The 72,089-nt window shown below is 39.7% G+C and overlaps 2 protein-coding genes across 8 annotated transcripts; both read left to right on the top strand.

Moving 5' to 3' along the window:
• Positions 1-19,932: 19,932 nt before the first annotated feature.
• On the top strand, positions 19,933-56,290 carry LOC131257785 (probable amino acid permease 7). 3 transcript variants are annotated; one of them, XM_058258678.1, is made up of 7 exons: positions 19,933-20,077; positions 23,835-24,071; positions 32,254-32,347; positions 51,850-52,064; positions 52,559-52,692; positions 53,073-53,300; positions 54,401-55,176. In XM_058258678.1, exons 1-7 carry the CDS (start codon positions 19,987-19,989, stop codon positions 54,800-54,802), a joined length of 1,401 nt encoding a protein of 466 aa, XP_058114661.1. In that variant the 5' UTR covers positions 19,933-19,986; the 3' UTR covers positions 54,803-55,176. The 3 variants fall into 3 exon arrangements, with proteins under 3 accessions (XP_058114661.1, XP_058114660.1, XP_058114658.1); XM_058258677.1 differs by lacking the exons at positions 19,933-20,077; positions 23,835-24,071; positions 32,254-32,347; positions 54,401-55,176 and adding exons at positions 50,479-50,635; positions 50,738-50,971; positions 51,286-51,379; positions 55,530-56,290; XM_058258675.1 differs by lacking the exons at positions 19,933-20,077; positions 23,835-24,071; positions 32,254-32,347 and adding exons at positions 50,479-50,635; positions 50,738-50,971; positions 51,286-51,379.
• Positions 56,291-62,501: 6,211 nt separating this feature from the next.
• Positions 62,502-68,352, top strand: LOC131257789 (cyclin-dependent kinase C-2-like). Of its 5 annotated transcripts, XM_058258682.1 has the most exons (8): positions 65,068-65,797; positions 65,960-66,057; positions 66,172-66,233; positions 66,995-67,075; positions 67,436-67,575; positions 67,695-67,745; positions 67,917-68,037; positions 68,284-68,352. In XM_058258682.1, the coding sequence occupies exons 4-8, from the start codon at positions 67,055-67,057 to the stop codon at positions 68,287-68,289; spliced, it is 339 nt and encodes a 112-aa protein (XP_058114665.1). In that variant the 5' UTR covers positions 65,068-65,797; positions 65,960-66,057; positions 66,172-66,233; positions 66,995-67,054; the 3' UTR covers positions 68,290-68,352. The 5 variants fall into 5 exon arrangements, 3 of the variants coding, with proteins under 3 accessions (XP_058114665.1, XP_058114667.1, XP_058114666.1); XR_009177633.1 differs by lacking the exons at positions 67,917-68,037; positions 68,284-68,352 and having other exon boundaries at positions 65,068-65,360; positions 65,763-65,797; positions 67,436-67,767; XR_009177632.1 differs by lacking the exons at positions 65,068-65,797; positions 67,917-68,037; positions 68,284-68,352 and adding an exon at positions 62,502-63,049 and having other exon boundaries at positions 67,436-67,767.
• The last annotated feature ends 3,737 nt before the right edge of the window (positions 68,353-72,089 follow it).

The raw sequence follows: 72,089 nt of genomic DNA, 5'->3' as shown, positions 1-72,089 counted from the left end.
TGCTTGCATATTTAATTGAGTATAATTTATTTTAATTACAAGCATTAGCCACTAATACATAATTTAAGCTCATGGGTGTAAACACTTAGTGAAGAAAACAAGCTAACACCGTTGATGACAACCATATAATCATTTTTTAGTGAAGCTTAGTGCATTAAGAATTTCTTGATGATAATTTCGGTGGTCCTCGCAAGCTCTTGAAATTGTGGTATTAGAGAAGCGGAGCAATTAGGGGGCGCCATGGATGGCCTGATATGTAGTTCTATGGCCTACATTTCACACTCAATGGGCAGAAAAGGACCATTAATCACAATCATCAAATGAATATGATCATTGGCCCACTGCCTACCCATAGTCGGTGTCATTTTAATGTGTTTGGTGGAAAGTCGTGTGGACCACCTCTATTTTTTATTTTATTTTTAATCTTCTTTAGGTAGGATGACATGGGCATGGCCCACCATAGGAATTGACAGAGATGGTGGTCGGGTCTTCAGTGCCGTGTGTGTTGGCCACATAGCTTCTGATATTTTTAAAAAATTTATATTTACCTCAGCACTCTTTTTGGTTACTTCAGGATGAAATGACCAAAATGGGAAATGGTTCTATGCGGTCGACCTCATGGGAACTTCACATGAGGTCGAGCTGTGTGGGCCCCACCATGATGCCAGTTAAACATCAACACCGTGCATGTTAGCCCACCATGATGCGTGTCGAACATCAACCCCATCAGTCAGATGCACCATTTTGTGGTGGGCCTCTGGCTTAAAATTCAAGTCAATCCATGATTTTTGTGGGCCATGCCACATCCAAAAGTTGAGACGGGTTATCCTCCCATTAAAACATTCATAATCATTTGTTGGCCCACTAAGATATGGTTCACATATCCAGCCCATCCATTATGTGTGTCCCACGTGGATGAGGGGTCAGACCAAGTTTTAGACGCATCCAAGTTTCAGGTGGGCTCCACCAAGTATTTTTACATGTTTTAGGCATGTCTTCACATGATTTTAGATGGTATGGCCCACCTGAGTTAAGGTATACGGCTGATTTTTGGGATATCCCATAATTTGAAGGGAACCCATCAAATGCATGGTGTTGATGTTTAACACACATCATGGTGGGGCCCACACAGCTTGACCTCATGGGAGGTGGACCTCATATATATGTGTGTGTGTGTGTAGCAGAATGCTCAGCCGCGAACTATATATATATATATATATATATATATATATATATATATATATATATATATATATATATATATATATATATATATATATATATAGCAGAATGCTCAGCTGCAACTAGTTCTCACTGAAGTCCTGTGAACTTTTTTGAGAACTCATCATACGTTATGAGTGTCGAAAATCTGAACGGTCCACGTGAAGCAGAACCTCATCAAACCCCATGGTATCAATTTTTACCTTGAACCAAAACTTTGGTGGGCCATGAAAAATGAAAACAGTTTCTTCCCTTGATTGGCATTTCTCTTTGCTATGGCCCACCAGAATCTTAGATCAAGGTGAAATTTCGTCTCAGGGGTTTCATGAGATTCCGCATCTTATGGACTGTTCGGATTAGACGCCCATAACATGTGTGCAAAGTTGTGCATGTGCGTAGGTGCATAAGTGAGCATGCCTCTCTCTCTCTCTCTCTCTCTCTCTCTCTCTCTATTTGTGTGTGTCCACCATCAACATTGTGCATTTGATGGGTCCCCTTTAGGTATGCAGTATCCCAAAAATAAGCGTATGGGGAGTTCAAGTTGGCTATACCATCTAAATGATGTGAATACATGCTTAAAACATCTAAAAGAACTTGGTGGGGCCTACTTGAGTTTTGGATGCGGCTGAAACTTAGTCTACCCCTTTTCCAAGTGGGACACACGATTGATGGGCTGGATTTGTGAACCATGTCTCCGCGGGCCCAGTAAATAATTATGAATGTTTTAATGGGAGGGTAACCTCTCTCAACTGTTGTATGTGGTGTGGCCCACTCAAGTCATGAATTGACTTGATTTTTAAGCCCGTGTCCCACCATGGAATGGTGCATCTGACTGATGGGGTAGATGTTCGACGTACATCACTGTGGGCCCAAACAGCTCCACCTCTTGGGAAATTTCCATGAGGTAGACCTCATAGTACCATTTTCTATATATATGCTAGAAAGTGATGAAGCTAAGCATTGTGAGGCACTGAGCCTCACATGGTGTGTATATGAAATTCAATCTGTTAAACAGGTGCACCCCACATGATGATCAGATGACCCATAAATGATTCTGATCCGATCATTAGGTTTGCCATGCACAAAACTAGAGTTCTTTGTATGGTGTACATTATTTTCAAGGACGTGGATCATCCGATCATTGGATTGTCCTGGCTATTGAGTCATCCGATCATCATGGCTGGGTGCACCTTCCGGACAAGTCGGATGTATGTCTCACACACCTTGTACCATAGAATGCTTGAATCCACAATTAATCGCAAGTAGGATAAGGGCATTTTGGTCATTTTACCCTTTAGAAAGAACACTCTGGCTTTGCCTTATTTTTTTTTTTTCTAATTGAAAAAATAAAAAAAAAAATCTGAGTTCTTGATAATTTTTCCATAAAAATCCCTTGATTGAGATGTGTGATTAGACAGAGAAGTTGTAAGAATAACAAGCTGATCACAGCTAGAGTGGAACACAACATCAATATCAATGAACAAGTGGTATTGCTATGGCCCGCCCACTCTAACCCAATGGATGGATCAGATTGATTATACCACATGATCATCATGGTGTGGTCAACGTTGATTTACCTAAAGGATATTCTACTTAGATGACATGGAAAAGATATAGTTAATAATTTATAATACAACTGCTATATCTAATCATTTCTCATATATATATATATATATATATATGATGCCCAAGCATGTGGAATTTTTTGAGTGTTTAACTGTTTTTAATATACAAAATTTTACTTTCAATGGCTTGTACTGGATTTTGAATTTCCATTCAAATACAAAGTAAATGAATCATCATTAACATCTTCAGGTGTTTGTTTAAATTGAAATGATGGCTTATAAATTAAGAGACGAATATACTTGTAAATGCAGATATAAGGTATATAAATTTAATCATTACATTTTTCAAATTATAAATCTATCATGTTTTTATAATAATTTTTAAGTAAAACAAGCAATATATTCAAATCATCTTATAATCAAATATAAGTGATGTCACCACAAAATTACAAGAGTAAATAATCATTACCCATTTACAATCATTTACTGTTATAATTAAAAAATCAAACCAGCCCTAAATTGCTTTTCCTTTCATAATGACCAAGATAAGACTATTTGAGAAACAATCATGCATTGGTTCCGATACAACTGTTTTTTTTTTTTTTTTTTTTTTGGTTTTTTTCTACCATCATGTCGCATGAGTCGAGTATCTAATACAATCATTTTTCCCTCCAACATTTCACATGAGTAAAATATCTAATACAATCATTTTTCCATCCAGCATGTTACATGAATAGTACAAGTCCTTGTGACCCGTGCTCGGATCATGGGCGCAAGCATTTAGTTAATAAAACAGGCTAAGACGGTCCATGATCTCTGGTGGTAGACTCTTAGGAGTTTCAACACCCGGTCAAGGGTTCAAGTATCCATAGGTGGTGAAATCCCGGCATGAGTGTGTGCGTGGGGGTGGGGGTTAGCTTTATTAAGAATTTTGTAATGATATTTTTATCGTAATGATATTTTGAGTGGTCCTTACATATGCAAGATTGGTTTTGGGCGTATGGAAAAAAAAACAAAGTTAAATTAAAAAAAAAAAAAAGATATAATCATATTTTAGTAAAGCTTAGTTCAATAATTTTGTAATGATATTTTTAGTTTTCCGTGCAGACGCAAGATTGGTTCTCTTTCTCATGCTTTACCTGATACACGTGGTTTGTTGGTGATTACGTCCTTAGGGTTTATTCTCGCCTTGTTAAGGAACAGGGACACCTTATCGTCATTAAAAAAAAAAACACACCTCTTAAAACTTTGGTACTTGATATTTCGAGTGCAGAGTAATTAGGTGGTACTGTGGATGGCCTGATACCCATCATTCCACAACTTACATAGAGGTGTACATGAGTTGAACCACATAGCTTGACTCAGCTAGGCCATTTGCTGACCTCAGCTCCTCACCGAGACTTCTCGAATCCACGAGGAAAAGAAAGCAGAAAATAGAAATAAATTCTAATAAATTCGAAATTGATTAATTGATGAATTAAAACGAGTTCACAACCCTTTAAATAGGGCTACCAAGCAATGGGAAAGAAATTAGAAGCAAACTACAACTCAAACTCTTAGAATCCGCGACTTACTATAAATAGTAAACTTACTATTTATAGACGGTCGTGATGTCTACTAGTGCGCAAGGTTTTCGGCCAAAAATAGTAAGTGTCCTATTTGGCTTCACCAAACCGTTCTCCTAATTATTCTAAGCTCTTTTCACGTTGGGCACAACTCCTAAAGCCCGACGGATGAAGAGTTATAATCAAACTAAAACTTACTATTTATAGTAAAAACGAAATTAAAACAGGAAACGACCGTCGATCCAGAGGTATTTTGCAAATCCGGCTTGCGCAACCAGCGTAGCTGGGTTGGTTGGCTAAAGTAGCTCGTTCTACCCCAAAGTTATATATTTTACGCCTGATAACTCATTCCGGATTGTGAGATACGCCCGATCTAAGGTCCGACGGTCCGGATCACTTTTGTCGACCGGGTCTTTTCTGATCCATCTTGGCCATGTAACTGTTCGCGACCTGCTCTACATCAGTCTTCTCTATTTCAAAAGAACTCGTCCTCGAGTTCTCGTCATGCTCTGGTTCATGATACTCGGTTAGGTCCGCGACATTGAAAGTCTGTGAGATTGCCATGTCATCTGGAAGATCAACAATATAAGCGTTATCATTAATCTTTCGGATGATTGGGACGGGTCCAATCTTCTTATTTTTCAACTTGTTGTACGTCCCGGTCGGAAATCTCTCTTTGCGCAGATGGACCATAACGCGGTCGCCCACCTCGAACACTTTTTGTCGCCGATGCTTGTCCGCTTGTTCCTTGTACTTTTCGTTCGAGGCATTTAGCTTGGTCTGCACTTCTGCATGGATGCCCATGATCTTGTCTGCCATATGTTCTGCTGCAATGCTCGTGCCTGGGTGCTTGGGCAGAGGGACCAAGTCAAGTGTGTGGCGAGGCACTCGTCCGTATATAATCTGGAATGGTGATCTCCCTGTTGAGCGGTTCACCATGTTGTTGAATGCAAACTCTGCTTGAGACAAGGCCAAGTCCCACTGCTTCGGTTTTTCTCCTGAAATACAGCGAAGGAGGTTTCCCAACGTGCGATTCACAACTTCGGTCTGCCCATCAGTCTGTGGGTGGTAAGCACTGCTGAATTGAAGTTGTGTATCGAATCGATTCCATAAAGTCCGCCAAAAGTGGCTAATGAACTTCGTGTCACGATCGGAAGTAATGGTCTTGGGGACCCCGTGTAGCCGTACGACCTCCCTGAAAAATAAATTCGCCACGTGTGTTGCATCGAGGGTCTTCTTGCATGGGATAAAGTGTGCCATCTTAGAGAAACGATCTACCACCACGAACACCGAATCCATGCCACGTTGTGTTCGTGGGAGACCAAGCACGAAGTCCATTGATAAATCCTCCCAAGGACCGTCAGGAACTAAAGGGGTGTAGAGGCCCGTATTCTCAGATTGCCCCTTGGAGGTCCGACAAACATGACAACGTTGTACGGCTTTTCCCACATCACGTACTAATCGCGGCGACAATACCGCTCTTCCACAAGAGCTCGCGTCTTGTCTCGCCCCGGTGTCCACCAAGGCCACCTCCATGTAGCTCCCGAATAATCTGCTCCCTCGAGAGAACTTTGGGGGATGCACAATCGATTCCCTTTGAAGAGAAAATCGCCGTATATGAAGGTCACTGGGTGACCTCTTGACACTTCATCCAAGAATCTTTGAAGTCCTCATCCTCGGCATACTGCCTTGAGATAGTCGAAGCCGACTACCTCGTTGCTCATTGTAACTAGTAGTGATGCACGACGGCTAAGTGCATCACCACCTTGTTCGCCGCCCGACTTGTGCTTCGTAACGAATGTGAATATCTGTAAAAATGCAATCCAACTAATATGCACACGATTCACGTTAGTCTGACTATTAATAAATTTTAATGCTTGATGGTCAGTGTACAAAACAAACTCTCTTTGAATCAGATAATGCCGCCAATGTCGCAGTGCCTGAACAACTGCGTACAACTCAAGCTCATAAGTCGACCACTTCTTTCGGGCTTCGCTGAGCTTCTCGCTGTAGAAGGCTACTGGCCTGCCTTCCTGTGATAATACTCCTCCAATTCCGACGTATGAAGCGTCACACTCAACCTCAAACAATTTGTCGAAATTAGGAAGCACCAAGACCGGTGTTGTAGACAAACGATGCTTGATCTCATGAAAGCTCTTATCAGCTTTATCGGTCCACTGAAACGGTCCTTTTTTCATGCAATCTGTTATAGGCGCGACTATGGTGCTAAAATCTCGCACAAATCGACGATAGAAAGTCGCCAACCCATGAAAACTCCTCACCTCATGAATGTTTGTTGGGATCGGCCATTCCCTAATAGCTCGCACCTTTTCATCGTCCACACGAATGCCTGTGGACGTTACAACAAATCCTAGAAACAATAGGCTGTCAGTTAAAAAACTACACTTCTTCAAGTTGAGGTACAACTTGTTAAGTTGTAGGACTTGTAGCACCTGCCTGAGATGTTTCCTGTGCTCCGCCTCATCCTGGCTATATATCAATATGTCATCAAAATATACTACCACAAATCGGCCAGTGAACGGTTTTAGAACTTGATTCATTAAACGCATAAAAGTACTTGGTGCGTTTGATAGGCCGAAGGGCATGACCAGCCACTCATACAACCCTTCCTTGGTCTTGAATGCCGTTTTCCACTCATCACCGGGTCGAATACGAATCTGATGGTACCCGCTCCTTAGATCTAGTTTAGAGAACACCTTGGCCCCTTCTAACATATCAAGCATGTCGTCCAACCGTGGTATTGGAAACCGATATTTGATGGTAATTTTGTTGATTGCTCGGCTGTCGACACACATGCGCCAGCTTCCATCTTTTTTTGGCGTTAATAATGCTGGTACGGCACATGGGCTCATGCTCTCTCTCAAGAGACCCTTACGGATCAATTCCTCCACTTGCCCCTGAAGTATCTCGCACTCCTTCGGACTCATCCGATAATGAGGGCGATTGGGCAAGCTAGCCTCAGGGATGAGGTCTATTTGATGTTGGATGTCGCTCATGGGGGGGTAATCCATCAGGTAAATTTTTAGGCCAGACTTTTTTAAATTCGTTTAGCAATAGTCTTAAACTTAGAGGAATGTTTGAGGGTTCCACTTCCTCTCTCTTCACTACTACAACATATACCTCACCAGTTTTCTTAGATTCCTCCATAAAATCTCAAATGATCAAGAGGGAACTCCCCTTCACTTTAGAGGCTTCAAGGTGGTTCTCTGGTGCTATAGGGCAAGGATTATTTTTCGACCATCCTTGACGAATATGTAGACATTATCTCGTCCTCGATGGGTCGCATCACAGTCCGACTGCCAGGGCCGACCAAGTAACATATGACAAGCTTCCATATCGACCACGTCACAAAGTATTTGATCCTTATAATTTTTGCCAATTGAAAACGAGATAGTGCATTGTTCAGTTACCTTGGTCTCATTCACCTTTTTTATCCAGCCAATAGAGTATGGGGAAGGATGTTTCATCGTTGGTAGCCGCAACTTGTCCACCATTACTCTTGAGACGATGTTCTTGCTACTACCACTGTCTATGATCACATCACAGACCTTTCCGTTGACGGTGCACCGAGTACGAAATATGTTGTGTTGCTATGGATGTAATTCCTTTCGTGGGGCATACAGTAATCGCCTCACAACTAGAAATTCGCCACGATCCTCGCCCGTCACTTCATCGCCACCTGCTATTTCTTCAGTGATTTGTTCATGTTCATCAAAGTGATGGTCTTCTTCTGCGGCCTCATCTTCAGTGCCCCCTTCGTTTATAGTCAAGTGCGCTGCGGGAAGTTGAGGATAGGTATTTAATAAGTGGCCCAGTTGGCTACATTGGTAACAATTGTTCGACCTTGGCCAAGCATAAGGATTTGGAATCCTACTCGGACCTGCTGTTGTGGGTGCTGCACGTTGAGGTCTGGATGAGCCGCTCCCCATATCACGATTTACGGTTGTATGAAGTTGAGGTACTGGATCTTTTCCTCATGGCAGCACTGGATCCTGCGTGGGACCCGTCATGGGGGTCGATTTGAAGGATATGGACGAGCAGGAGCTCTTGCAAGTTGCATTTCTGCCCTTCTTGCCAATTGAACTGCTTCATCCACAGTCCCGACTGGGTACATCTAAACTCAATCCTGAATTGTCGATCACAACCCACTTATAAATCATACCACCTTCTGTGACTCATATTCTAACAGACCGTTTCGTGTTGCCAACCGCTAGAATTTTTCAGTGTAATCCATGACAGTTCGATTTCCTTATCGACAATTTTGGTATTGTTGAAATAATATCTACTCATAATTACTAAGGAGAAGTCGTGATCGAAGAAGACGTCTCATTCGTGGCCATGATGAGATGGGTGCCTTGTTCTGGCAGGATCGTGAGAGTTGTAATTGCTCTCACCATACAGAAGCATTAGATTTTAATTTAAATGCTATCAATTTTACTTTCTTATGATCTGGCATGTCCATATAGTCAAAATATCTCTCTACTTCAGCTAGCCAATCGAGGAAATCTTATATGCGTAATAAACCATTAAAACTAAGAAGTTCAGCCTTACCTCGATAGTCTCTTTCAACACGATTTAGATGATCACCTCCATGGATTGATCATCGAGAAAAACCTTCATTATTGTCCTCATCGTTAAAACTTGAATAATCTAGTGTAGCCCTATAGTTTGCCACTAGTAATGCTCTACGAAAATCGGGATTGTGTCGTACAGCAACCATGGGCGGTGGAGCACCGCCTAGGGCTCGGGCGAAAGTAGCGCATCCGCAAGACGGTCGAGAGTTGCTGCAGCCCTTGCATGGTCAATCGACTCTCCGGTGGAAAGCTTCCATTCTTTCCGAAAGATAACGAATCCCCTGGATCACCGTCCACAGGATTTTGATTCATACCTTCGTTGTTTGCCATCGCCCGAGGGAAATCCTCGCTCGATACCAATTGACGCAGGGATGAACGTGATGAGGATAACTACCCCGAATCCACTGAGCTTCTCCGACTCCTCACAGAGACTTCTCGAATCCACGAGGAAAGAAAGCGTAAAATAGAAATAAATTCTAATAAATTCGAAATTGATTAATTGATGAATTAAAACGAGTTCACAACCCTTTAAATAGGGCTACCAAGCAATGGGAAAGAAATTAGAAGCAAACTACAACTCAAACTCTTAGAATCCGCGACTTACTATAAATAGTAAACTTACTATTTATAGACGGTCGTGATGTCTACTAGTGCGCAAGGTTTTCGGCCAAAAATAGTAAGTGTCCTATTTGGCTTCACCAAACCGTTCTCCTAATTATTCTAAGCTCTTTTCACGTTGGGCACAACTCCTAAAGCCCGACGGATGAAGAGTTATAATCAAACTAAAACTTACTATTTATAGTAAAAACGAAATTAAAACAGGGAAACGACCGTCAATCCAGGGGTTTTTCGCAATTCCGGGCTGCGCAACCCGGCGTAGCTGGGTTGGTTGGCTTCAGTAGCCGCTCTACCCCAAAATCATATATTTTACGTCGATAACTCATTCGGATTGCAAGATACGCCCGATTTATTTCGAGTGCAGAGTAATTAGGTGGTACTGTGGATGGCCTGATACCCATCATTCCACAACTTACATAGAGGTGTACATGAGTTGAACCACATAGCTTGACTCAGCTAGGCCATTTGCTGACCTCAGCTTGAACTCGGCTTGGTCCTCGAGCTTGATTGGCCAGCTCGGCTAGGTTCAATCAACAGCTCAGGCTAGTTCAAACCAATATCGAGCTAAGTTTGCCTGTGTAGCATTTTCACAAACATATGGACTACACTTTCAAAATCTCATTGTATGTAAAGTAACCACGGTGGTTTTATTGGTATTTCATCAAACACTTTCTAAGCAACATAAAAATCAAGGAAAAAAAAAAAGAGTATTTGTTTCATATACATACCTTCCTTGGCCTACTTCTCACCCACAGCTTGGCACGTCTTTTGTAGTGTGTTTGGAGGAAATTGGACCACACCCTGAAAAGGTCACATGGACTACCTCTATGTAGGATGACATGGGAATGGCCCACCATAAGAAATAATGGAGATGGTGGTGGGCTCCTAACGTCGTGTGCTGGCAGTAGACCTCTCCTATTTTGTCACATTTAAATATTCACTCAGCCCTCTTTTTTGTTATTTTCTGCATAATGATTTCTAACCCCACATCTTTCCTATGACTTCGGATCCTCTGCCTGTGTCAAGCAGCAAAATTGTGGTTGTTGTAGTTTGATTAGACCGTGTGATTGCGTAATGCACTGAAGAATGCATCGCTGATTGAGATGGCCCAATCACTGTTAAGGAAAGGAGGAAAAAAGTAGGAAATTCGTGGTTTTGGTTAGCATGCTCTTAGTTTCATTGGTTTACTTGGACAATTCAATCTGAATTGTCCATTGAATTAAAAATACATTTCATGGGCTACCATCAAAACACAATCCTTAATTGGACGTATTTTTGTGTAGTTTATCTTGACCGTCCACATTAAAGACCATTGACCAAATGGTTCTTATTCGTTAGATCATCTTGATGTTGTACACGTACCTCTTGAAATATGTGATGAACCTATTGAACAGTCTAGATTAATCGATTGGAGTGTCTAAGTATACCAATGTAGTAGCTACGAGCACTATAACTTACACTGCTCTTGAGAGCACTGGAACATCTCTCTCCTCTCATTTCCTGTCATTTCCGTAGACTTTTTGGCTCTGGTTGGGCGGTGGGATTCGAACGGATTAGGTGGGATGGGAGTCATCTCGTTCTGTGCCAATTTCACTCCACGTTCGGGAAGAATGGAAAAGCTTGCAATTACGTTAAATGGAATTGAATTGGATCCATGCTAATTTTACTCAATGTTAGTGAGTTGTGTAGGTTACATCATGATGTTTGGGCTATATCCACACCGTTCACCCATTTATTGAGATTATTTTAGAGCATGGGCCAAAAAATTAGATAAATCTAAAGCTCAAGTGGACCCCACCATAAAAAGCTACAGGGATTAAATACTTACTGTTGAAAACTTCTTTGGGCCACATAAGTTTTGGATCTAACTCATTTTAAGGCCCATCCTGTAAATTGAAGTTAAAAAACAAATGAACGGTTTAGATATAACACAAGTATGTTATTCTTAATAATTTCAAATGATGATAGGTATATCCATTCAATGTACCACCATATTATCATTAATCTTATCCCATGGCAACAGGAGACAATCCCTGCCATGGGTAATAATCATGGGCCGGGTGCGCGGTTTGGTTGGATCCCAGGATTCACCGAGGTTGGTGAATCCCTAACTGTGGGTCCCAATCTGATGTATATTCCTTCCATCCACACCGTCCATCCATTTTGAAAGCTTATTATAGAGAATGAACCAAAAAATAAAGCAGATCTAAATATAATGTGGACCATACCACAGGAAACAGTCTTGATTGAATTACCACCATTAAAAAAATCCTGGCGGCCACCAAATTTTTTTTTTTTTCCATCCAACCTGTTGATAAGGTGACAAAGACCTGGATAAAGAGACCACACAAATATTCTTGATCTAAAGCTTTTCTGGCCCACCAAAAATTTTTAATGGTTGATTACCACAGTTTCCTCTATTATGGTACTTCTGAGATTTGAATCTGATTCATTTTTTAAATCATACCCTAAATTGAGTTTTCAAAACGGATGAACGGCTTGGATATAAGTAACATACATAAAAGTGGGCCCCACGATCAGGGATCCCACCCACTATGGTGCATACTGGTATCCACCGAATCCAGTACTAAAATTTCAAACCTACGTATTAAAATTCCAAATCTATGTTAATTCAATCACGCTACTCCCTAGGCTTTGCGTGTTGGAACATCAGCTAGCAGCTGGTGTAATAATAATTGCAGTCGCGTGCATCTTCAAGCGCCAAACACAACGGCACCATCTGTGCCAACTTGGCAAATGTGTTTGGGATCTGAGACGTTCATTTGGTGGATTTTATATGTAAATTTTCATTGTATAACAAATCCTTCTAGACCATTTATTATGTGGACCAGATACACAGAAGAGATGGTGACAACCGTTGGTCTACATTCATCATGCTTCTGCAGTGTTCCTGATGGATGGACCAGCTTGTTTTCAAGCGTAGGTCGTAGGCACTGAGAGGACCACGTGATGAACAACTAGGATACTTCGCACGTGTAAGATTTCATCACGTGCGGTGCATTTGCATTTGGTGCTTGAAGTAGGGAGCGTTTGGGATTTGAATTCACAAATTCCATTTAAAGAAAGAATCTAGATCCTTGCTTCCTAACGTAAGCACAATCACGTTGCAACGATCAAGAAAACGTTCATTCTAGAAAGAAGATGATCAGACAGTTGAAGAAAGAAATTAATCGTCTAGCTGACAGGATTACCTGAATTTGGTACACGGTTTCCTACTAAAGACTTTTGCAGGTAGTTCCAGCACGCAAGGATGTTGGGTGGTGCCTACCATAATATTTATGAGAAATCTACTTTTATATACATTTTTTGAGCTAATTTTGGGGGCTGTTTGATTTTTCAAATCATGAGTAAAATTAAATAAGTAATTATTAATTTTTCATTCTATTTGAAAAAAAGCATGGATTTTTGCTTGGAAAATCTGTCGGAAAGGACTTGTTTAAATTTGTAGGGCCCAACGTGGTATATATGATATATCTGATCCGTCCATCTGTTTTAGCTGAATATTATGAAGAATAAGCCACAAAATGAGGCAGATCCAACACTCAAGTGGCCTACACCAAAGGAAATAGTGGCCCCAAGAAGTTTTTAATGGTAGGTGTTCAATTCCCTTTTCCCTATGGTGTGGCCCACTTGAGATTTAGATCTTTCTCATTTTTTTTGTTCATTTCCTAAATTTAACTGGCATAACGGACAATGTGGATAAACCACAAACGTTATGGTGGGCCCTAGATATATTTCAGGGTCTCCTCAATTTGAGGGTTGAAAAAGTAGACATCAAATCAAGCATCACGAGCGTTACTGTAATTACATAAGAAAATAATTATTACTCATTTACAATCCACTTATGAGGAATTTGGAAAATGAAACCCACCCCTTAGGTCATTGGGTTCGAGCCTTTGCCTCGGTGGTAGACTTTGAGGAGCTTCAACATGGGGTCTTGGGTTCAATACCCATAGGTAGTGAAATCCTTTTATGGCGTGCATAGGTGTGTGTGTCCGGTGTTTTTGTAAACAAAGGGATATTATATTGGACTGAAATGATGTGGATACAAAAATCAAGTGGGTCACACAAAATGGTAAATTGGAGAAAGAGCGTTACTGTAATTACATAAGAAATTAATTATTACTCATTTACAATCCACTTATGAGGAATTTGGAAAAACAAAACTTTTTATCACTATAAAAATGTTTGAATGATGCCCACTAAATTTCATTGTTTTCTCTCATGGCTCACTTGACTTTTGAATTCACTTAATTTTTAGTCGCATGTCATGAAATGAGCTCGCGTAGTGAAAGAACATGTGAATTTCTAGCAAACATCTTGATGAGCCCCACTTGGCATCTTTGTGCATAACCTTTTAATTTACGGGCTTTGGCAGGGAATCCACGTATCTTAAAGTTGTAATAAGTCATTTGATTTCCTAAAAGTGTTTTCCATATAGTTCCTACCCTATATGCTAAGTGAGGCCACCATGATCTATGTGAGAAATTCATCCTAAAAGTGTTTTCCATAAAGTTCTTACCCTATATGCTAAGTGAGGCCACCATGATCTATGTGAGAAATTCACTCTGTTCATTGTCTTGCTTAATTAGTTTAGGATGATACTAAAATTCTGGTAGGTTCTAAACTCAAGGTGGCCATAGGAGAGGGAACAATAGGGATTCAATGACCACCGTTGAAACATTTGTATGGCCACAAGTTTCATATTAGGATTATTATTGTTATTATTATTATTTTCATCCAAGTGGAAATGACCTTATAAACAATTTGGACGGCATATAACATAAAGGTGGACAATTCTTTTCCCAAACTTCCCTCTCTCATATGACCGCCTTGAGTTTTGGATCTACCTTAGTTTTGGTCCCATATTCTAAAATGATCCTAAAAAACGGATGGACGGAGTCAATTTCTCACAAACATCACGGTGGGTCCCACCTAGCATCCTCGTGCAGGAATTTGCTTTTGCAGGAAATCTGCGTCCATCTGCCTTGCATGGCCCCACCTCAGATTGATGGTTGTGTAAATTTGTACCCGTTCGATCAATCCTAATCATCCACTAATTTTGATTTTTGCTAGTTGAATCTGGAACGTCCGAATTTTAGCATTTGCAATTCATTGTGTGGCTAAGAGGATCTCAAGTATTTCTTTGCAGTAAATCCAAGATGGGCCACCTGATGGATGTTCCCGATCAATGAGTATGTGGCTCAACTGGAGAGGCCACACGATGAACACACATAAACATTAATTATTGGAAGGGGCCCATTCCCCTGCAATACTTTGTAGAATGAGTTTGCCGTACAACGCGGGGCATGAGGCCCATTGTGATGGACGACCCAGATCAAATCCGTTCATAAGGTTTTTCCCTTCAATTCCATTCTCTATCCACGATAATTAGGCCAGTCCAAATCACAAGTGGGTTACACCAGAGGTAATGGTTGGGATGGACTGCTCACCATGAAAAACGTCCAGATTCTGTTTAGGGCCCGAAGTGCTTCTTATATACCACCCAATCGATCAAGAATATTTGCGGCACTATGATTTATGAACTCACAATATATATATATATATATATATATATATATATATATATATATATATATATATATATCTATATAGTAGACCAAAAACCATGATTTTAGAGGTTGTAGGTATGATTTTCACGGTGTTGCCCGTTTGAGTCTTAGATTAGTCCGATTTCTAGAATTGTGAATACCTCTCCCGTGAGTGTGGTGCCCTCACTTTCTTGGTTTTTGTATTGGTTTGTTAGTATAGCTAAAGCATGTGATTGACTCGGATGTAAAAATATATCTAATTAAGAGTCGTTACTAGCAAAATAAAACTTAAAATTTATGATTTCTTAGAAATCCTAAAATCACTTAGGGGTTGAGGAATCTCACAATCGCCTAACTTAAGTAACTCTCGCGGTTGGTCTGTGACCGTAAATTTTGAGTAAGGGTCTTTTTCGTCCTCATAATATTCGGTATCTACTCCACGAGATTTTGCAATTGTTAGGGATTTAACAAATTTTTGACCTATTTTTTTTTATGTGTCAATACTTTGTAGAACCCATAAGGGTTGAGTAGGTGAAAATAAAAAAATTTATTCAGTCTTATATCATACATAGAACCAAGTAGTTCAAGGTAGGCAAATAAAGTAAAAATGCAGTGAGTAAAGTGAAAAGTAAGTAACTTTACTTCACAGGATTTAAGATTTTAAGGGCCTGTTTGATTTTCCATAATACAATAAAATCATGGTAAATAAGTAATTATTACTTTTTCACCTTGTTCGAAAATGTGAGAGTAATTTCATCTTGAAAATTAGTACATAAGTGTTGACTGAAATCTATGGACCCCCACCGTAATGTATATGATATATCCTCACCAACCATCTATTTTATTAGAACATTTTAGGGTATGATCCGAAAAAATGAGGTAGATCCAATATTTAAATGGCCCACATGAAAGGAAACAGTGTCCTTAATTCATCCACCGTTGAAAGTTGTTTTCTTCACTGGGCCCACGTTGAGGTTTTTTCATCATCTAACCCGTTCATAGGGTCACATAGACCTGTATAAGGGGAAAACACAAATATTAGCTTGATTCTAAACTTTTAAGGGCCCCAAGAAGCTTTTAATGGCAGGCATTCGATTCATGTTGTTTACTGTGGTGCGGTCCACTTGAGCTTTGGATCTGCCTCATTTTATTGGTCATGCACTAAATTCAGCTGACATAACAAATGAGAAGTGTGGATAAGCCACATGCATCACGATGGGCCCCACATTGATTTTGTAAATTTTTCGATTTAAGTGTCCAAAAAGTAAATTGTCATGTCTGCACTGGAAAAGATGCAGTAATTACCTAGGTAAATAATTATTACCCATTTACATGGTAATTACAGTGGAGCTGAAAAATCTAACAGGCCCTAAGCAGACAAATAAAGTACGAGAAAATGTAAGAAATTGAATAATGCATAATGAAATAGCAGCGAACGTGAATATAATTGATACACTTGGAATGTATTGAGTGGAATGCAAATTAAATATAAGTAGACAAACTCTTAGCTTTAATGAATTTGTTAATGTCCTTTTTCGTCTTCTATGCCAGGTAACATGCAGGCATGTTGGAAATCTTTAAGGCATCTCAAGCAACACCTTTTGGTGAACTCCAATCCTCGAACTGTCCATATATTTTCCTCTCTTTTTCTGCTCTATGTTTTTTTCTCGCTCTTCATTTCTTTCTCTTTCGTTTTCTCCCTCTCTGTCTCACTTTCATTACCATCCTTTCTATATTTTTTCATTCTTCTCCCATTTAGGTCCTTAGATAAGTATTGGTAGTAGCAATCTATCGCCAACAACCACAACTCATCAAGCTACATTATGTGCACCCAACATTTGAAAGGTAAAATAATATATTTATATATATCTTTCATATTATAATATATAATATATAATATATAAATGTAATGATGATTTTATATATTTATTTTATAATAAATATTTATATATAAAAAACAATAATTACTTTATTAATCATTACTTTTCAAATATATAAATGACATTATATATATATATATATAATGTCATTTATATATTTGAAAAGTAATAATTAGTTTGTCTTTTTTTTATAGAATGATTAAATACTTGTATCTTGTTCGTTATTTGTTTATTTTCGGTAATTTTAGTTTCGTAGATAATCAGCTTCATAATAAGGCTATAATCTCTTCGATCGGACCTTGTTTGACCTGCCGAAAGTACAACCGTTTGATATATAAAGCCAATTATTTATAATTTGACCAATTGTTTGTTTTCAATAATATTATTATCATTAAAAATTGTCGCCTAATAAGCTTTTCTATGAAAATGAAATCACTTCAATATGATCTTATTTGATTAGTCTAAAGTGCATCCAAAGTTTTTATAGCTTTAGCCGCTTGGCAATATATGATTTTTGTAAATGGGCCGGATATTCCTCATTATAATTCGAATTGTAAAAACTTTAGTTCGTTAGTAACATCATTTGACTATGTTTCTAATGAACCATCAATTATCTTGCTCAATTAAAATTTGCTCTCAATAATACCATGATCATTTCGTGTATAAGAATGACCGTACTTTTCTCAATATTAAAGATATGTTCATTTACAATTAAACACAACATTATTCGGAAAAACTAAGTAGTATAGAAAGCGATTATTAGATAGAAAGCGTTCATTTTATCCTTTTTCGCATATTAATTACCAAGTATAGAGAGTTTTCAGAATTTGAATTTTGGATGCACGGTGGTAATTGAATTACCATTGAATTTGACACTAACCAATCGAGTCCATCAGTTGTATCCAGAATGTGTCTAGTATTTCAAGCTGTTTGAATTTTTAATGAATTCTAAGTCAATATATGATAATTTATTAAAGTTAAACCGACGTTCATTAGAGTGAATTGTTTTCATTTTAGGTGGGTGTCCACGGGATCTAGAGTGAAAGTCAAGGCTTCACGTGATGTACGAATTGAATGTCATGGAGATATCAAAGTGAGCCCCACACATTGCGCTGCACGGAGAACAATACAGGACATGAGGTGGGATACGGTAGCAGCAGAGTTATTTGATACTCCGGCGGAGATAGGTGGTTCACACGCATGCATTCAAACTAAACTATCCAGAACATGGACCCACTGTACATAGGTCATAATCTCAAAATATAAATGCCTTAATTGATAATAATATCGGATTGACGGGCATTTCTTGTTAGATTCGGGCCATTGACTATTTATATTTTGACCATTAATTTATTGTCCACTGATCAGCCATGAAAAATATAAAATCAGTTTGATATTTTTTTTAAAATTATTATAACCCTTCTTAGAAAGGCCCATCCATTGAAATTCAACAAATTCTAAGTGCATGCGTATGAACTCTCACCATCTACCGTAGTATTAAAGTTTTTCTTCCACCGTACAGCACCGAGCTGCCAAACCGCAACGAACTTTCTTACCTGACAATCGCATGGCTCCAACGACTGACAAACGTGTGATGGAACTGATTTTATGGCGGGAGCGGATTAGGTACGGCCTATACCAAGACGGTACGGCCCTTACTGTGGGGCCCACTTTTTATGTATAATTCTATATCCACACCGTCCATCCATTTTTCCAGATCATTTTATTGTAAGATCCAAAAAATGAAGCAGATCCAAATCTCAGGTGGACCATACCATGGTAAACAGTGATGACTCAACGTTCTACCATTAAAAATTTACTGGGGCTCACCTTAGTGTTTTAATAATGTTTATCTTCCATAAAACCTTTTGATAAGGCACACAAACATGGATGAAGGGAAACAAAAAATCAGCTTGATCCAAAACATTTTTGGCCCAAAGAAAGTTTTTAATGGCCAATCGAAGCTGTTTCCATGGTATGGTCCACCTGAGATTGGGATCTGCTTCATTTTTGGGATCAACCCCTAAAATGACCTGAAAAAACGGATGGACGGAGTGGATATGGAATAAATACATCAAGGTGGACCCACGGTGTGGACCGCACTGTGTTCAGTGAGGCCGGGGCCGCACCTTATCGGCTCCCACGGACGGCGGGGATTAGAAAAGAGATTGACGGCTCCACGCAATCACACGTACCAAACTGGCACGTGAGAATAACATCTAAGCAATTATCTGATGGGACCTCCGTACAGATGATCTGGCCCAGAGAGAGGCTACTGAAGTAGACTCAGATTGGCTGCAAATGTACCAAAAAGATGGACGGCGTAAAATACTTGCAGTTTGTAGACCGTCCATTTTCCAGCACAGGTGCGACCGAGCTGATAATTAAGCATTCTAATTATTTATAGAAATTATCTACATTACGGTCCATCCAGATAACGGATCGGATGTCCCGCACGCTTGCAAGGTAGGCATGCGTGTAGAAGAGGCTTATAAGAGGTGAGGGTGGGACTCTCGAACCCCCATTTGTTAAATGGTGGTGACTCATCTACCATAAAAGTAACATGCGTTTCAGTCAATCCAGACCGTCTAAACTGATGGGATCATTGTACATCTAGCACATTCCAAAAGGAATTTTTACTGGACATTTTTTAACCACCTGATGGCATTGAATTTTGACTGCTGAACGTTTCCTTTCCAATTGTCCGTTGGATACTTGTGAATTGGACGGATAGAATTCTAAAAAGATATGTGATGTCTTAACATGCTTTATATGCAATTTCCCGATGATTGTACGGTGTAGATTGGCGTACAAGCATTCCACAAGGAAGGTAGATAATGAGTCTCCATCATTTAAGAGGCATAAGAAACGCAGAGAATAGCTCTACAGCGGGTCTTATAATAACTGGGAAAATGCCAGCCGTTGGAAAAACAGAAGCACTTGTTTGATATCTATGAATTGGAAAAGCAATGGGAGAAGGAAGAGAAGATCAACAGACCCCATTTCTCACCCACTCTTCAACAGCATCCAACGGCTACGATGGCCACAGAAAAAGAACTGGTAAGTTGCATGTCCAATACCCATTTCAGTTTTTTCTTGAATTTCACCATTTCATCATTTACATGATTTTCTAGACTAGATAGATTTTTGGGTGTGTGGTTTTTTCTAATAATTATTGATTTTATCTGTTTGGCAAGTTGAAATGTTAATCAGTTCTATTGAATTTTATATGGTTTCCCTCTAATTTGATGAAATCACATGCTTTTCTGCATCTGATGGCTTTTGGGTGTGTGTTGTTTTTATTATTTCTTGATTCCACATGCTTGGTGAGTTTAAATGTTCAAAACCCACATCAGTTTTCTTGAATTTATATATTTTTCTCTAATCATTTCATCACTCCATGAATTCAAAGATGAAATTACAAGTTTTTTCTATATCAAGTGGCTTTTGGGTCTCTCTCTGTTTCCACTATTGTATTTGGGTTTGTGTTCTGGTTGATAGTTCTTGATTTTGTATGTTTTGAATTTCAATTTTCTTTGACTCAAGGAGAAATCTTTGAAGGGTATTTAATGGTTACTCCTTAGAAGTATTTTTCATGATTTATATGCTCTATGAATGTGTGTTTGGTTGCACCAAATTTCATGAAAATTTGCATAAAATTAGACTGATTAATAATGAAATTTCATGATATTTGGTGCAACCAAACGCACCCTAAATCATTAGAGCTTGGTGGGCAGGAAATTTGGGGGCTTTGATTAACCACATAATTACCATAAACCCAACTTGTTTTTATCTCAGTTTATAGACTTGATATATACACCCTCTGATTTTGAGAAACAAACCCGTTTTTTCTACTTTGGATATCACAATAGCATACAGTAGTGATTCAATACCAAGTAGAAATGGTGTATGTATCAAAAGAATTGGGTGTATATATCATCAGTTCACCTAATTTGTATTTTATCTATTTTGTGATTCGAATCTTCGTAGATTCAAGGCCATGATCTTTGATTAGATTTTCTTTATCTAGAAATGATATATACACCTTATTCTTACTTATGGTGTTGGAATAACTCCAAAAGTGTGCTTCTCTATTACCAAAAGTAAGAAAAAATTTTATTGATAAAGAGGGAAGGGGATTGCCTGTGACCCTGGGCCGGGGCTTTGTGGGGCCCACAAAGATTTCTGTGATAAATCCACTCCGTCCTTCTGTTTTGAAAGACCAGAATAGTGTAGGACTTTAAAAATCAGGCAGATTGAAAACTCAGGTTGGCCACACCAACAAAACAGTGGAAGCAGAAAAGTCCACCGTTGAAACCTTCCTGGAGCTGACAATGATGTTTATATACCATCCAAACCGTTGATAGGGATATTACTACTCAGATAAACTGTAGGAACAGATATTATCCTGATATAAAACATCTGTCACCCAAGGTGGTCAATCCCAGCTATTTTGTGTGGTATAGCCCACATGAGCTTTGGATCTGCCTGATTTTTAGAATCTTGTACTATTGTCATCTTTCAAAACATATGGACGGAGTGGATTTGTCACGGACATCTCTGTGGGCTCCACACAGCCCTGGGCACAGGAATCTCTCTGCCCGGGTCACAGATAAATCCGCTCCCGATAAAGACAGGATGTAAATGTCCTATTCTGTGCTTCCATTCATCCCAAAATTGGAGATGGATGCATGCCATCAAAAGGGATGGGAATCAATTTACCCAAAGTGAAAAAAAAAAACCAATTCACATCATCTTGATTTTATAATAAACATCACTATCATAATCAAAATTTCTTATTTTCCACCTATTCTCTACTTCCATTCATCCCAAAATCGTAGATGGGTGCATGCAATCCAAAAGGGATGGCAATCAAATTCCCCAAAAGGATATAAAGAAAAAGAAAACCCAACTCATAATCTCTTGATTTTATAGTAAACATCACCATCATAATCAAAATTTCTTATTTTCCACCTATTCTCTACTTCCATTCATCCCAAAATGGTAGATGGGTACATGCAATCAAAAGTGAAGGGATTCAATTTCCCTGAAATAATAGAATGAAAAAGGAAACCCAACTCATATCTTCTTGATTTTATAGTAAACATCACCATCATAATCAAAATTTCTTATTTTCCACCTATTGATCTCTACTTCCATTCATCCCAAAATCAAAAGTGAAGGGATTCAATTACCCTAAGGGCCCGTGTGGCCGGGTGGATTGAAAGGGATTGAATGGTAATAGGGTGGATGGCATGGATTTCTAGGTAATGATGGTGTTGTCATTGGATTGTCTTTAGATCTATGGGATTGCTATATCCAGTCTGTTTGGCATGCCCGGCCAATCCTGGGATTAAACCTTCCCATCCCTTCCAATCCCTCGAACCAAGCACGTCTTAGGCAAATTTGAATGGATTAAGGTGGATTGGATGAGATTTAAAGGTAATGATGGTTTTGTCAGTGGATTGTCTTAAGACCCATGGGATTGGCATCAGATCACCAACTCTGTTTGGCACGCCCGGCTAACCCTGGGATTTAACTTCCAATCCCTTCCAATACCATTCAATCCCTTCCAATCCGACCGGCCAAACGGGCCCTAAAAGGATAGAATGAAAAAGAAAACCTAACTCTTGTATTCTTGAATTTATAGCAAACATCACCATCATAATCAAAATTTCGTACTTTCCACCTATTCTCTGTTTTCATTCATTCCAAAATTGGAGATGCCTGCATGCAATTTGTTAGAGTATATTAGGTAGATTAAGATACTACCTTTTCACGATGTTAATTCTCTAGTTTAACATGGTATCAGAGCCTTTAATCTGCCTGCACTCCTCACCACCATCATCCCCAACCACCCGTTGCCTCTAACCCAACATCAGCAATCCATTATCCATTACTGATTTGCAATGGGCAATGGGAATCAATTTCACCAAAAGGATAGAAAGAAAAGAAAACCCAACTGATATCTTCTTGAATTTATAGTAAACATCACCATCATAGTCAAATTTTCTTATTTTCTTTGGGTTTGTTTGCAAGCCTGTGAAATCAATAAGTTTTAAAAGTTTTATAGGTAAATACATTACAGATGGTATTTAGATTGGAAATTGATTCCCATCACCAATCCATTATCAAACACTTCATCATAATCACTCCTTGTTTTTCTAGCAAAAATCCTATGAAGTAATTACATTTTCAAAGACATTACACATAGCAAAAGACGATAGTTAATACATGATGGACATAGGCCAGTGGGGCCCACTGGTGGCCAATCACTAGTGGGTGGGTCTTATGAGGTTTCCTCTCTTATTTGAAGTTGAATTACAATTTTACAAAGATTTACACGAAGAAATAAGGATAAGACCGGATAATTTCTAGTCTCATCCAACCTTCTCATCCTTACCTATAAATGGGAAAATGTTCTCTAGTGAATAATACATCAATTAATAACAAGAGTAAAAAAATAAAATTGAGAGATTGATATTTGTCCATCTAGATTGTACTTTAAATGATTTAAGCCATATATCATAATCCAAAGCCATCTATACCATAAAATTAGAAGGGTGATTAAATTCATCTGCTCTAGTAGTAGTTAGGCAAACCGCTAGATCTGGACCATTCATCCCTGGCTTTGTAGAGGTCTCATGTCATGTAGACCGTCAGATCTTGATGGCTCACTCTTCCGCACGGACTTTCAATACAAGTGTAATCTTTACTGGCCTAAAAATCAGAAATCTATGTATTTCAATTCATATGAATTTCTAAGTTTGTAATAATATGGAGCTTTGATGGGCCGTTTTATTTCCTGTCTTTGAAGGGACCCTATGGACTGCTGTTGCCCACATAATAACGGCTGTGATTGGCTCTGGTGTCCTATCACTTGCATGGAGCGTGGCCCAGCTAGGCTGGATTGCTGGGCCATTAGCTATGGTGACCTTTGCAGGGATCACGCTAGTTTCATCACATCTGCTATGTGACTGCTACAGATCCCCTGATCCTGAGACTGGCCACGTCAGAAATTATACATACATGAATGCTGTGAGGTTTTACGTAGGTAAGAGATTTTGAGACTTCCATACCCTCCCTTTTGATAGATGCGCCTTTTTCTTTTCTTTTTTTTACACACCTTTGATGAGACAGCAACATACAAACGTAAGGGATGGGTGTCTACGGTTTCGTTATTTGATACTCCGGCTGCATATGACACTTGATACACAGGCACTCATAAATTGTGGAACTCACTGTCGCTGAGTTCTATTGCCATAACCCTATTGGTTGAGAAATCCTCACCTATTCTGATTCCTGGACGCTTGATGAAGTAGGACAATCTGATATTTTCATTTCAACCGTCCAATAAACATGAACTAATCCGATAGTTTCATTATCAAATTAGCATAAATTTTGGTTCATAATGCATCTTAACCGGGACCCATAATTTGGACATTTTAATTTCAATTATTTTTATGCGGAATATGCAATTTATAAGTAATTTATTTGTGCCTGCGTATCATAGTCCACCGAGTATCAAAGTTTTTGTTCGCTTTTCCGTTGCTTTCGTATAGGACTAAATTGTGCGTTAGTTGCAGTTTACTAAATTGTGGTGACTCATAGAGCTGGGCATGAACTGACTCGATCCCACTAACTCGACTCGTCCGACTCGTTTGGACCCGACTGGACCCGAACTGAATGGGTGAGTCAGTCCGAACCGAGTAGGCTTCACCCAATTCGAACTCAAATCGAGTCGAGTGTGAACCCAAAACTCAATCCGTTAGAATTGACCCAATCTGAATATATAAAACCTTAATTACTAATCCACTCTATTCTATCCTGCTGCACGCTCGGATCTAAAAAACAAAATCCATTTCCATCCAACACCCATCGGTGCAACCCTTTGGCCTTTCTCCTCCTCCTCCTCTCTCATTTGGCAGGCGACAACCAGTGGCCCATCAAGTGCATTATTATTATTATTTTTTATTTTTTTTATTTTTTTTTAATGTTAAGAGGATGGAGATGGAAGGAAGCGGGTTGCGGACTAAGTAAACTCTATGAGATGTGCCATGATTTATGTATTTTATCCCCTCCGTCTAGCCCGATGACCCGATCCGAATCGGTGCCAACTCGATTCGAATCAGTATTTCTGACCGGGTCGGACTCGGTTCAGATCAGCCCAACCTAGACCCGAACTCGGATCAAGTTAGGCATGTTGGACTCAGTACTGAGTTGGATCGAGTTTGCGTGAGGCATTTTTCAAAACAAGATCGAGTTGGGTTGGACGTAACTCGGTCCGACTCAACTCAGATGCCTACCTCTACTCATCCATGTATGAGTGGAATGAAATGCACCCTAATCAGTAGCATCCAAATCAAAGGCCCTATTTCTTATGTAGTTTGGCCTCAACATCCACTGAGTTGACGATCTTGATTATTCAATTTCACCGGTTGGATCTTGATTGCTGACCATTTCTTTTCAACCGTCCATTTGATTGTGCTACTATTTGGATGGTTAGGATCTTAGTGTGAGTTTGATTTTGGGCCGGTAATCCATACACAACTTTTCCCATGATTTGGACAGTCTAGGTTGGAGTTCATGTCTACCATGTGTGCCAAACATGTTATTACCACAATTTAGCAGAAAGTGTCAACAGACACTCCAAAACGACTGGCCTTGATTTCTTCAACCTTTGCCACCGTTGAAACCGTAAGTTAGAAGTCTAGTGATTTTGCAACGGTCGTGATTCACTGAGGGGTCATCATGTGATGTAAATTACCGTTGGATCAACCCTCACGTTGCTGATCTTGACCATTCATCAGGTAAGTAAACTCTAAAAAAGCTAAAACGCTGGTTCGCTGATCAGCGGATGAAACTCGTTTGACAAAAATGGATGGTTAGGAAAGAAAGTCCAACCGTCCAAATCCAAGTTACATGTGAGGCCTACTTGATGAATGTACTGCCTTGATTTTGGTAGGTGGCATGTTCACAGTGCCCACTACCTAACGAATCGCCCAGATCTCTTACACGTTTGCCATTTCACGTGGGAACTAGGCATCGTACAGGAGGGCGTTGGACCAGATACGTCCAGCGCCAATGAAAAGGGGCTGCTGGGGCACATGAAGTTCCTGCATTACAAGCTCTGTGGGGGCCACAGAGATTTTCACGACAAATCCACCGTCCATCAACTTCACAAGACCACAATAGGACAGGAATTTAAAAATCAGACGGATCCAAAACTCAGGTGGGCCACACAACATGATACAGTGGAGATTGAACAACCATAATGGGAAACTTAGTGGGCTTACAGAATTTTTGTATAGGATGATCGTTGTGCCTAACGGTTATCTGAGTGGTAACAGCCCTACAAACGGTTTGGATATCGTATAAAAATCATGGTAAGCTCTAAGGAGGTTTCAACGGCCGATGTTTTCATGTTTTGATAGGGTGTGAGTTCTAGGGGTGTACACGAACCGAGCTAGCTCGGTTAGCTCGCTCGACAGGATTCGAAAAAGCTCGATTTGACTCAGTTCAAAGCTGAGTTCCAGCCAAGTCGAGCTGATTGTTTGAGCTTGAAAATGAGTTCGAACTGAGTTCGAGTAAGCCCTGGCTTGACTCGACTCGGATCGAACCAGTTTGGTGACTCGGTTACTTTGCCATTGATGTTGCTCACCAACAGTTTGATAAAATGACTCGACGAAATGTGGTGGGTGGTAAGGAAGGTTTGTACATTAAACACACACACACACACACACACACACATATATATATTCTTTTTGGTTTTTATGTTATTGTAAAACCATTTCCTCTGTTTTACGCACAGTGGGTTTATGAAGTTGTAGCTCATGTATTTGTGAAAATGCCTCGATAGCAAACTCGGCTCGATCTTGGCTCAAACTCAGCCCAAGCTGGCCTGAGCTGCTGACCGAACTGAGCCGAGCTGGTCAGTCAGGCTCAAGGACTGAGCTGAGCCGAGTTCAAGTGTTCAAGCCAAGTCAAGTTGAGGCCAGCTCGACTCGGTTGGACTGGATGTACACCCCTACGTGTGACTCAAATTTGTTATATATACATATCCGTCCATTGATCCCACTCAGCCTCTAATAACAGGAACTTCTGCCCTAAAAGGGCTGCGTGTGCATGTACTTAACATAAAATCATAAAATATCATTTTATACGGAAAATCTTTACTTTTATTGAATCCGGATCCTATGCATGTCACGTGAAAAATAATGCTTCTTGCAATCTAATTGGGCTACATCAAATGCATTTAATGCAGCAGTAGTAACACTGTCAGTTATTTCCATGACCACTCATGATACAGAAAACAGTATCTAACGACCAATTATAATGCAGGAAAGCATGATTTTTTGCTTGTGGGGAGCAAACGATCCGATTTCCCTTTCATCCTGGGTTAACGACATTTAAAACCGTACGCGTGACATGAAGACATGTGGACCTACCACGGTGACCTAGCATGATAGGATTTTATTGTGCCACTGCTCCCATTAAAGATGGCAAAATAATTGCAATGGTTAAATGATGGTGAGGTCAGCTATGGAGCCCTGTTGCTGAATGTAACTATAGGTGGAAATTAAGGGTGTATTCGGGAGCGTGGGTTTGGAATAATCCCGTTTTATTTGGCACCCTGATTTTAGAAACTCCTGTAATTTAAAATTAGCTATGCGTATTATATTTACAGGGGTTTGAATATAATTACTAAATCTATTTTAATATTTTTAATTAGTGTATGTATGTAATGTCTGATACAATAGTTGTGATAAGCCTATTGAAATAAATACTTTACCTAAAAATGATGAAATTCTAAGTCTCAAATGAGCTACAAGCACAATATCACATTTGAGTGACTAACCAATGATTTTTAACCATTAATTTATATGAACAACATTTGGATAACACATATTATCCTATTAAAGTATTTATAGTAGTGATACTATTGATAATTTAATTGTTTTGGTATATCATTAGTAAGTCATATGCACAATACATTAATAGCCAAGTGACACACATTTATACATGCAACTCTTGGAGGATTCTACATGTAATTCAAGCTTCTACGTTGGATTTGAAACCCCCTCTTAGAGGGAATTTGACATTACTTGGATTTGAAATCCCCAGTTAATGATGCCAAACATATCCTCCAAATCTATGGTGCCAAATGACCCCTAGGAAACTCCATGTATTTTGACTAATTTGACATTACTTAGATTTGAAATCCCTAGTTACTTAATGATGCCAAACATATCCCCCAAATCCATGGTGCCAGATGACCCGTAGGAAACTCCACTTATTTTGACTAATCGAATGGTGCAACTAAGTATGTTTGAAAGTTGTTAGGTAGAGCGGTACTCAACTGAGTCTATTGGAGCACACCTTGACGTATGCATTATATATCCATGCCATTCATATATTTTTTTCAACTTATCTTGAGGCATGGTCTCATAAATGGAGTGGGTACAAATCTCAGGTGGAGCACATCACAAATAACTATGGTTAATTGATTGCCCACTATTAAAAACATTGATCCATTGTATGTTTATTTGACATCCAACCTATTGATAAAGTGACAAGATGAAGGAAAAACACACATAGCAGAAACACAAATAACAGCTTGATCTAAAACTTCTATGGCACCTAAGAAGCTTTTAATGGTGGAAATTCAATCCCTATTGTGTGGTCCACATAAGATTTGCATTTTTTTAATTTTTTGTACCATGTCCTAAGATAAGCTAGCAAAATTGATGGATGTTGCGGATGTACAATGCATACATCAAGGTAGGCCTGAAGGTCAAGGTTGCCTTCACTCGGCAATTGGCATGTAATTAAAAATCATTGCATGTGCATTTTGGGACCACAATGAAAAGGGTAAAATAGCCATTTCATGTGAGAAAAGAATTACTTTTCAGGTGTCGGTACGTAAGTTTACATGTGCACATGGTGCGTTTTTACTGTTGTTGGACCGTCTGCTTTTCCATCTCAGTTTATATTATGATCCAAAAACTTATGGTAGACTATACCACTAAAAAACAGTGATAAATGATCATTAAAAGCTTTTTATGGGCCACAAAAGTTTTGATTCAACCTAATAATTTTATATTCTCTTCATCCAGGTCAACAGGTTGGATGGCAAATAAATATTACGAAAACCTTGCTATGGCCCTTTGGAAATTTTAATGGTGAATCACTCAATCACCATTGTTTCATGTGGTGTGGTTCACCTGAGATTTGGATATGATTAATTTTTGGAACCACATCTAAAAATAGGGTGTAGAAACGTATGGACGGTGTGGATATAGAAAAAAAATATCAATATGGCCCTACGGTAAGGGTAACACCCACGGTAACACCTAATCCGCTCCCTACCAGGGATATCCTGTTGGGGACGTGGAATGGTAGGGACGAGAGAGTGGATAATGACACCCACCGTTGAAACCTTCGCAGGGCCCACAAACAAGGTCTGTGATGAAAGGAAAATACAAATATCAGCTTCATCCAAAACTCATGTGGCCTCAGGAAAATTTTTAATGGTAGCCGTTCAATCACCACGGTCTCACGTGGACCGATGTGGTGCACTTGAGCTTTGCATCTGCTTCATTTTTGGGATCTTGCTCGACAATGAGCTGGCAAAATGGATAGATGGTGCGGATAAATCAAATACATAACGGTGGGCCCCACAGTCCTGCGAGAAATTGGACCTAGGTGGGGTCCACCATGATGTCTGCGAGAAATTCATCCTGCCCATCCATTTTGCCGGCTGATGTTAGGACATGACACTGAAAATGAAGGCAGATCCAAACCATTCATGAGGTCATCACCACTGGGATGAAGTGAAAACACAAAAATGTTAGCGCAATCCAAAACTTGCGTGGCGTCACAAATGTTTCAACGGTGATCGTTCAATCCTCACTGTTTCCTAAGGTGTGGCCCACTTGAGTTTTGGATATGCCTTTTTTTAGCCTTGTGCTTTAACATGAGCTGGCAAAATGGATGGACAGGTGGATTTCTCGCATACATCATGCTGGCCCCACATGGTAAGCTTTTAATGGAGCGTTCAATCACAACTGTTTCCTGTGGTGTGGTCCACCTGAGATTTGAATCTACTTCATTTTTTGGCTCATTCACTACATTTGGTCCCACTGTGAATTGATGTGGTCTATCCACGCCGTCCATCCGTTTTTCAAGCTCATTTTAACGGTTGAGATCAAACTTGAATCATTTCCAATGCTCAAGTCGACCATAGCTATGGAAACATTGGGAATAATAAATTCCACATTGATGTTTATTTGTCATCCAAACTGTTCATAAGATCACACACAGATGGATGAAGGGAAAACACAAATATAAGATTGATCCAAAACTTCTGTGGACCCCAAGAAATTTTCAACGGTTGACATTCAATTCACACTGTTTCCTTTGGTGTGGCCCGCTTGAGCTTTGGGTATACTTCATTTTTGGGCTTAAGCCTTAAAATTATCTGTCAAAATGGATGTAAGGAGTGGATGGAATATATAAATCACGGTGGGCCCCACAGAGTTTACTCAGTACGCAATCCGTTTCCGGATTTGAAGTACATACATCAGGGTGGGTGGGCCCCACTGTCACGGATCCACCGAATCAACGTCCATCCGCTCTCCTTTTCATATAATGCCTTCAATAATGATGTGTCATCATCAGATGAAAAAAGAAAAAACAAAAACAATTATTATATTCGGTGGAGTGGGCCCCACTGTACGATGCCCAATGATAGCGAGGCTTTTTACTATAAAATGATTGAGGGCTGTCAAAATCCCGATCTTTGGGGATCAGAAAAGGAACGGTCAGGATGCTCCCAGAAGGGATTGCTAGTTGCACTCCCTTCACATGCATGCGAAGAAGAAGAATACGTGTACTGAATCCGAGCCGCTCATTAGGAGATCCGCTATGTGTAGAAGACACGTGTCAAAATCAGGACGATGTGATCATCAGGTGAGCTACAGTATTACGAAGAATGAATGGTTCAGATGACTTGGGCAATGGTTATATGTGTGCTCAGCATGATGATCGTTCTGGGTTTTCCTTTTGGGAAATCGCCTGATGAACGGTTCTGATCTTGCTCACGTATTCCTCGTTTCCACGCGTGTGGGTCTGAGTACGCGGTTTCCTTCAGCGCCCCTCGACGCACGCTATCACATAGCCCCGCACGGATTGACTTGGCTCACGTGTGGGGGGATCCGGGGACATCATGTCGGCCCATGGCGATTCTTTTCAGGCCTAAGAAATCAAGCCGTCTAGACATCAGGTGGGCCACAGATTATGAAATTTTGACAATACCATCTTTTTAACGGTGAGGATCACCCGATGAGCTGGACGTATGGATCTTGCACTTGTGTGCTTGTAGGGACACGTGGCGAATGCGTTTTGTACATATGACCCTGTAAATAGATTTGCCACTGATGTGGCGCTATCAAGGCCATACGGACTGTGGGTCCATGTTGGATGTAGCATATCTCTAAAATCATACTAATCAATCAATCCTAACCATCCAATTGATATCAAATGGATGGTTATAAGTAAAACAGTGAGTGGTTCAAAATCGAAGGGGAAAAAAAAATCAGATTGTTAATATTTTCTTATTAGTTAAAGCTTTAGTTTACGGTTTGTCCACCGATTTGGACGGTCTGGATTGACCTAAAACCGTATCATGCGTACAGTTGAAGAGTCCACTATTTTCATATTGTAGGTGCACTTCCACATAAAAAGTTTTATTTCCCCACCGACACCTCACTTTAGTATAACATCCGAACCACACAGAAGGTGGGCCATGTCATAGAGATCACCTGTAGCGAAAATTATAATGATCCATTCACCAGGCACTCCACGCTGTTGAAATCAATGGACAACCGTTGATCTGATTCAATCTATGTAGCCGTTCACCTGATGAGTGGATTCTTCATTTTTTTTTTCCAGGTGATCTTCATGATGCGGCCCACTTTTTTCACCGCTTGGATGTACCAATTAAGTGATCTGTCAGAATTAATTACTCTGCCATGAATGCTACTCGGGTGAGTCCATCTGCAAACCCAATATGTCTGTCCCAGTGGGACACACGTGTGGAAGCTCAGATGGGATCTGAACCGAAAATCAGGTCACTCCACTCATCTAATTAGCCACACATGTACGTTGAATCTGAACCGTTGCTTATTGCATGTGTTACAATGCATTCCAATCCTTCGAATTTGGATGACATACAGGTGAAAGGAGCGTATGGGTGACTGGGTTCTTTCAACATTTAGGCTTATATGGAACTGGGATTGCGTATACATTTACTTCTGCCAACAGCTTGAGGTACGTTTTATATTTTATAAATCCCCATGGCTTCTTAAGTATATGAAAATTTGATAGGAAAAATAAAAAGGTTATTTGGATGCATGGAACTCCCCACTTAAAAATTAGAGGATTTTGGTGTTTATTTCCTTTTAGAAAAAAACATTGATTTCAAGAAAGTTAAATGAAGGATTCTATGCATGCTCTTCACTTAGACGTGTCTGGAAGGATCTGATTGTATTGAATTGCATTAGGTGGAATTAATGCCATTACAAAATGATTACATGTCTAGAAATACCATGGAGTTTTGACAGTCCAATCCTACATTTGGGATCAAATTCTTCTTTAAAGGAGAAATGGTGTATATGGATGGATGGCATGGATGAAGCACATGCGGGGCCCACATATGTAGTGAATTTTGAATTTCATCAAAAATCCCATGATGCAGTGAATTTTGAATTTCATCATAAATCCCATGATGCGTAGATTAATCCAATCATTACCATCCATTCCAAAGGCAGGATGAAATTTACATTGCCCTAATTAAATGCAATTCCATACCACCTAATCCTACATAATCCCACATTACAGACAAGCTAACTGGAAGTTCCATGGAATTTGAGATTTCTATGAAATTCTTCATTTAAGAACTCAACTTCTTGGAAGAGCATAAATATGTGGATTCAATTCCCATGAATCATATTACTAGGCAATTCAAAAGATTATTTTAGATAACTATTGAGAAAGAAAATGAATGACTAAAAAAGAAAATTAAAAGTGGACCAACTTCCTTCACCCACCCACTTTTTCCGCATTAAAAAAAAATTCCATTCCAAGGGTTAGGATTGTTTGTGTTATGGGGAAAAACGGACCAACTTATAATGAAAGGTCAAGTTGGAACCTTGTGAACTCAGCTTCACGAAAGACCAACATGAAGCTCGGATCCCCACGAGGGCTCGCTCCCTACTCCTAGACTGTGACAAAGCGACATGTTTGCAAGAGAATCACCTTTGTCGACTCTAAGATCTCCAGAATTCGTTAGGATCCTTTGTTGTCCTACTTGATCAGGAAGGTAGGTCAGCATGCCTAGGTCGGCATACCTAGATCGGCATGCTTGGGTCGACATGCCCGGGTCAACATGCCTTGGTCGACATGCCCGGATCGATACGCCCTAATTGGCATGCCCAGGTTAGTATGCCCAGATTAGCCAAGACCACCCCAACCTCTCACTACACATCTCCAATGATTCGATGGTTCCGAGGATTCAATCCTCATCCAAGGGAGATCCGCTCGAGGTCTTCCCCATAGATCTCGGAGGATATTTGCGACATGCTTGAAATCCCGAAATCCTCGCCTAGGATCTTGGAACATTCTCCTACAAGCTCGGGATTTGAATCCCTCTACAATATGCACCTACTAAATAGGTAGATCGTATCTACACCACCTCCTCTCCTAAACTATAAATAGTGGTATTCTTAATGGTAAGAGGTATGCACAACCTCTAACCCTAAACTCTCAACACTCAAACTAAACCTAAATTCTTGACTTAGGCATCGGAGGGCCCCCCGACATGAGACAGAGTCTTTCTTGTCTGTTCTTTGTGCAAGTTCGTCAGCCCAAGGAGGGCTAACCAGATTTCTGCATCAACAGTTTGACGCCGTCTGTGGGAACGACATTGAAAGTCGTTCTCATCTTACCATAGTTTCAACAATGGTGAAAGGAAAGAAGAAAGCTCTGGCCTAGTCTGTTGCGCCCCACCTTACACTGTCGGAATGGTCCGCCAACAATCGGGATTCTTCTTCCCAGGCCGATTCCACGCCTACGAGGTCGATGCATCGATCTCGCAGTCGAGGAGGATGACTTGTCTCCCTCGAGCAACAAGTTGAATTGTTAAACAATAACATGAGTTCCATGAAACAGTTGTTGGAACAGCTACAGTCTCGCCCTGCACAAAAGAATGGGCTAGGGGTAAGACCAACAGTTCAAGACCTCCCTGAGCCGTCCAACGTACCCGCCGTCTTCCATAGGAGCCGGTAACTTGGAACGTCAAAACTAACACCTTCCCATGTTTCCAAAATCGCAGTGCTAGCTGCTTCCGACTTACGTCACGAACTGGATAGGGAAAAGCGTGACAAGGTACTTGAAGTCACGGTTGAAGTTATAGTTGAAAGCGGTGACCCTCGGGAAGTAGAGCTCAAAGACCTGCGAGGGCAGATTGGCGACATACAATAGGCTTACCGATCGAACGTCTCGACACCTGGGAAGTCAACCTCGGTGGAGGTAATACTAGAAGAAATTGAGCTTTCGTTCACTGCCGACATCATTCATGCACAACTCCCACCGATGTTCCGTATGCCTCAGATCGCCACGTACTCCGAAACTACCGACCCATCCGAGCACCTGAAGTCTTTTAAAGTTTGGATGGAATTGCACTGTGCATCAATAGTTTAGTATAATATGCACCTACTAAATAGGTAAATCGTCTCTACACCACCGCCTCTCCTAAACTATAAATAGAGATACTCCTAATGGTGAGAGGTACGCACAACATTTAGCCATAAACCCTCACACACTCAAACTAAACCCAGATTCCTTAGGCATTGGAGGGTCCCCGGTACGAGCTAAGGCCTTTCTTGTCTGTTCTTTGTGCAAGTTCGCGAGCCCAACGAGGGCTAACCAGATTTCTCATCTACGATATGATTGGTGTGAATTTTGGGATATAAGGGTTGAATCCCATTGATTAAATCAAAGAATGTGATGAATGTACAGATTTTCTTAATAGGAATTAGTCACTTTCTCTATGATTAAAGAATTCCTAGGCATGGTTTATAAAAAGAGGATAAAATCTAGTAGTTTGCGGGACCACCCAAAAACTATACTCTTGCGACCACAACCTGTGTTGGGCCAATCCCAGGTGATCAGAACCGCTCATCCAGTGATCTCCATTGCGGATGGCCTACAGGTCGTCATATATAGTGGTTTGACATGTAGAGTGTGAATTTTTGGCCTTTTATCTTTAACCGTTCATCTATGGGCCACCATGTGACCCATTAGATCATTGAAATCAACATGATTTCCTTTGGATAGTAAAGCTTAGGTCATACATTGGAGGGTTATTAGGGTCCGGCTCCTAAGCTCAATGGTAGACAGACTCTGTTTTAACACTGAGACTGTCTCAGGATCGAGTGCGCATGTGGTGTGGGTGTGTGTGTTAAAAAATAATAAATAAATAAATAATTAGTGTGACCCATTAGATAATCGAAATTGGCATGATTTCCTGTCTATAATGAAGATGGGCCATATACATTGGAGGGCCCAAGGAGTGAAAGGAAATGTTGGTTGACCGTTAGATGAGATGATGAGAAGAGGTCATTGTCCATGACATCACATGATGATATAAAAACGAAATGGAGGTTGAAAAGTTCCTTTCAAGGTTACATGGGTAGTATGAATGTGACATCCACAGCCTTTTTTAGGATACCAAAAATATGAGAATTGGTGTATGCATTAAAAATAACTCAGATGATCCACACCATGATATGAGAGTGCCATCCAACCCGTCTATTAGATGTGACCCCTGATGTTAGACCTACAGCCCAAAATCAAGAGTGATTCATAACTCAGGTGATCCACACCAAAGAGAATAATGGAGCATTGGGAAGGGGAACACCTACCAAAGAATCTTCCAGACGGAATATGGGGTGCACCTTGTTGTGTAAATATCATCCAATCCATTCATCTCATATACCCCACTAGGATTAAGTAACATACAAAAAATCAAGCCAGTCCAATATTTAACTAGATCACGAGTGAACATATAGGTTTTAGGCGTAAATATACATCTCCCTGTGGTGTGTCCCTTCTGATCGTTTGATGAGGATGAATCTTAGGTTCTACGATTTCAATGAAAAGGAGTACGAGATGAACGATTTGGATTCCACATACACATACACGGGTGGACCCACACAGTTCAAGTTTGGAAGAAATGGGATCATCCCTTTAAAAACAATGTCTCTAAATATTATTTTCCTGACTATATTTTATATTTTATTTTTACCAGTGAGCTAAGCATGCGTAAGTGGACGTGAACGCTTTAGCAAAATTATTGTAGAAATATGTTTTTAAAATGTATTGTAGAAATATAGTTTTTATTTATTTATTTATTTATTTTTAATATATTTTAAAAATAAATTTTTATTATATAAGATATATTCATATATGCTTCTAAAAGAGATGTTTCCCTGCTCCCGTAGCACTCTAAGTTACAGTGTTCCTAGTTGCATTGGGACAGTTAGACAGTCCAATCCATTGATCTACTCCGTTCATTAGGTTTGGAGCACATTTCATAGGCTACCCTGCAAATATGAACCGTTTAATCAATGGTCTTTTAATATGGCCACAATCTAACATATACCATCTTCACCGTTTCAGGCCGCAAATCATCATTGTAACCATTCTAAAAATGGTGGTGACTCATCCTCAGGTCAAATAGCATTCATGTACTGCTATCCAGACCATCCAAATTGTGGGTCACATTGTAGATGTAGCATTGCTATAATGTCACCAATGGAACAATCCTAACCATTCATGATAGCTATCAAATGGATGGTTAAAAACAAAAAATTGAGTGGGCCGAAATTTCAAGGGAAGATCAGATGGTTAGTATCATTTTCTCAGTGTAACTTTTGGGTTGAGCTCATCAGTGATTTCGACAATCTGTATTGCCATACAACCATGCCATGTGTACGTTTGGTAAACTATCATAGGAGTGAAATTGGGTGGCTGGGCTCAGGCCGGGTTTGTACAGACCTCAGAGCCTCCTGACAGACCTACTTATGGCTGGCCCTTAAATGGGCTCGGATGGCCCTCGACAATTGCCAAAGATGAGCCCAACCACATGGTTTTTTATTCGACGGTCCTACGATAGGTTAGGACCGTCATATATCACCAAATATCATGCCAAGTCTGTCCCGAACGTTGACCAAGCCATAGATGCCAATAGAGCTGGGCATCAAGTCAAGTCGGACAGAGCTGGGCCTCCTAACAGACCTACTTATGGCTGGCCCTTAATGGGCTTGGATGGGCCTCGACAATTGCCAAAGATGAGCCCAACCACATGGTTTTTTATTCGACGGTCCTACGATAGGTTAGGACCGTCGTATATCACCAAATATCATACCCAACTCGATCCGGTTTTGAAATAGACATAACCCAAACTTGACTCGACTCAGTACCAAGTCCAGCATGCCTAAACTGATCCGAATCTGGATTGGCTTGGACTAATCAAGACCGAGTCCGACCCGTAAAAAATACCGAGTCGGTTTGAGTGGACATTGGATCAAGAGATGAGGGAGGGAGGGAGTGGAGGAGAGAGAGGAGGGTGGTGATGGGTGGCTGCCGGACTTGGAAGAAGAGGGTGGATCAAGAGATGAGGGAGGGAGGGAGTGGAGAGGAGAGAGAGAGGAGGGTGGTGATGGGTGGCTGCCGGACTTGGAAGAATAGGGTGGATCAAGAGATGAGGGAGGGAGTGGAGAGGAGAGAGAGAGGAGGGTGGTGATGGGTGGCTGCCGGACTTGGAAGAAGACGGTGGATCAAGAGATGAGGGAGGGAGGGAGTGGAGAGGAGAGAGAGGAGGGTGGTGATGGGTGGCTGCCGGACTTGGAAGAATAGGGTGGATCAAGAGATGAGGGAGGGAGTGGAGAGGAGAGAGAGAGGGGGGTGGTGATGGGTGGCTGCCGGACTTGGAAGAAGAGGGTGGGAGAGAGTAGAGAGGAGAGAGAGAGGGGAGGGTGGTGATAGTGGTGGGTGGTTGCCGAGCTTGGAAGAGGAGGATGAGGGAGGAAGAGGGACTTTGGGATCAGATTAAATGTGGCGTACAAGGTTAGAGATACTTAAAATTTATGATATATATATATATATATATATACACACCCGAATCCAAGTCGAGTTTAACCGGATTGAGTTTCAAGTTGAGTTATTGGGCAACTCAAACTTGATTTGGTTTGAGTTTAGATTGTGCAAAGCCTACTCACTTCGAACCAACTCACCCATTTGGTTTGGACAGACTCGGGTCGGACAAGTCGAGTTAGTCGAGTCGTCCAGTGCCCAGCTGTAGATGCCAGCCCATACCAGCCTGTACAAAACCAAGTCAGGCTCTCTAGGTGGGCCGCATGGCCGGTTGCCACCATCGAGATTCGTGACTCTTAATTAAGATATCAATATAAATAAATAAATAAGGACTAACTAATCCGCTTTCTTAATTTGTGGATGACATAGTCGACTAATTATAGGTATTTTTTAAAATATATTTACAATGATTTTCAAGGTGGGCCCACCCACTTTCTGCTTGAGAACTGCACCCATGTATGCAAACCCATCACCTGCCGATTGTTTAGATTAGGGTTCACATAGGCAACTCAGTTAGGTGGCATCTCATTCATCATTTAACAAGCCTAAATCACATCAATCCAGACCATTCAAGTTCCATGGCCACTTTCGATCTCTACTACATATAACGGTATAGTTAATTAACAAATTTGCATATTAAGTCTTCAAAAGAGTCATGAGCTTTGAGATTTAACACAACACTAGAAGGATTTTTCAACATAGGCTACGGATTATTTAGGGAATTTTGAAATCATGAGCCTTCTTGTGGGAGTTGCACCCAAGTCATACTTGTCGATAACTGGGGTAGAATATACATACGTAAGAATTTAGAGCAAGTGTCTCCTCTAATGTGGAGATGAGGCCCATAATGTGCATTTTATTTTGTCTGCATTTTAATTATTATTATTATTTTTTACTGTTCACAATCCTAAGTGTAGGGTCGCGATGTAGTAATAATTTCGGTGAGATTGAAGTCAAATCCATAGGGACTAATTTTGTGCGTATTCTGAAAGTAACTATAATCAGAACTAGAAAAAGATCTAAATCTAAATTTGAAATATAAGAAAGTAATTGTGAATTGTTTAATTAAAACTTGTGAATTCAAAGGTGGGAACCAGGGTGCCAAGGTTCCACTTGCAATTATCAAGATGTTTCCTTATTTGATTCAAAGAACACAATTAAAGTTGGAGTCTTATATATCCTATCAAATTAAAATATATATCAATAAGATCAAATCTGAACTTTCATTAACCTAATTCTCAATTAAGGAGAATTATAGAGGTTGGAAGGGATTCCATCACCCAATTATGCCCAGGGGATGATGGTGAACAACAGGATTTACTAATCCTACAATCTCAAAGAAGAAAAGAAGATAGTCAAAGTTATTGCAGATCTTTTGTAATTTGAGTCACAACAAACCATTAAAAAGTAAAAGTATTCCTTAAGAATCAAATTAGAATTAAAGAAGTTCAACAAGAACAAGAATCAAAACAAGAAAAACATCCCAACATACTATAAGCTTCACCTCTTAGCCCCAGCTAAGAGATTTAAGCAACCATAGACATGATTGGATCTATAATCCTCAAAGAAAGCATTAAAAACTATGAAGAAAGGAAGAAGAAACTCTTAGATAACGGCTCCATCTATTTGCTCTGCTCTTTAAAACCCTAGATATCCCAAAAAGTATTTAGGAAACCTATATTTATAGCCTTATCTGGTTGATTTTACAAAACCGCCTCAATTTACGCCGTCCGCGTAACTCTGCGTAATGCGTTCGATGACATCGAACAACCTTTGATGTCATCGACCGTAAGTTAAATTCCTGACGTTGCGCCTTTACGCACTACGTAACTTCTTTCCCACAGCGTAACTTTTTATGTCATCGAACAACCCTTCGATGTCATCAAACGACCTTCGATGTCATTAAATTGTCTTCGAGTCCTCGAATAAGTGTCCAAAACAGTCCAGCAAGTTGCTTCAGAATTCTTCAATAAATTCAATGTCATCGAACATGATTCGATGTCATCGAGCAAATCCTCGAGTCATTGAGAAGTTCTTCGAGTCATCGAAAAATGTCTTTAATTTGTCCAGCGACCAAGTTCATTTTTATATAAAAATTCAATGTCATCGACCTGTGTTCGATGTCATCGAATAATGACTTCGATGTCATCGAATTGTGGTCGATGACACAGACATTGAAGTGAATTTCAGTACTTTGTTCTTCCGACTTCCTTCATTCTCCACTTAGTTTTCTTGAATCTTGGGGTCTTGAAATATTCAATATTAATTTCCAAAGACCCATTCTTTACCTTGGTGTTTCTTGAGCATCAAATCCATGCTTTTAACATTCTTTTGAATCCAATCTCTTAGATTTACCTTGTAACATAAACATGCACAAAATATACCTTTAAGTAGTATTATGTTTATAAAACCAAGATATAAATGAGGAAAAATATACAATATTTGACAGTTAACATTTATGCCAGAAGCACCCAACCTCTCTCTCCTTCATGTCGCGGGTTGCAATAGGACCAGCCCGACCACTCTTTGTCTGGTCTTGGGTCTTGCATGTATGGTCGATCAATTTTTGGGTTTGGAATACCCTAATCCTAATTACACTTGATATATATACCATCACAGCCGGAATATGAAATAAATCACGGGCTTATGCAGTTCCGTGGATTCCGTTGGTGGAACCTTCGATGGCATCCATAACCATCGAAGGCCAGTCAATGACATTGAGTAGCATCTCTAAAACTGTCTAATGAGCAACTGAGATGTTTCTGAATTTTCTTAATAAGGCAAATTTAAGACAATTATCAATGCTTTCTTGAATATAGACCGTTAATTTCATTCTCTAAAATGACCATTTCATTGTGCATGTATAGGTTTCTTCATCAACCGGTAGATTAGGAAAATTCAAAGTGAGAAATAGGGATTTTATCAATTTTTCGTCGAGGCTGCTCGTTTGTTAGGTCCCAATCAATTTTTAGGATTGGGGTTGGGCTTATTTGAGTTTCATCCTTGTTTTGCCTTGGAACCGAAATGTCGGGTAGTAGTAAGGCCCAAACCCGGCCCATTGCCTGTACGTAGCTCGTAAGTACCATTCTACGCGTGTAGCCTAACAATCTCTCTGCTCTCTCTACAGTTCTACACTCTTTTTTGTTTATTTGCCTATGCGCGCGGGTAGCTGCACACTCTTCTCCTACGTGTTGCACGTGCCAATCCTTCGGGAACATGACCCAACATCACACATCTGATCTTAGCCATCTGACCCATCCTAACCGTAGAAACTTCCAGATAGAATATGGGTCTGATATGTTACGTATGTGTCATCCAACCTGGTCATCAAGTTCCACCCACAAGTACGAAAGGACACAAGAAAACCCAATTCATTCCAAAACTTAGGGGGGCCACATCAAGTGAGTATATGGGTTTTTGGGCGTGATTGTACATTTCTCACAGTATATATTATTTCTCGTCTCAGACTTGGATTAGGAGCATTCTTGGGAAATACGGTGAACATGAGGAGCTTCACTAGATTCACGGTTCAGATTGCACAGAAAAATCATAGATAGACCCACACTAGTCTAAACCTACGGCGATTACCATACGTTGAGATGTATGGTTCATTCATTCCGAAAACAAACTGGACGCGGATTTCGTCCCAAAGCCTTTCGCCGTTGGGAAGCTACGTGGGGCCCATGTGATGTTCTCGAGAAATCCACCCCATCCATCCGTTTTGAGAGATCATTTTATCATGCAACTTAAAAAATTATATTGATCTAACTCTCAACTGGGCCACACGAGAGGGAAAACTGGGTGAAGAAATTCCTACCGTTGGAACTTTTCTGGGTTCATCCTTGAAGTTTATATGCCATCCAAACCGTTTATAATGTAATTCCCACTGTGATGAACTGAAAAAACGAAAAAAATTATCCTGATACAAAACCTTTTGCGGCCATATGTATGTTTCAATGGTGGTCGTTCAATCCCCAATGTTTCCTCTCCTGTGGCCCACATAAGTCTTGGATCCGGCTCAAATTTTAATTTTTTTCAAATGCTCTAAAATGATTTCTCAAAACGAATTGACGGGGTGGATTTTACACAAACCTCACGGTGGACCCCACCTATCTTCCCAGCGCGAGAAGTTACTGCGGAAGCGTTTGGCAGGAAATCCGCGTCCAAACAAACTCTACTCTCAGCCGCTTGTCTCTCTTGTCATCCACAACTACGTAAGCTACAAAAATGACACATTTTAACTATGATCCGTACCGACCATCCTACATTATCTGATATTTTTGGCCCATGTATCAACTTTTCTTTGATGGGACTATGGAAAGAGGATGTACCAAGAAGGATATTTCTCATTGAATAGGTCCCGTTTATTTTATTGTCTTTCATTGAAGGGATTGGACCATCCAAACATTTTTTTTTTCTTTTTTTTAGCATTATTGTACATTTGCTATTGAAAATACTAAGTGTACGGTTTTGATTACTCCCTTACAACTACTTTATGCAGAAATGGCAGGAGGCACGACTATGTACGTTTTTTCATTCAACCTGAAAAAATTTTAATTACCAAATTAGAATGGTACCACTGTTCGTAGAAACTAACTCAGAGAAATAAAAATACTTTTACTTTTTTTAAGCTGCTTTATCTTAATAAATAGGAATATTTTTGCAGAAAAAATCAACCTTCGTATTCTAAAAATTCAATTCAGTAAGATACTCATAAGGTGGTGAAAAAAAAAATATATATATAGTACAAACTCATCTACAGTGCTAATTTTTTATCGGATTTATGCCCCAGACACGAGACAAACGGGCTTAGAAAGACAAAAACATTGATGCTCTGCCAGAGTGTGATGGTTGCTACGCAGGCGCTTATAAACTACTTAAATTGACACATAAAATACAATTACTCAAATCAAAGTACCAAGATAGGCGTCAATAACAAAAAATTAAGCTTATTTGATTTTCTTACCATCGGATTGGTGGACATTTATTAGACAGTTAAAAGTCAAAAATATCTAACGGTCCTATTTCCACGAACAAATGTCTATGAATCAGAGGCTAGGATTGTCCTACCAATCTGATATTTAGATATTTTCTTTCTTCATAGCGAGATGCAAAATACCATCGGTTCATTTGAGTTTTTATATGGTAATTTTACAATTTTTGAGTGCCTGCGTATCATGCGTCATACGCAGCCCGCGTATCACATTACTCCTCGCTTTAAAAACTCCTGTCGGTGCCCATGCAGACTCAAATCCCTGTAACCGTCTTGAATGTGGCCTTGATTACAGGCGGGGTTCTCCTTATCGTGCGCGTCGTGCGCATATCCACCCAAAATTTGGATGGTCTTATTGTCTGATTTCTCCAGTTGAATGTGGACGACATATCATTTTAGTTCTACCATCCATTCGGGATGAACGAATCTGATGTCTAGGATTGTTTCAGCTATCTTATAATTGACCATGCACTATCCATGAATGTTCCCGTGATTTGGACGGTCCAGATTGACTTAAATGTATGCCACGTGTACAGTGTACGGCATGAAATAGATAATATATTTCACGGTTTTTGCTGGAGTGCAGTCCACGGAAACACTTGATTGGATTTATTTCGACTCTACAGGCAGTAGAGGCGAGCGTGGATCGTGACCGTCTATCTAGCGGACCCCACCTTAGATGATCTATCATTGAAAAACCACACTGACCTAACAATTCTAACCATCCAACTAGCAACTTTCAAACTGACGGTAGAAAAATAGAGAAATGGACATTGGCTGGTAGAAGCTGGGAGAAGCAACGCTATGATCATATGATCGGTATGCGTTTGCTACCTGAAACACCATCCATGGTGGGACCCACTATGTGGTTGGTGTAAACCATGATGGGCTAGCACATAATTAGAGTTTACAGCTGATTTATTAGAGTTTATAGCTGATTTAAGGGATAATGGCCCATCAAAAGAAAAATTATACAATACTTTGATAGAGTATGGTTGATTTTTCTCATGCATGCCTTGTGTACCTCAAAGAAGACCACCCAAATAGTGCATCATTGTACAAATGGTGGGCCATGTTCGGCTGATGCAACAGTTTACACACACAGCTAGTTTCTATCCGTCCATACAATGGGACCCACATTTCAAACAATTCATATTAGTACACATGTTTAGTGGATGACTGTATCATTTATTATCATCATCTGAACCTTATCCTAACTAATTGGGTCAGCTATAAGATTTCAATTCTACCATTCTACTCAATCAAAAGTTATTTCACATTGTTAGAATTCATGATAAAAGTTATAGTAAAATTTTGATTTTTATTACTGACCTAACATAACTCCCCTATTTTATGGGGTCGGGACGGGTAATAAAAGCACAAAACTCCCATAAGGGTAGTATAATAATCTGTCACATGAGTAACTTAAAATCAATGAATGAATATGATCCTCAATATTCCCTAAGACTAGAGTAGAATTTCCTTTAAACGGATAGAAGGCTATTTTCTCCGACGACCTTTCCCCAGGTGATAAGATGGAAAGTTGGAGAGAGAGCAACATGCACTGTTCTCCCACTTGCTCTTTTTTTTCCTTGTCATTTATTCTTCTTTGTCATTTGTTGTAGGACAAGAAATCTAACAATGACAGGACTAGATTAACCTATAAAGTAGGTGGTCCTTGCTAATTATTCCATGCATAAATGAAGATACTTATTTTGCCTTTGCCCTAGTCTTAAAATTCAATGAATCAACTCAAAACCCAAACTGAGTTGAGTTAAATTAACTCAATTGGTTTTGAGTCAACCCAATGGAAATGATACCATTATTTATTTCTCTTCTATACTATACATCACTCGAACAGCTTTTGGTCAATTTTACCTGACAATTAGTCAAAAAGGGGAATAAACTTGTTGAAAAAAATATAGGAATAGAGGACCCTTCAAATGAGAGATTATATATGTGTGTGTGTGTGTGCCTGTGTGTGTGTGTAGCCAAATGCTTAGCTGTGCACTAGTTCTCACGAACTCTTGTGAGAACTTTTTGAGAATTCATCATATGTGAAGTTAGTCCAAAATTTGAACCGTCTACATGATGTAGCACCTCATGAATCCTAGGGCCCAACTTTTACTTTGATCCAGTTTCCTCTTTTGATTTTCATCTCTTTGTTATGACCTACTTAGACTTTTAGATCAGGATGAAAATTGGTCGTTAGGGTTTCATGGGATACCACATCACATGAGCCGTTCGGAGTAGAGGCCCATGACACATGTGCGAAGGGCCTTCGCACATGTCTGCATGTGAGCATGCCTCTACATATACGTGTGTGTGTGTGTGTCTCTATATATATATATATATATATATATATATAGAGAGAGAGAGAGAGAGAGAGAGAGAGAGAGAGAGAGAGAGAGAGAGAGAGGAATGCTCACCTGCACACCTTTGCGCGCATAGTGTCTTAAGCACAAAATTCAAATAGTTCACATGACACGTCACTACTTGAAACTCTATGAGCCCAATTTTCAGCCTGATCTAAAACTCTAGTGCTCCATAACAAAAAGAAATGCAAATTAAGGGAGAAAACTATTTCCTTTTGTCATGCCCCACCAGAGTTTTGTATTGGGCTAAAAATTGAGCTTGTGAGGTTTTAAGGGATGCCGCGTCACATTGACTGTTCAGATTTGTGCCTAAGAGAAATATGAAAAGGTACGCACAAGTGCTCAGGTAAGGTGTGCATGTGAGCATTCATTTGAATTCTTTCTTGATGGCTTTATTTATTTAATTTATATGCATGTAGCCAGCACTTGAATATTACATTCTTTTCTACTGCCTTTTAAAAAAAAATAATAATTGTGCACTACTCTCTCAACATACCCTATTGTGCTAACCATTTTTTTAATTTTTTTAATACACATGCACACACACCCGGACACACTCACGCCTTAGTGGGATTTTACCACCAATGGATACTCAACCCTTGACCTGGTGTTGAAACTCCTAGGAGTCTGCCACTGGACCAAGAGTAAGGATCCCTATAATGCTAACCATAATACCATATTAATACTCATTTACATTATCCACGTGAATGAGGAAGCCCATCAACATGTGGCACTGCATGTGGTGATGTTGCACATGGGTTTAGGGATCCAAGCTGTTCATCAGGTGGGTCCCACTTTATAGATGCCTTTACTAAGAACCAGGCTGTTATTGACCATGTGGGCTATAGTTTACAAAATAACACCCTTGGATTTTAAAACTCATGTCCAAAGAGTAGGATAATGTTTAGTTTTATGGGGGTAGGAAGAAACATAGAGAAGGGAAAAGATTTATTCCACGACCATTCTCTTTACAATACATTTATTTCTCTATCACATCATTACAAATTTATAATGAGGCTAGCTAATGTACCAATATGACAAACCTGTCCAAGATGAGAGCACTCAATCAAGCGGGACCCTCCTAGATATCCTGGCCTAAAAAAAATCTGGCCAGTCTACCCCTTTGACGGCCCACAACTTAGCCGTTGCATTCGTTCATACGACGTCGTGGCCCACCTGTAAGCAAAACTAAAAGTCAAGGAATCTACATAGTGTCGCCTAACTGATGGACTATAGCTAAGTGTGCCCACTTGCTTTTCCTTCTTTTGTCACGTTTTCTGTGGTCCAAGTGTGGAAATTAGCTTCGAAAGCTACTGAAGCATAGAGGTAGCAAAAAGTATAGATTATAATACTTTCTTTATCAAACATTCTCAGAAAAAGTAAGATGTTATTATAGTTTAATTGATACTAAGGTCAGGTGTGCCGCGAATCCCTGTCCACTTCTCCTACTAACTTAAGACCTTTGGCTGAAGAAATGCATCGGGATTCCATTGTTTCATTAAATCAATTGGTTGTTATTGTTGTGGTAGTGGTTGATATTGTTGTTGTTGTCACTGTTTCTTTTACATACCTCTTTATTTATTTATTTACGGTCGCACTCACATCTCATGCACACCCACACACTCACACCATAGTGGAATGTCACTTAATGGACACGTGATGGAGATTCGATGCCATAACCTTCAAGCGTACCTGATTGGGAAGATATTACTGATGTCTCGACGTAGCCGACGAGAATCTTGATCTTCCGCACCTAACAGGCTGACACCCTTAGGAGAACCTCTTAATAGAACTAGGGTTTTTTCTATTGTGTTAGTGAGAAGACCAAGACATGTATTTATATAAAAGATGGTTAAAGAAGCTTACCCATCACACTTATCTCATTTATAGTCTTCACACCATAAGTTTTCATATCCAACTTGATAACCATGTATAAGGACTACGGTTTAAGCGTCCCACCCCAAACTTATTTACAATGATTACAATTGTAGTATAGGGCTCACTGAATCAATCAATCTAAATAATCGAATAGTATAATCTAAATCGATGATCATGTATGGCTCACCTGGTAGAGTCTTATACTCGAATCTATGACGTTGTGTTGAAACTATTGTGAGTCTACCACCAAAGCATGAGTAAGGACCCTTGTTATATACCTCATTTCACTCATGCACTTATTCATTTTGGTACCACTTGTATCTTAGAGGATTTCTATAAAGAGATTTTTAGAAAATATTGGATTTATTTATTATGCGTTTTAGGTCTAGTTAGGCCGAGTTGTTGGGTGAAGTTTCTGAATTATGGAGCTATCAAACCTGTACTAGGAGTGATATAACATTCAAGGGAGGATAATGGACTTGCTACCAAACGACAAGTAAGGACAAGAACGTCATTGAATGGAATCCACCTTTTTACTAGAAAAGAAAGGATCAATGGTCCAAAAAGTTCAAAATGGTTAGGCTAAAGACAAAGATCTTTTTGTCTTGATTCCCCTTTTTTCTTAGATGAAGACCATGCATCCACCTCTTGTCTGGAACACATGTCAGTCTGGTCCAACCCTCCAATAATGAAGCAAAACTGCAAGACGGAGTAGTTTCTCGGTACACACGCAGGCATGAATTGTACACGTGGCATACATTTAAACCACAAAAGAAAATTTTGGGCCCACTGTAGAAGGGATATATCACTTGATCAGATTTATAAGGCTATTTTGACCCCTGATCAATGGAAATTTATATGTGCGAATTGGATGGTTGAAAATTCTCTATATTTACTGGCCACAACAGACGTCCACCGATCGGCTAATCAAAATAGTATGGCAAAAGGAATTTTGGGTTTTAGGTAGCCTGAATTGGAGATCATGATTTGGACGGTTGTGATCTTATTTACGTGTGGAACACTAGTACAATTTTGGTGTGCATGTGTATGGACTATGGAGAATCGCACTTCGGCTCAGATCAACCGATCTAGTTCGGTCGACATGAGAAATGTGAACGGAATCCCGCGAGTGGGATGGAGAAGGGAATTGCTGCACGCGTGCCATGTTATACTGTGCATGTACAAGATCTGAACCATCCATCAGGGAGGATCTGATGGTGAACATTCCTCGAAGTTAAATAACGTATCAAATATGTACCATTGGTTTTCTAGCCGTTCATTTTTCCAGTGCACATAGGCTCAAAAATGAAGATTTGAGTGAATTTTGGTCAAGGGAATGATCTCGGTGGGCCCCACCTCATCGGGTCTTGTGCACGTGTGGAGAAATGCCCATTGTGCATGTTACTCCCACTTGTATACGGAAATGGATAATTTATAATTATGGCTGAGAAACATGCATGTCACGTGAATACATGCTAAGCTCGCAGAAGATGAGAAGTTTCATATCCATGCACATAGTAGTTTCACACGTGTGCATGCACATACCTCAATCCAAGCCATCCAATTTTCTGGGCCCACTCTAGGTTACTCCTGAAATAAGATTACCTCAACGATCTTATTGATGGACATTGGTTTGTTAAATTTGGGTTATTTGCTCTTCCACTTTAAAAATCCATATTTGTAGACTGCCCATTGACTTTTATTTTTTGGGTACTAATCAGTTATAGAGAACAACGATTTGGACGGTTTGGATTGAAGAGTAGATGTATTACGTGTATAGAAACTGTGCGCAGGTGTATGATCATGGTATGCCACTATGCCAGAGATACCGATAGCTCGAAGGAACAGATTTTGCGTGAACCCGGGCACAGAGACAGCCGGTGCCCGTGGAAATCGGATTGCGTACTGAGTAACTCAGTACGCTCAGTTGGGCCCACCTTGAATTTATGTGGTATATCCATGCCGTTCATCCGTTTTTCCATCTAATTTTAGGGGTTGAGCCCAAAATTGAAGTATATCCAAAGATCAAGTGGATCAAACTACAGGAAACAGTGGGGATAATGATTTCCACCTTTGAAATCTTGCTAGGCCCCATAGCTATTTTTATTTGTCATCCAACCTGTTAATAATATCATACAGACATGGATGAAAGGAAAACACAAATATAAGCTTGATCCAAAACTTCTGTGGCCCCCAAGAAATTTTCAAAGGTGGAAGTTCAAGACAACTTTTTCCCGTGGTGTGGTCCATTTGAACATTTTCTGTGCTTCATTTTTGGGTCAAGCCCTAAAATTATCTGGGAAAATGGATGGGCGAGTGGATAAAATACATAAATCATGGTGGACCTCACATACCAGTCACTAGGCAATCCGTTTCGGAGCGCGGGCTGTGTGGGGCCATAGAGATGTCCGTGACAAATCCACTCCGTCCAACTGTTTTAAAATACCACAGTAGGATAGGATTCTAAAAATCAGACAGATCCAAAACTCATATGGGCCATACCACATGAAATAGTGGAGATTGAACACCTGGCAGTGACAGAAGTTTTGTATAGGATAATATTTGTTCCTACAGTTTATCTGAGGTGTAATAAGTCAAGGAACGGTTTGGATGGCATATAAACATCATGTTCAGCTCCAGGAATATTTCAACGGTCTACGTTGTTGTTCCCACTATTTTGTTGGTGTGGCCCACCTGAGTTTTGGATCTTCCTGTTTTTTAGAATCCTGTCTTATTGTCGTCTTTCAAAACAGATGAACCTCCCAAATACGAATCTTCACATATGGGAAAACGACTGATTGAGTGCACAAAGAACTGATGAAGCTTACTTGGAGATCAAACCATCTAACGGTCCAGATTGTCATTCTACACCCCGAGAGGAATCAGATGGCGAGATATTTTAGGAATCTCTTGAATCACATCCGTTCTTGATTGAAATCACAAGGGTCAAATCAGTCATTTTCTCAAAGTTCCCATCAGGTTCACGTCTGTTAAAACCATATACTATATTCCACTAGTATGGAGATTTTGAACTCTTTATAATGCGTTCCACACAAACACATTGCTACTGTGTATTGGAAACAATGGCTGTCCAACACTCCCTTGAAGTCTCCAATGGTTCCTGCAACGACGACGAGGACCATCTGATCAGAACTGGTAAATTCCATCCGAATCTAGCCCGTTCATCTGTTCTGGACACCACCCATTTCGTTTACTTGTATAATTTACATGGCCTGGTCACTATATGAATCTGATCAGGAACGATATGGACCTGCATCGCTCATATAATAACGGCGGTCATTGGATCTGGTGTGCTGTCGCTCGCATGGAGCACGGCGCAGTTGGGCTGGATCGCGGGTCCGGTCTCGATGCTTTGCTTTGCCATGGTCACCTATGTCTCTTCCTTCCTCCTCTCAGACTGTCACCGGTCGCCAGATCCTGTAACCGGAGCACGGAATTACACTTACATGGATGCTGTTAGGGTGAACCTTGGTATTAAAACACAGACCCATGTTTTCATTTTGATCATTTAGGCAGCGTTTGGATGCGCTAGTGAGTTGAATTGCAATTAGTAGTTATATATTCCATTCACACTCGCACTGCTGTAATTTGGAGCCTGAAACTCATCATGAATGAATAGTTTTTAATTTTGTTTTAGCTGTTTCTGCTTTATTGAGCTGATGATTTTTGTGATTCAATTTGTTTGTTGCGCATCCAAACGCAGCCTTATCTACTTGAATTTTTGTTGTTGTTAGGAAGGGTAGATTGTTTCTGTAGCTTCTGTGATTTGTTTGATGGTAGTTCAGGTAGAAAGCAGACATGGGTCTGTGGGTTGCTACAGTATCTGAGCATGTTTGGGACTGGTATTGCTTATACAATCACTACTTCAACTAGCATGAGGTACTTCTTCTTAAAGCGAAGAGTCCTGCTCTGTCTCTACTTGAAGGAGTAGGATTTCCAATTGTACTCTGGCCGATTGTGGCACATATACGCGATTCAGGCCGCTCATCAGGTGGGTCCCACTGTGTTGGCTCGAAAATTCTAGCCAATTCATTTGTCGGACATGTCACAAGTGGACATTTAATGTGGACTGATGGACATTCGGTGCGGGGCCCACATGATGAACAGCCACAATTACACATGTTTGAGGTTAGAAGGATTTGAGATCCTGCACTGGTAAGTAGTAGCCATTGGCATGTACTCCATAAACACTTCTATTAGGAAAAAAAATGTTATAAAACCTCACTTAATTATGTAAATTACATCATTAACGGACTCTGATGAATTACCAAAATGCCTCTTGATCATGTTTTATTAATCAATAGTGATTAGTTTTAGCCTAATGAGATTCTTTAATTTTCTTAAAACAGGGCTATCCAGAAATCAAATTGCTACCATAAGAGGGGGCATCAAGCATCATGTTCATATGGAGATGGTTTTTATATGCTGCTGTTTGGAGGGGTTCAGATTGTATTTTCTCAGATTCCTGATTTTCATAACATGGAATGGCTGTCTATTGTGGCAGCCATCATGTCCTTTTCCTACTCTTCCATTGGCTTTGCGCTTGGGCTTGCCAAAGTCATAGGTATGTTGTATTGTTTCAGAACTGGATTTTGCATTGTTGGGTTGTTTGTACATTAGTTTCAGTGATCGAGACCGTTTACTTGGTGGACCCCATCTTGGATAGAGCATGCTGTGACAAACAAGGTATTCAAATCGGTTATGTAACAGCCGTTACAGCCGTTACGTAACGGTAATGATAATGGTCATAACCATTATGCATTATGGGGTCAAAACAGCTGTAATGGCCGTTATAGAAAAAACAGGCTGTAATGGACCTTAAGGGTCCCATAATGGTCCTGTAACAATTTTTTCAAAAAATAAAAAAGGGCCGTAGTGGCTGTTGTGGCCCGTATCATAACGGTAACAGTGGCGGCCGTTACAGCCACCATTACCATTTTGGAATACGTTGGTGACAAATACCTGGTCAAAAAATCATAGCCAACAGTTCCTGCTGGTTCAGCAGTCTGCTCTGATCATGAAACTAGGTATTTAGCTTCCATTTCTTTGTAATTGCAGGAAACGGAATGATCAAAGGTACTATTGCCGGAGTTCCAGAGTCGACATCAACTGAAAAATTGTGGAAAGTCTCTCAAGCACTTGGAGACATCGCATTCGCCTATCCATACTCCATAATTCTTATTGAAATACAGGTGATAAGTGTTCTAAGTTTGATAGATCATGGAAATTGAAAAAATCCTTAAACATGCCAATGTGAGACGTATTTGTGATATCCAGTCCACTCATCAGGCAGGTCCCACCTTTTATGTTGCCGCCCAAAATTCGGGCAGATCTAGTCATCTGGTAGGCCTCATGTGTATGTTGAATGTGGGCAGTTATCATTTTTTTAGTCCATTTCTTTTGTACATGTAGCCTAATAGAAGACTCTCGTGGCCATAAAAGTGTGGCCCGTCAAATGAACAAGCTGGATCTTGCAAATCTACCACGTTGGGGAGAATAGGATTCTATTGCATCTCTCTTTGGTGAATGAATAAGCTAAAAATGGGTTATGAACCTTTGAAAAATAATGAAGAATACTCTGAAGTCACCACCCCCCGAAAACAAGACCATGAAGAAGGCGTCAATGATCGCAATTTTCATCACTACCTTCTTCTACCTATGCTGTGGATGCTTCGGATATGCAGCCTTTGGGAACAACACACCCGGGAACCTCTTGACAGGGTTTGGATTCTACGAACCATATTGGCTCATCGACTTTGCTAATGCTTGCATTGTTCTTCATTTGGTGGGAGGATATCAGGTAATTTTTCTTTTCTTCCGAGTTAATATATAATTATATAATATAACACTAATCAATGGGCTGTTTGGGGTGAGGGATTTTGGTCCGGGATTTGTCAAATCCTTGGATTTCCCAAATCCCCATCCCCATAAATCAAGGAGATTTGGGGCGAATCCACATCCCCATAAAACTATCTGACTTTGCAATAAATGCTCCAAATCCATGGATTTTTAGCTTGTTCCCAAACAGTTGACTTGGGATAATCCATGTCCAAATCCAATGCAAATCAATGAATTTGACAAGTTCATGGATTTGCCAAACCTGTATTCTCACTTCTCTGATCTCAAACAGGACCAGTGAATTTGGTTGCACCAAATATAATGAAATTTCATGACTAGTCAGTCTAATATGGTGCAGAATTTCATGATATTTGTTGCAACCAAGTAGTCTTAATAAAACCATATAAATTATGGCCTGTTGTACAACTGGGCCTATCTTTCGTCGATGCTGATGGATCATATGGTGAGCCCCATCACAGATAGGGAACAGACAGAAAGTCTTCTCTTTAAAACAACCATCAGGCTGGTGGGACCCATTATGGATAAATCCATATACTAAAAATCCCCTAAATCCATATATCCTTTGTCGATGCTGATGGATCATATGGTGGTGACCCCATCACCGATAGGGAACAGACCGAAAGTCTCCTCTTTCGAACAACCATCAGGCTGGTGTGGATAAATTCATATACTATAAATCCCCTTAATCCATATATATTTCGTTGATGCTGATGGTGAGCCCCATCACAGATAGGGAATAGACCAAAAGCCTCCTCTTTCAAACAACCATCAGGCTGGTGGGACCCACTGTGGATAAATACATATACTAAAAATCCCCTAGATTAGAAGGTCCTCAGCATTAAACCTCTGGCCTTCCTTCAATTGAATATGGACGCTGTCATTTCCCTGCAACTACCGATGAAGGGCAAGGATCGTCCCATTGGTGGTTATTTAAAATTGGTCCTGGTGACAGTCTGACTTGCAAACTGTGGGCCCCACTTACAAAAACTGGAGCCCAGATTGCTACTAATTCAAAGCGCTGTCTCCGCATTTCTTTTGCAGATGTTCAGCCAGCCAGTGTTTGCATTTGTGGAGAAATGGCTTGCACAAAAGTACCCAAACAGTGGCTTTGTGAACGATCTCTACAAAGTCCAAATCCCATACCTACAACCATACCAAACCAACCTCCTTAGGATATGCTTTAGAACAGCTTATGTTGTCTCAACCACAAGCGTTGCAATGCTCTTCCCTTACTTCAATCAACTGTTGGGATTCTTGGGAGCCTTCAATTTCTGGCCACTGGCCATCTATTTCCCTGTGAAGATGTACTTTGTGCAAAGAAAGATTGGGCCATGGACTAGGAAATGGGTGGTCCTACAGACTTATAGCCTTGTGTGCTTGCTTGTGGGTGCGGTGGCCTTGGTGGGGTCCCTTGAAGGGCTTATTAGTAAGAAGCTAAGCTAAAGATTAGGTGGTCTTCTTATTTCATTTTTTTTTTCATTAACCAATGAGAGAAAATGGAGTTTTTAGTTTTCAGTTTTTTTCTTTAAACATTAAGAGATGGATTTTAAAAAATCGTGGGGTTTTAATTTGCAAATAGAATGCGATTAGTCACTCATTATTTTGGCTAGTGGCAGATGTAAAGGGATTGTTGCTTGAGGCCTGTATTGGGAAGGTTTGGACATAAACGATTTGTAGTTTTATTTCTTGTAATTGGAATATTGTAAAATGGGATTTTGTGGTAAGATAATTGTATTTAAATCCTCGCTTACTAGATGAGTTTTGTGTTAATTGTAAAAAAAACCATTTGGTATAAATTTGAAAGAAATAGTTAAGAATGGAGTCAGTTTTCTAAATGTTTTTTTTTTCCCCTCATATTAACATGTAGAGATATGAACTCACTTGATGTGATGATCTAAACTCTTGCATCCCAAAAGTAGGTGCATGGGCCATCGGAAATTGAAATCCGGGCTCTCTCTCTCTCTCTCTCTCTCTCTCTCTCTCTTCGACTTATTTTTATGTTCTGACTTCAATGGCTCTTTCGGGCGAGGACTTTCAGACAATTTCCCCAATAAAAGAAAATATATAACTTGTCATTTAAATGAACCTTCTCTCCTATTTCATTAGTCTCCCATTGGAGCACCTAAGTGCTCACTCCTATTTCATTAGTTTCTCCACATTTCTTTTGCAGGTGTACAGCCAACCAGTGTTTGCATTTGTAGAGAAATGGCTTGCAGGAAAGTACCCAAACAGTGGATTTGTGAATAATCTCTACACAGTCCGAATCCCATGCCTACCACTATACCAAATCAACCTCCTTAGGATATGCTTTAGAACAGCTTATGTTGTATCGACCACAGGCATTGCAATGCTCTTCCCTTACTTCAATCAGGTGTTGGGAGTCTTGGGGGCCTTCAATTTCTGGCCACTGGCCATCTATTTCCCTGTGGAGATGTACTTTGTGCAAAGAAAGATTGGGCCATGGACAAAGAAATGGGTGATCCTACAGACTTTTAGCCTTGTGTGCTTGCTTGTGAGTATGTTGGCCTTGGTGGGTTCCTTTGAAGGCCTTATTAGTGCCAAGATAAGCTAAAGATTTAGGTAATCTTTTTTCCTTTTTTCATTAGCCAATGAGAGAAAATGGGTTTTTTTTATTTTTTTTAATTGGATGGAGTTTGAAAAATGGGGGATTTTAATTTGCAAATAGAATGAAATTAGTTGCTTAAGTATTTTGGTTAGCAGCGGGATGTAAAAGGATTACCACTTGAGGCCTGTTTAGGAAGGTTTGGATAGACAGGATTTGTGGTTTTGTTTCTTGAAATTGGCATATTGTAAAATGGGATTTTGTGGTAAGATTAGTTGTCTTTAAATCTTTGCTACTAGGTGGGTTTTATCTTAACTGTAACAAAAATCATTTGGTATAAAATAGTTAAGAATGGAGTCAATTTTTTTTTTTTTGTTTTTTCTTTTTCTTTCTCCTCCTCAAGGGGAGTGGATTAGGTGAGACCCCCATCCCCTGAGGTGAGTGGGACCCCTGATTGTTGGGCTCGCAGTGATGTATGTGCCTTAAATCCACACCGTCCAACCATTTTGAAAGCTCATTTTAGGACATCATCCCAAAAATTAAGCTGACTCAAATATTAGGTGGACCACAGCTCAGGAAACAGTCGTGATTGAATCCCCTACCATTAAAAACTTCATGGATTCCACTGGAATGTTTATTTGCCATCCAACCTGTTGATAAGGTCACAAACACCTGGATGAAGAGACCACACAAATATCATTTTGATCTAAAGCTTTTGTGGCCCATGAGAAGTTTTTAATGAATAATCACCACTGTTTCCTGTACTATGGTCCATATTCCAATTACAATGGACCCACAATTAGGGTCCCACCCAGCTAGGTGGACCCGGGGCCTCACCTATTCCTCTCCCAACCTGAGAAGATACGAACTCACTTGATGTGATGATCTGAAACGCTTGCAACCCAAGCATAGACCATTGGTAATTGGAATATGGGCACCTTGATAACATGGCCTTAAAAATTGGACTCTCTTCTACTTATTTTTATATTAGGCTTTGATGGTTCTTTCAGCCCACTCACTCCAATTCTCATGATTCTGGTCCTATCTTGATTATGTTTCTCTCTTATTCGACATAAACACGGAACCAAATGAAAAAAACAAAAACAAACAAAAAAAAAAAAAAAGAGGAAAGAAAAATCTTCCCAAACACAGTTTTCAAAAACAGCTTTGATCTCATCAAAGTAGGCAGGGTAGAGCCTTGATGGAAGAATGTGAGTAGGTCTTGGACATTTTGTACTCCAACAATAAGTTTTCATAGACGGAGAACCTTGTGAGTGGTATTCCAATGACACGAAAATATAGCAGTGTCTGTCCTACAGTTTATATCTCATTAGAATAAGAATAAATAAATAAATAACCTTCAATGGCTAATATTTTACCTGCAAAAGGCTTCTGCGCACCACCTTCTCTGTAGATGCCTGTACCAAAGTTTATTGATCATGTGGGTTATAGCAAACTTGTGCAAGATCAGAGCACTCAATCAAGTGGGACTCATTGAATAGATATCCTGACCAAAAAAATCTGGCCAGTCTACCCATTGGATGTAACCGTTTCTTTTGTTTTATACGATGTGGCCGCCACATAGATAAGCAAAACTGTGAGATCTTTTTGCAAGAGAATCTTTATAATGTAGCCCATCTGGTGGACTAAAGCAAAGTGTGCCCACTTGCTTTTCCTTCTTTTATCACATTTTCTTTGGGTCCAAATCAAGAAATTAGATTTGAAAGTTACAAAATCATAGAAATCGCAAAAAGTATACATAAAATACTTTCTTCACACGACATTTATAGATAAAGCAAGATGTTGAGGTTGACATGTTTAAACTTTTAATTGGCACAAAACAGAGGTGTGCAAAATTTTGGTGCACAAAACTGTGGGGCCCACCATGATGTATAGATCATTTTCATGCCGTCCATCCATTCCATACATTTTATTTTAGGGCATGAGCCCAAAAATGAGGTAGATCTAAAGATCAAGTGAACCATAACAGATTAAAAAGTGAGAATGGAACTCTTATTTAATAATTGCTTGGGGACTACAGAAAGTTTAGATCAAGTTGATTGTTTTGTTTTCCTTTTATCTCTAATCTTATGAACAGGTTGGATGACAAATAAACATTAGTGTGGGCCCTAGGAAGGCATTAACTTTTAAGGATTGAAGTCCTCTATGACCACTTTTTCATGAATTATGAGTTGTGGATTTTCCTCATTTTTTGACGCATATCCTAAAATGAGCACGTGGAACAGATAAATGGCATGGATATAATATATTTATCATGGTGGGACTTATATTTTTGTATGTACAAATGCATGAAATTCAATTAAAATTATCACAATTTACTGGACAGTAATTTCTCCAAAAAAAAAAAAAAAAACCCATTGTAAAAGCTAATAATAACTTATTTATGTTGTATTTACGGGTAATTAGAAAAAATCAAACAGGCTTTTAGTGTAGAGAATTTTGGGTTTTACGGTTAGTTAAAACCTCAAAAAATCAACCCAACTCTATGTCCAATCGAGTTAGGTTGACTCGAAGAGTTGAACTTGATATATTAATAATTAAATATGAACTACTTTGCCCAAAATTTAATATTAAACTTGTTAAACAGTAGTGGAATCTAAGTTTTAAGCTTTTCTTTTTATTTTTATTTTTTTTAAAATTTACCAGTATGATAGTTGCCCACACGAGTAACTTAATCAAGCCGTGTCGAGTGGACCGAGTTTATAAGCTGACTCCACGAGACTTGTTGAGACTCGATTGACTATTCTCGTAAACAAGTTTCCATGAAACCCAGCTTGAAATCTGGTTGAGTCAAGTATACTAAGACAATTTTCAAGTCGAGTCATCAAGATTAAGTTTTTGAACTGGATCCTTACTCTTGCTCTGGTCGTAGACTCTCAGGAGTTTCAACACTTGATCAAGGATTCAAGTATCCATACGTGATGAAATCCCACTAAGGCTTGAGTGTGTGGGGGTGTGTGGAAAAAAAAAAAAAGTTTTCGAACTATGGTGTCAACCTCTGTTGGTCCATCAGGTGTGCCACCACAAGCTCAATCTAGATCTCAAAGTCATCCAATTAGACATGGAGGCACCCAAGGGAAACATTGAATACCATGCCTAAATTCAATTGGTGTGTCCCATCTTAGTTTTGGAATGGCTTGATTTTTGGTGTCCAATCTACTGAATGGACTATTGAAAGTCGTCCGGGAAGATTTTATTTGCTTTAGCATCTCTTCTCAGCTACTGGCCATTTGAGTTTCCAATTAGATTGATTTTTGGCCCCACGGTCGATGATGACTGGTGGGCCAATCTTGTGCACCCATGACAGTGTGCCCCACTGAGATCGACATGCAACACCATGCATTCAATGTTCTTTTAAATACTTACTAATACTTACAAAATTTTAATTTAATTATTGAATATTGGGTTGAGTTAGTGCAAGACTCGGTGACATCTCTGAGTCAACTCAGCTGGACAGGAAGTCAAGTTAGGCTGAGTTTACAGGTCGAGTTTCTCAAGTATGGAAAAGGTGGCCGTGGGGCAATCAAATCCAATATAAGGAGCTTAATAATACATTTACATTTATGAGAGGATAATGCATTTGCTCACAAATGACAAAAAAGGACATAAATGTCAACTGATGTTATATATATATATATATGAGAAAATAAATTTTTAATGGTCTAAAATGGGTTGGGAAAAGACAGATTTTTCTTTGTTTTGATTCTCCTTTTTATTCATCTAGGCCCACCTCTTGGTTTAAAACCAGATGTCTGGTCCAATCCATCAACAATCCATGCGGAGCATGATTCTCCGTACACATGCAGGCACAAATTACACATGGGGCCCACTGTATGTGGGGTATATCACTGTAATCAGATTTATAAGGCTATTTTGACCCCAGATCAATGGATATTTACGTGTACGAATTGGATGGTTGATTATTCTCTTATTTAACTGTCCACACTATATATCCACCAATCAGATAATCAAAATGGTATGGTTAATGGACTTTTAGATTTTATCTCGCCTGAATTGGAGTGATTTGGACGGTTGTGATCTTAGGAATGTTGGACCACTACTACAATTTTGGTGTGTGTGTGGACTACGTAGAATCACGCTTCGGCTAAAATCAAAGATCTGCTTCCGTCGAGTACAGAAAAGTGAACGGAATCGCGCGAGTGGGATAAGAAGGGAATTGCTGCATACATCCACACGCCACACTGCACACGTGAAAGATCTTGACCATTCAACATGGAATATCTGCTGGTGAACATTCCTCAGAGATAAATTATTTCGGATTACTTATCAAGTGATTCACATATCTTATTTAAAACATATACCATTGGTTTTCCATCTGTTCATTTTTTCCGTATACGAGTTTGGTCAACAATTCTAAGTTGATTAACTTTCGATCAATGGAATAGAGACGGTGGGTCCCACTTCATGAATGGGTCTGATCATGTACTTCCAAGCTGGTTTGTGCGGGTAAAAGCACATTGGCATGTCAGTCGCACTTGTACAATGAAATGGCTAATTCTGTCAGACAAACATGCACGTAGTAGCTTCACACGTGTGCATGCATGTACCTCAATCCAAGCCATCCAAGATGCTGGACCCACTATAGATGGTTCATATAGACTGAAATCAGATTGCCAGAACGATCTTATTGACATACATTGGTTTATTGAATTTGGGTTGTTTGCCTTATCCATTTTAAAAACCCATAGTTTGAAACTGTCCATTGATTTTGATTTTTGGGTACGACACATTTGTTGAGAACGATGATTTGGACGGTTTGGATTGAAGTCTACCTATATCAGGGCTATAGCAACTGTTCGCATGCGTAGGATCGTGGCATGCGAGAGAGGTGACGGAAGCTTAATCTTCATAAATGGCAACATGGCCGATTCTATCATTGGAGATCAAACAATCCAACGGTCTAGATTGTCTTTTTACACCACAAGAGCAATCAGACGACAATTTGGTCCGTAAGATCTCTTAGGAATCTCTTGAATCACAACTGTTCTTGCCTGAAATCTCCAGGGTCAAATTAGTCATTTTCACAGAGGTGAACGTTAAGCTCCCATCACCTTCACAAGTCTGTTAAAAACCATATATGCAATATATTCCACTGGCTTTGAGATTTTGGACCCTTTTTATCGCTGTCCACACCAACACATTGCATAGTGTAGATTGGAAATTATCAACGGCTGTCCAACACTCCCTGGAAGTGGCAAATGGTTCCTGCTACGACGACGACGGCCATCTGATCAGAACTGACAAATTCTAATTATTCATCTGTTCTTGACGCCAGCTCGGTCACGATGTGAATCTGACCACGTACGATAAGGACATGCATCGCTCACATAATAGAGGGCGACGTTTGGGGATATTTGCCCGCGGTAACTAAAACCAACCGCCGGCAAAGGATACCTATAAAATTATAACTAAATAAAAAATCCCCTAAGCCCTCATTTTCGACTCCTCTTCTGGCTCTCTCTCTCTCTCTCTCACCTTCCCATGATTTGGACAGTCCGGATCAACATACATGCATCCCACAATTATTGTGGATTAGTTGTTATTAGCGTTTTATAAGTGATATCGAACTTGCACCACAGAGCGCCCTGGATAGACCATATCAAATTTGTATATTGTGTGCTGAAATTTTTGGCAGACTTACCCAAATCCTTTGCAAGACAATCCAGCATATTCAGTTGTCAAGTAAGTGAATTATTTTTATCATCCTCTCTGAGGTGATTTTCACCGTTTTCAACAGCAATTTGCATAAATCTTTTCAATGATCCTGTTTGAATGATTCACTAAAATAATTGTCCTTCCAGGCAGTACTTCGTTAATTGTAGTTATTAAGGAGATGCTAAGTCATCGATTCAAGTTGTTGTCTGTTAAATTTTAATTTTTTGAGGACCTCTTTCTGGATTGAGCACAGCTCAAAAATCATATGGATGTATCCTTGGAAATATGTCTTCCTTGATGTTCTGCATCAACATGCATGCATCCCACAGTTATTGTGGATTGGTTGTTATTAGCATTTTATAAGTGATATCGAACTTGCACCACAGAGCGCCCTGGATAGACCATATCAAATTTGTATATTGTGTGCTGAAATTTTACTTGGTAGTTGATGAAATCATGGAACTAATGTGTTTCTTCTTGTAGTTTTGCTCATTTTAGTATTTCACAATACTCATGTTTCTTTTTAAATCCACTTGAATTGTGCCATCAAAGAGATACTTTCACATCGAATTTGTACATTCACTACAACAAAACAGAGCTTGGCCGACCGATAGGGTAACCCTTTGCCCGCAGCCAGTTTTAACGGCCGCAGGCAAAGGGTCCTATAAATTCAAAAAAAAAAAAAAAAAAAAAACCCTTCCCTCTCCCTCTCCACTCCCTCTCGCACTCCTTCCCTCTCATGAATTGGCGAATATAGTGAGGAAGATTGCGTTCGCAATCGAGTGCGAGATGCAGGGATCGCCATTCATGCTCGGGTTGGGCGAGCCAAACTTCGCTAGGAAACCGAACCTTGAGTACAATCTTGTTTGTAAGTCATCCGATCTCCATGCCCTGAAAAAGCCCCTCAGAAGCCTCAAAAATTTTGAAAATGGGATCCTCTTCACCATCCACCAGATCCTAGAGTCCTAGATCTTCGCCACGCGAGAGCTGCTGCAGCGGATTGGGGATCGGGTGGAAGAAAAGGAATATGAGAAGGCTATAAGCGATTGTTGGTTGCTCGAGCGGATCTGGAAGCTTCTAACAGAGATCGAAGATCTACACCTCCTAATGGACCCGGACGATTTCCTCTGCCTCGAAAACCAGCTCTCGATCAAAGCGACGAACGAATATGAAGCCTTCTGCTTCAGATCAATGGCTCTGATCGAACTGACGCGGTCATCGAAGGATCTGAAGCAGAGAGTGCTGGATATCTTGGGCGTGGAGGTGGACCTGAAGGGTGGGCCCCGGATCCAAGAAGTAGCAATGGCACTTTTCCATAAGATGGGCGATGTAGCAAAGATCCATCTGTTGTAGGCGTTCCAGGCGATTAAAGGGGCGGTGAAGAGGTTCTATTTCGCATATCGGCAACTGATTGGGGCAACGATTCTCAGGTATGATGTAAGGCCTTTCCCTTCTTGCTGTTGATTTCTACAATTTAGAATATCTAATTAGGAATATGCATGGTTGAATGCCTGATTAGGGATTTGCATTGTCGAATCCCTTTTTAGGGATTTGCATTGTCGAAACCCTTATTAGGGTTGGCATGCACTTTTTTTTTCCCAGTACCAATGCTTCTTTTGTATATTAGAATCATCTACAGCTTGTCTTTGTTTATGGCCTCACCATGGTGTGTATGGCATCCAACCTGTCTAGTAGGGACAGCCCACCATGAAAATGGGGTGCATAAAAAGTCAGGCTGACCCAATCATCAGGTGGGCCACATCATAGAAAAACAATGGACAGCCACCCAAAGCCCTCCAATTGGATCAGCCTGATTATTGGCGCCTCCCAATTTCATGGTGGTACAACACTTCTGGACAAGGTTGGATGCCCATGAACACACAACAGTGGGCCCCAGATGCAACTGGTTGTGGATGATTTTCATCAACAACAGCTCTAGAGGAAACCTTTTGTACTTGTATTTTTGAGAAATGTTTACAATGAAACTTACAAATCTATGTGCTTGAAATTCTGTCTTGGGTCTCTTTTATTTTATATGTATGAAAAATAACCAAGTACTCCTGGTAGTTCCTTAAGCTTACTGTACCAGGTTCATTACCCAAAGACATGCAGAAAACTTGGAAAAAAAAAAAAAAGAAGCTTGATTTTAAATAATTACAGTATCATAAGCCCATCTGATGATTAGCTTGTTGTGATTTTCTAATTATCAAAGTGGGGTGTTGGATGTCATACACACGTCATGTCACATGTGACTAAGATATGATGATCTGGACCATCCATCTGGTGATCCCCACCACATATGGGGGTTGTCTGATGACCTTGCTCATCCGTTAGATCAATGGCCCACACCGATGCGGGACAAATCGATTAGATGCGGCGTAGGTGGATCCCTGATTGTGGGGACCACCGTGATGTATAAGGTCCATCCATTTTGACAGCTCATTTTGGGGCATGATCCAAAAAAAATGAAGCAGATCCAATCTCAAGGCTTGTCTTAATGCCTTCCCGATCATGATCTTGCTCATCTGTTAGATCAATGGCTCACACTGACGTGGGACAAATTGATTGGATATGGCGTCAGTGGATTCCTGACTGTGGGGCCCACCATGATGTATGTGTGTTATATCAATGTGGTCCATCCATTTTAATTGACAGCTCATTTTGGGGCATAATTAAAAAAAAAATGAAGTAGATCCAAATCTCAGGGGGACCATAATAAAAACTTGTGGGCCACAAAAGTTTTGGATCAAGCTTATATCTGTGTGGTCCCTTCATTCAGGTCTTTGTGACCTTATCAAAAGTTTGGATGGCAAATAAACATTCTGGTGGCCCCCAAGAAATTTTTAATGATGGGTATTTAATCACCACTCTATTTCTGTGTTGCGGTCCACCTGAGATTTGGATCTACTTCATTTTGAGATCATGCCCTAAAATGAGCTATCAAAATAGATGGACGGTGTGGATGTAAGGCACATACATCACGGTGGGTCCCACAATCAGGCACATACATCAAAGCTATGGCTCTCACTATATCACTACTACTGCTTGTTCTTTATTTGTTTTTCTTTTTAAAACTTACTCATGCTAAATAGCCCTATAAAGTTTTTGATCTCAATGCGTTTGTCACCAATCATGAAAAGTTGTTATCTGCTCACTTCACAGTAGTACTAAAATTTAGCAAGAGCTTCTCAAATTCCTTACATAAAGCAATGGGATCCTACATATTGCGTTTTATATTCCATTTTTGGATGTGCATATTGCCTTAATGTGATTGCTTGTTACAATCACTACTATTTTTTTTTTTCTTTTCCTTTATTCTGTTTTCTTTTCTTTTGTTTTTCGTTTTTTCGTTTTCTTTATTCACTTTTAACTTAGAAGGAAAAAAGCTATTTTCAAGCTACAATATTACAATTTTTGCTTAGATCTATGCTATGGCATTCTAGTAAAATATAGCATATCAATTCAACTTTAGAACCTCACGAGGACTGAAATGTATTAAGGGATTAAGTTCTCTTTTCCATGGTATTTAGTGCCGTACTTGATCCTTGTTGGAAAGTTATTCTGCATTCCAAGCATTTTTCACATTGTAATTTTCAGATCTACAGAGATGGTATCATAGCCTAATTTCTTCTCTTTTGAACAGATTGTGCAGGCCTGCCCTGACAATTATTTTCAAATGGATGAATTTGCATTTGTTGCAATGGAACTCTGTGTAAAGTATCAATATGAAATATTTCAGAGGTAGTTGGTCTGTCCATGAAACTCAAAGTTCTAATATTTTCTTATTCAGAAAGATGAGCACCTGTGTGAAAAGTCTTCCATTTACAATTTCCATCCTGTTAGACAAATCTTGTGCTACTTTGTACTTGCACCTAGTTGTAGATGATAAAATCATGCAACTAGCTGCATGTGGGGCCCACCCTGGTGTGTGTATTGCATCTGACCCATCCAGGAGGGTCACCCTACCATAAAAATTGGAGGCCACAGTAATAGGCTGATCCAACTCTTATGCAGGCTGCCACTTGAATTTGGAGGTTTTTGGGTGACTCGTCCATTGTTTTGTGTGGTGTGGCGCACAAGATGATTGGATCAGCCTATTTTTGGGGTGTCTCATTTTCATAGTTGGGCGACTCTGTTGGACAGGCTTTATATACACCTACAGTGGACCCCAGATGCAGGTAGTTGCACGAAGTTCTCATCAACAAGTTGCGGGCGAGTTGTTCACACACACACACACACACACACACACACACACACACACACACACACGTGTACAGATGAATTCAAACATATAACTATATATTCCTATCCGAAGTCACAGTCTCAATATTTTGTTGCAGTGCTGATGCAATCACCCAAGATCAACAAAGTTTCAAAGAATTAATTTATGCACTATTCGTTACAGCTAAGACAATAGTACGACGCATGAATCCTAAAGGTTTGTAAGAAATATCCATATGATTATCCTTGTGGTTTCAGCCATGTTTATCTTGTTGTTGCAAATGTTAATGTCCATGTCTTTCTTGAACTAATAACATGCCTTGAAATGCAGAAGCAGTGGAAGTTGATATTGGGATTTTTTTCTACAAAGCCAAGAGAAGCAATCCAACCCAGGTTTTTTCCTTCACATTATTCTTCTCTGGATACAAAATAAGGAAGTTGTATATATTTTTCTACTCCCTCTTAAACTGTCAGGAACATCTTTGCATAAAACTCTAGTAGTTTTCTATTTGTTTCCTCAAATCATACCCATTTTTTCAGATCCTCTTTGTCGAAAGGTATTAGGAGAACCATTTTCCAAGAAAACATTATCACAATTCACAGCAATTTCATTATGTTCAAAGGTTCACATCTTGCTAATCATTTAAATTTGTACCCTTTTTATACTATAAAATCCTCACAATTAGTTTAAGTTGGGAGCGTGATCTACTCTGTTGATGGGTTAATCTTACATACTACAAATCACTAAGCCATAAACCAAGAATTATGTAAGACTTCATCCCATACTGAACAAATTATGTTTGCACTACATTGATTTTTTTTTTCCTCAATGTGAATGTAGTGGGTCGGTGTGTTTCAAAAAAAAAAAAAAAAAAGCATTTGATCATTTCCAAGTGGTCAGCACAATAGGGATTGAATTGCCATCATTAAATTTTTTTAAGGGCCACAAAAGTTTTGGATCAAGCTACTATTTGTGTTTTCTATATGAAAATGCCATTTTGTAAATGGGAGACGGATGTGCAGATGGTGGCATGGGAGTCCATTTCCTTTATGTGGTTTCTCTTCTCACTTCCTATTTGGATTTTGTTTTCAAATTATAGGATGAGGGTTTTACTGTGCTGCCATTCTTTTGACATGGTGCCATGTTGTCATAGGAAGTTTATTCTCATGGGCGCCAAGTTGTCACAGGAAATTCATCCTCATGGGCCTAAGTCATGGACTTGACTAAATTTACGGTAATCTTGTACATTACAGAGAATTTGCAAAGTACTAATGATGTACATGTTACTTATATTAGGCATTATATTGAATGGACAGTCAAATTTTGGTGTAAATATTTTTATAAGACAAATATTGACTCGGCTGAGTTTTCATGGCCCGGTGGATTGGCCAAGTCAATGCAAAACTTGGCCGATTTTTGTACAGGACTGATGCATAGTATGAATCAGCGGACCAATTTCTTTTAAAGCTGGAAATAGTTGTACTTTTCTGTTCCTTTGTTTCCTCAACAGATTTAGGTGATAGACTTGCTAGCTGGAAATGATGATCCCAGTAGAGAAGGTTGATGCTTGTTCTCCTGTTTTTGCTTGCTGCAGGCAGATCAATTGCATAAAATTTATTTGTTGTGTGGATCTGCTGATGAAGACAACTGGCCTGGGGTTTCCAAATTGCCCAAGTATGATGACTACAAGCCACAAAGTCCAATGGAGAGATGTATTAAGGAGGTTTTTAAAGAGTAAGTAGTTCTAGATTAGTAGACTCTGTTCAAACGATAAGTTCTGGTATTAAAGTTATCTGTTTCCCTCATTAGTCCTCTTGTTGCGGGGCTTAATTTGTATTCTCTTTTCTCAATAGTGTCGACACCCCTACTTTGGAGTTACTGGACAAAATGCTAACTCTTGATCTGTCAAAGGTATCACTTTTCTAACTATTGTACTTATTTTGATTTTTTATTTTTATTTTATTTGTCAGATTGATCTAAATGTATAGATATCTCTTGTGGTAGTGACTAGTGGGAATTTGGACTTCATGTGCCCAATGCTTATCATGACTATGTAATTAAAGTTTTATGCACAGCAGTATATTAAAAGCTTTCAATTACAAAGAGGAGCCAGACTTAGATGCAGCCTTGAAAAGGCCAGTTTTTGAAATTCATATGCAATGTGTTTCTAAAATTTATCATCATCACCAGAAAAAGGTAACAGCATCTTTTTGCCATTGTCTAATATTTTATTTTCCCTTGAACAGCTTTTACCCTGCTTTCATAGCTTGCTAGTTTCAAGTTAAAATCCATATACACTGCAATGAATATTTTATATCGCACAAAATCTTCTCTTTGTGGGAAATAAAAGAAGAACGTTAACATGTCGGTTCAAATGTGATTCTAATTCCGTGTGCTATTTATGCTCAGTTTCCATGAATAATTTGCATTATTTGGTTGCAGCAATGATAATCCTCTCAACCAAATGGAACAAGATTGGATCGTCAAGCTGATCATTTTAACAACCATCATTTTAACAGGTGGTGAACCTCAATATCATTGAGGGCCTGAACCTGCTGAAGGACTCCGAAATACTAATGTTGATGCCTTTTACTGCTACACAGCCCACCAAAGATCGACGGAAGAAACCAGTCCCTTGAAAACAATGGCAATCATTGGCAACAGGGAGATCATTGACATTAACCAAGGTATGTTAGCTGCTTAGACTGTTGTTAAATAAATTAATTTTTTTTTTTTTTTTAAAAAAAACAAGGATACATGTGGGTCACCTTTTCTTTTCCTTTTTTACATTTTACTTTTTGATAAGAAAGATTTTCACTGTGCTACGGATTTTCGGTGGCTACGATCTCTATAGCTACGAATTTAATCCGCAAAGTTTTAAAGAGCTATGGTACCAATGGCTACGGTCGTCCTGTGGGGTAGCCGTATTTAGCTACGGATTTTATCAGTAGCTTTAGAGCAAATCTCCGGTAGTGTAACAAAACCGACGATGTAGCGGCGTCCAGAAAAACCGTCAGTAAAGATCCTGACCGCCGGTAAATTCTTCACCGACGGAGGCTTTCCGGCTGTCTGCTGACCGCGGGCAAAGTATTACCGGCGGTTTTGACCGCCGGTAAAGTCCAGTTTTCTTGTAGTGATTACATTTTGAAATTTTATTTGGTAGTTGATGAAACTAATGTGATTCTTCTTGTAGTCTTGCTCATTTCAGTATTTCATGATACCCATGTTTGTTTAAATCCATTTGAATCTTCTTCTCATGGTGTGCTGTTTCTCATCTTCTGCCCTTTTCATGTGCTGTTTTTTCTTCTGTTATTTATGCCTACTGAAAAAAATAAGTCCTTGGGTTGACACAGGATTGTCATGTGCTAACATTGTATTATTGCATCCATCTCCGAACAACCAATACAGATTCCGGAACATTTTATCCCACACATCTAACAGTTGAAAAAACTCACATTTAGTCCATTACAATACCTGAAAGGTAGTTGCTGAAATCTTTATGTATTGCTATCAAAATACAAAACACGCCATGAAGATTTTGCTTTCAATCTCAGTCAAAACTCATGCATTCTGTATTTGGATTTTCAGTTTGTAGCTCTAAAGAATGCACTCTTCCTCTTCACTGACAGATGCAAGTTGACATTGTATGCTGATCATTCACTTCTGTTCCCATTCTTCTCATGTAATTTTGGGCAGATTAAAGGCTTCTTTTTCAACAAAAATCACAAGCCCAGTTGAGTGCTTCTCCTTACCTATTTTGAATCCACCTTATGAAAGTTTCTGGTTTCATATGTGTCTTTGTACTTTTGTTTGCAAGTACTTCATTATGCAGTCAGCACTAAATCATGGTTCAAGGTATTGTCTGATAGATATCATATTGCCTGATATCTATTGGTTTTTTTTTTCAGGCGATTGTGCATCTTTGCTTCTTTCTATGTATTGCCATTTGCCAATATGGAAGTCACACATGCGCGTGCGCGTGTGCACGTAGTTGAATTGCATAATAATCTAAAAGAAGAAAAAAATCTGCCAGCCTGTACATGATTGGGTTTTGATACAGGGTTGTTAATTCTGAAGAAAAAAAAATGCCCATAATGGATCAATACAGGGCCATAACAGACCAATATGCAGCCGATACAATTTCTCCTTCAAAAATAATCTTCACCATTAAAGGGCCACAACAGTCGTTACGAACTGTATCATAATGGCCATAAAGTTGGCTATTACGACCACCTTTACCATTATTGAGTACATTCATTCTTATTATATAATTCTTTGTCCAAATCATAAAGGGCATATGTTTCTACCATTACATTTATGAAAAAAGCTTGTTATTTTCACTAAAGATCTTTCTGATTTAAAGAGCAATATGCTATGTAGGAAGAAGTTGAAGCTCTTCATAAAAAAGGAACATGGGAATTGGTTAGACTTCTTAATGGGAAATATGTTGTTGGATGCAAGAAAGGTATAATGTATCGGTAACGGTTTGGGCCGCCACGCATTTGTTCCAAAAAAATCAGACTGTAATAGTCCTAGGACGTTTGCACCTCCATTGACCTAAGGATGGGACCTCTCAAATGACATAATGAGATCCACCCATGTATTGAATGAGCCCCTGTCATACATGTGAATCCCTGCCATTTATTGAGCTACTATACACTGGTTGTATAACAGGCTTAGTTTCCAGATTGTACAAGCGAGGTCCATAGTTCAGTGGCCCAGTCCATTGTTGGTATGATGGAACTCACCTTGCAATAGGAGTCCTCATGGTGGATTCTTCCTGGCCATTTGATTTGAATATGGACCGTTGCACCCTACACTCGTATTGAAATGTTGGGCTTATCTGGGAGATATTTAGAGCATGGGTGATCCATGGCTACCTTGTGCAAACTGAAAACGAGAGTGTATTGTACAAACTGTTGTGTGGACAATATTGTATAATAGCTGATGCCTGATGGTTGTGACCCTGATAACTAGGAAATAGGAGATTGAGATTGTTTTTCCCCATTTTTTAAAAGCTTGCTTATGAAAAAGGCAGGGTGGACTGGTTTATTCATTCTTCCCTTATGATGAGGACATCGTGCACACGCACGCCCGCACACCACCACCCCTACGCACGTACGCACGTAGAAGGAGGACCCCACCATCGATCTGGCTCGATGAGGACGTCCAGGGAGGGCCTCCTAGCTAGAAGACAAGTTTTGGTTCAGAAAAGTGACCCGATAGTCAAGAAAAGCCCACCATGGGATCTCATGATCTTGGCCCACTCGTCGGATTGGTTTTATATTTTAAGTTTTGCTTATTGTTATTATTTAGAACATCGTGAACGCTTTAGATTTCCTTGTTTGGTTTTTATTTTAGTTTACTTCATCGCCAAGTAATAGGTGTCGCACATGGTGCGAGTTTTTGGGTATAGGGTTCTCCCTATAAATAGGCACCCCTTGTAGTTCTTTTCATTCATTGAAGTTAATAAAAAATTTCTGCTTTATTTTTCTGCTCTCTTCGTGAGTTGTGGAAGAATTCAAAAGTGGGTGCGAAGCCCTCCCTTTTCGAAGGGCTAACTACCGTGGTGCGAAGCCACATCGATCCCAATTCACCCCCATCTTCCATCATCTTTTTTTCTATCTTCCCCCACCATCCGTACTTCGAATTTGTCCTTTTATTGCATCAGATTTCTTCATTGAAGCAGGTTTTCAGATTTCGGCCCGCAGGCGAGCTGAAACTTCGGCGGAGCACCACGCACAAACCGTACATCGGATCGAGCTGAAATTTGGAGGTTTTGGAGTCCATCCCTGGCTGACCAGGGCCAAGGTGGCCTTTTTCTGAATAGTGGGCCCCACACACGTGCGGCCGGGATCACACGCACGTCCGTTTGGGCCATTGTTGTTGTCCACACGCGGGATCATCTTTTGGCTCAGGTTTTTATCCTCTTTTATCCTCTCATAGCCGTTTCTCATGAATCCTAACCCTAGATTACATGATCTCTAATTGATTTACTCCTTTTTATCACCTTAGGGTTCCTTGAATTGAAATTAGGGAATCCCTTGGATTATGGACTGATTTTTATGCATGAGTAGTTGATTTTATTTCCCTTTGACATTGTTTGGTTTATAATTTTATTGGTCCAGTCCTACCCTATGTCGGCTTGGACCCGCATAGATTCCTCTTTAATTGAATGTTTGGATTTTCATGTGGGACGTGGAATTTGCGTGATTGTTTCTGAATTGGTAGGATCTAAGCCTGAAATC

The sequence above is a fragment of the Magnolia sinica genome, chromosome 10 (genome assembly GCF_029962835.1).
Source record: "Magnolia sinica isolate HGM2019 chromosome 10, MsV1, whole genome shotgun sequence".
NCBI classification, from domain to species: Eukaryota; Viridiplantae; Streptophyta; class Magnoliopsida; order Magnoliales; family Magnoliaceae; genus Magnolia; species Magnolia sinica.
Note: the sequence above shows the minus strand (reverse complement) of the source record. Positions and strands in the feature narration are given on the sequence as shown.

What these genes read in the sequence shown, in the direction of transcription:
- LOC131257789 (XM_058258682.1), top strand. Translation starts at nt 67,055, where the DNA reads ATGGACTTGACTAAATTTACG. An exon ending in ATTAAGGAGGTTTTTAAAGA is followed by an intron (nt 67,576 to 67,694) that starts GTAAGTAGTTCT and finishes TTTTCTCAATAG; the next exon opens with TGTCGACACCCCTACTTTGG. An exon ending in AAAATGCTAACTCTTGATCT is followed by an intron (nt 67,746 to 67,916) that starts GTCAAAGGTATC and finishes TTTTATGCACAG; the next exon opens with CAGTATATTAAAAGCTTTCA.
- LOC131257785 (XM_058258677.1), top strand. Translation starts at nt 50,521, where the DNA reads ATGCGTTCCACACAAACACATTGCTACTGTGTATTGGAAACAATGGCT. An exon ending in ACTACTTCAACTAGCATGAG is followed by an intron (nt 51,380 to 51,849) that starts GTACTTCTTCTT and finishes TTCTTAAAACAG; the next exon opens with GGCTATCCAGAAATCAAATT. An exon ending in TGGGCTTGCCAAAGTCATAG is followed by an intron (nt 52,065 to 52,558) that starts GTATGTTGTATT and finishes TTGTAATTGCAG; the next exon opens with GAAACGGAATGATCAAAGGT.